The sequence below is a fragment of the Galleria mellonella genome, unplaced genomic scaffold (assembly GCF_026898425.1).
Source record: "Galleria mellonella isolate WM207_F2 unplaced genomic scaffold, CSIRO_AGI_GalMel_v1 utg56, whole genome shotgun sequence".
NCBI lineage: Eukaryota > Metazoa > Arthropoda > Insecta > Lepidoptera > Pyralidae > Galleria > Galleria mellonella.
This window is the reverse complement of record NW_026442117.1, coordinates 2,483,353-2,555,441: the sequence shown is the minus strand read 5'-3', so window position 1 is coordinate 2,555,441 and position 72,089 is coordinate 2,483,353. Positions and strand designations below refer to the sequence as shown.

Sequence of the window (72,089 nt, the reverse complement as noted above, 5' to 3'; positions counted from 1 at the left end):
TTTGCTTAGTCCAGAGGAGATTCGCACCAAATGTCTTAATTGTACAATAAAGTCATATCCATTTCGATATGCTCGTTCCGGTCGGATATCTATGTTAATTTCGACCGGGATCTTCTTTTTGACATTAAATATTGGACAACAGACATTTACCGTATCCGTTTTAGAACCAATATAAATATTTTAACTAAAATATATAGATATCGCTATATATCACCTAGATGTAATATAATTTCGTTTCAGCTACAATCATTACAAAATTACTATGTGACCTGCACGGAAGTAAACACTATAGATTGCAAACCAGAGGGAGACTTTGTACAAAAGTCGATTGCTTGGATACCTCTGTCCCATTCGTGTTTCAACCGTGAAGCAGTTGTGTTTGCATGGCTGTGTTTCGGTTTGAAGGGTGGGATATGGCGTGAATTTACTGGGTACAGAGGAATAACACCTGAGTCCTCATGGCAACGCATGGGAGATATCATGGGCAAAACAGTACACTCTGTCCATGGTACTGCTCATGTCTATAGGCGACGGTTACCACTTTCCATCAGGTGGACCGTCAGCTTGTTTGCCATTCTAAGTTGTATAAAAAAAAGGCATTATCAAAATCGTTTCAGCATTGACGATGTAATCGCGTACCTAACTCACAATAACACATATGAATTAAGAACCTCTTCCCTTTAAAAGTCGTTGAAAAGGTATCGTTCTCTAAAGAGATTTTATCTCTAACAATATCATCATGAAAACCGCAACCACACTGTCAAGAGTGTATGACTAAAGAGATATGCCACTGATGCAACGTGGAAGAAGACGATTTATTATACCATCTATGAGGTAACAGACGTTATTATGGCACAGAGTAAAATGAAAACGAAAGTCGAATTGACTTTATGCGGTTGTCCTATTGTATTTGCCCATTTGTTGACCGATACTATTCATGAGGCCTAAAATGCACTAAGCATCATTTAGTATCGCTTTTTTATGAACATAGAATGTAAAATTCAAATAGAGGCTATCTAGAAATGAAACATTTAAAAATAAGCTGTAAAATACCTAATTACTACTATTTATTTCCACACACACACATATATATATATATATATATATATATATATATATATATATATATATATATATATATATATATATATATATATATATATATATATATGCCAAATATTATGTCGATGATAGGGCTCCAATAATCAAGCCGTTATTACTATTCCGTCTGTCGACTGTTAATCATTAGAACTTGAATATAATTTGGGACAAATGTAAAAGGTATCTACTTAATTATTAAGTTGCATAATTATAAACACAATTTTGAAACTTACGTCACGGTTGTTTACAACTTTACACAATTTATGAATTAGATTTACTATGTGACTTTACATATTTGTGAGCTCCCGTTATAATATCTGGTCTGTAAAATATGTGAAATGGCACTTAAGTTGCATCTGTGAATGATTTAAGATTTTGTTCAATAAAAATATCTAGACGGTCTGTAATCTTTGAGATCTATGCGCAAACGCAGCGCGATTGTGCGGTTCTCTTTATTCGGCGTCGTGTCGCGCTCGGTCGTGAACACTCGTGAAAAAGCAACTTTCTCGCCACCACAACTAATTATAACCATCGTCATATTGTATTGTTTCTTACTATTATATTCTTTTTACATAATACTTCAGTTCGCAGTCAATGTTCGAGTAACAATGTATTGTTTTCTTGTTAAAATCCGAAATCAATATTACGTGTAGCTATACAATAGCAATTATGATGTTTTTCTTAATTTATTGCTCTGGTAATGATAAGCATGATTTGTATTTTTGTGAGCGTGCCGTTTTGTTACCTTTTATTGTTCGATTTTACAAGTTATCGTGAAAGATCATAAACGTAACGTCGCAGTGCATTGTTTTATTATACAGTACTAGCTTTTAGCCGCGACTTCATCTGCACGAGCGGGATAGATTCATTGACCCGAGTAAAAAGTAGTTTATATAATTTTCCATTCTATATAGTACAGGTATATTAAATTTCATTGGTTTAATAAATAGGGTATGAAAAAATATTTTATCTTTTTTTAAAAAACAATTTTCATATTTTTTTAACCGATTTCTTCTTTAAGTTCTCGAAAAAAAGACAAACTGTATTAACTTTTAGACTTTCATGCTGCAAGTCTTATGTTTTATAAGAGACAGGTCAAGTGATCCTATTACTAACGTGCTTGCCAGGTCAGCCTCCATGCGGTCTCCTTAAAACCTATCATCATAATTCGTGACGATGACCGACTGATTTGACTTCACCGTCACTTATCTTCACTCACTGATACTCCGTCATTGTATACTAGTAGTGTAGGCAGCGTTATCAATCCATTTTCAACCGACTTCAAAAAAGAAGAAGGTTCTTAATACGGTTACATTTCTTTTTATATTTGTTACGTCATATCTCCAACATTTATAAATCGATTTGAAAAATTATTTTTTTATGTGAGAGAATATACTCAATTCAAATTAGTCCAAAAAAATCATTAAAATCGGTCCAGTAGTTACATTTTCAAATAGGTATTAGTCACTGGTTTTACCGCGACTGATATCGTTTTTTTTTTGTGGTACACAATCTTAATTTAATTATTTATACTTTATTGTACACATTGATATTACATATAAATCTGATACATAAAAGTATGACAAAGGTAAGTGAATATAAGGCGAGCTCAACTCTAAAAGAGTTCTCTTCCAGCAAACCCAAAGTGAAAAGGAGCGTCAATGTCAAGCGCAAGTAAAGCGGTGTACAAATCTTAAATTATTTATCATCCATAAAATACATATTAATAGAACTTTTGGCTGTCATATACACATAATTGCTGCTTATATCTATAGGCGATTGTTACCATTTTTCATCAGATGGGACGTGAACTTGTTTGCCATTCTGAGTAGCATAAAAAAAATTATATATACATAATTTAGTGTAAATGCTTCCAAGGACGTTTTAAGAATGTATGTACAATGACTTTCTTCCCAAGGCAGTCTGACCTATCAATACACTCGAAGTACATAATAGAGTCATAAACGAAGGCGTGGGTGGAGTACACACGTTACCTGAAAGCAGTTAAGCCAGTTCGTATTGACACAATGTCACCAGTACTGTATCTACCACCTACTTACAACTAGTGATGTCATGAGTGTAAAGATAACTGACACGTACCTATAGATAATCAGTATCGAATTCGAATCGAGTCGAACATGTTTTTATGCAATTATATCTCTTTATATAAACGTTGATAGATCTGTTGGATACCAGTTGACTGATCAAACTCAGCTTTTTTGAATTCACCTTTGAATTGTATATTAAGTTTATTTAAAAATTATTGCAACTTGCACATTAGTACTTTAGGTGATAAAATTATCGTCAGGTGTGATATGTGATAAACATTTGATGTAGATTTATTTTAAGTAATTGTACGTGTTTTTGTTAAATATTGTAAACTAATAGAAGAGACTAGAAAAATATGTCGGACTTCATCTACGTAAAATGTAACTTTTGTTCGCATCAATATTACGTCACGTCAAATAATAAACTCAGATAAAATAAAAACATGTATGTATAAAATATAAAAAAAATTCATGTAATATATATTTATTTTTTTACATATAGAATAAAGCCTCGTTATATAAAAATTACTATTTTAGTTTATTCATATATTAATAGAAAATAAAATAAAGTAATAAAATGGAAAAACGGTAGATATATATGAATTGGGGGAAAGGGATTGTTAGTAATGGAGACTGAGAATCCCATTGCTAGCAATATACCCAACCAGGTCGACCTCCTCGCGGTTCCCCCTGGAAACTATCATGGTTAATTCCTGATGAATTCATCATGATGGGCTTACTGGCCTGTTTTTATTCTTACCTATCACCCTTCATTGGTGCCTCGCCAGCGTATCCAGTTAGCGCAGGCGGGGTTACCATACCATTTTCACCCATCAAAAATAAATATATATGAATTTTAAAATCAGTTTATCACTTTTGTAAATATTCGTACATTTGATGTGATCGAATAAAACATTATACATGAATCTCATAATTAGTAAAATGTATACCAGTACCAGGTATAACTTCTATACTAATATTATAAATGTAAATGTTCGTTTGTTTGTCACCTCTTGTCGCATTAACGGCTCAACCAAACGTTATAAAATTAGATATAAGTAGATATAGGATATGGGATGAAGGACATATTCAACTTTTTATCCCGGTCAATGAAGATATACTGATCTCACAGTCTACGTCGCGGGTAAAAGCTAGTATGCTTTAGACTAAAAAATATACCAAAATTATATGTTACTATCAACTTTACGAGGCCGCTCCTCACTAATAATGACAATAGTATGCACGTTATTGTTGGTTGTGCCTATAGCTTCAACTCTCAGATTGCTTTCAAGTTATAAGCGTAATAATAAGTAATATGAATCTACATATTCATTCTATTGTACCTCGATTGATAAATGTAATAAAGTGGAAATTTATAATAGAATATATACGTAAATTAAATGGTGCCTAAGTATAGATACCTATTTATTTATTACTTAGAGAATATATTAATATCTAATCAAAATTCAAATCAGCTGAAAGATTCTTATGACAACTATAAATTATATGAATTTTGAAACAATATGGTCAAACATCAGTCGATTTATATTTATAAATCAATTTTGAAAATAAGCCTAGTTTTTATTCCTTCAAATGTTTCACAGTTATTTAAAAATTACAGATAAAAAAAAATACCATTATAATTTGAATAATCAAAGATGAGTCTGGGTAATAAATTTACCAGAATATTTTAATTAAAATAAAATAAAAATATTAATATTGACATTCATTAGAAAATAGAGGAATAATAAATACGAAACATTAGGTACAACTTATAATTTACTTCACATCTTTTTTGTATTTGTAATGGATTTTAGTTTTACTTGAGTTTTAAAAATTATATATTTAGATGTATTTGTAAAATATGAAGAAACTATTTAAAAATTTGTATATTCAATTTACTGGGTACAGAGGAATAACACCCGAGTCCTCAGGAATGGCAACGCATGGGAGTATCATGGGCGAAACAGTATACTCTGTTATTTCCATGGTACTGCTCATGTCTATAGGCGACGGTTACCACTTTCCATCAGGTGGGCCGTCAGCTTGTTTGCCATTCGTAAGTTGTATAAAAAAAAACTCATGTATATATTTTTTTTAAATAATAATTTATTTATTTGTTTATGTCTCTATATATATTATATGTAATGAAGTAGGTAAATTATTAACTTGGTACTAGTGTTTATCTGCACCTTCGTTCGCATGGTTGAAATATGTTTTTTTTTTTTATTTTATTTAATAAGGTTCACCTACAACTTTTACATTTTACATGCTACTTAATCAATAACACAAAAAATAATTTTGCCCAATGTAAAAGTCTTTTACAAGCGAACACCACATGCACTATTATAATATTTAATAATTATTAACAATGACAATAACAATATCTGAATAATAAGTAGGTTAAGAACTTATATCTAAGACTTTCCTCAATAAGTTATATTTGCTGTTGATGGATCCAAAATTGATGTCAATTTGATCGCTCGATGTTGTTCGAGCAAGATAAAAAGTACCTATGTCCTTCACCATTCCGAATACTATCTGTATACCAAATTCGATAATGATACATGATGATTGGTTGAGTAGTTAAGGCGCCAAGAGATATTAACAATCTCACTTTCACATTTATAATACGTGTAAGGATTTATTTTTATACTAGCTATATCCAGCAGTTTCGCTCATGTGAATCAATATATAAAGTATCATATATGCTAACTTTGATGACATAACCTACCGGCGTGCATTGCTAGGAATATATTTTGTCAGATCGACCTCCACGTTGTCCTCCCTCGAAACCATCGTGCTGAATCCCAGGTGTATTCATCACGATGGGCTAACTGAACTGCCTTTTCATTCTCACCTGTAATTCCTCACCGATACCCAGAGTATATCGTTAGCGCAGGCGGGATTGCCATTCTATTATCATTCATTAAAAAAAAACCTACCGGTCTTCGAAATTTAATTCCAATCCGTTCAGTAGTTTTTGCGTAAAAGAGTAACAAATTTCCATCCATCCATTCATACACCGTTAGAAACTTTCGTATTTATTATAATTACAGGATTTTTGTAAACATCCAAACTCAGACACTCAGGTGAGGTAACAGTCTAATTTGGAATAATACCTACCCATAGATTGTCCTACGACCTACGACAGCGCACTCTAGTCAAAAGCACTTTCAACTAACTAACAAAATTATCAACACGACAATAAATACACACACGTATCTCCTTTGATTAAATTAATTACACTTTCTTTCTAATGTCCCAGTCGTCCCATAAATCAGATATCCGATATATACGTATATATTTATGTTAGTTACCGATTTTGTTACGATAAAATTTACTTTCGTGTTGACTCTACACATATTAATTTTGTTTATCACTTATCCATAGAGATTTATTAAAATAATGTTATGATAAACATTATAGTTAATGGACAAGCATGACACATATATATGAGTATGTTTTTTTTAATGGCCGATAATGGAATGGTAACTCCGTCCGCGCTATCGGTATATGCTGCTGAGGTACAAATGAAGTATGATAGGTGAGGATTGAAGCAGTTCAATTGGCATATCGTGACAAATTAAAAAATAATTACCCACAACGTTTTCCAGGGAGAACAGCGTGAAGGTCGACCTAATAGTACAATGCCTTCTCCCTCATGGGTGCATGTATTATTTCATTTTGTTTTTATGAAATCCAGTTTATTTTTATATTTTTCAAAACAATAATAGGTAAAATTCAATTATACAGGGGGGAAAGGGATTGTTAGTAATGGAAACTAAGAATCCTATTGCTAGCAATATACCCAGCCAGGTCGACCTCCTCGCGGTTCTCCCTACAAACAATCATGGTTAATTCCTTGTGAATCGTCATGATGGGCTAACTGGGCTGTTTTCATTCTCATCAATCACCCTTCACTGATGTATGGTATGGTGTACCATTCCATTTTCACACATCAAAAAAAATTCATTACACATATAAAACATTTTAAGTTTACCATATCAAGAATTATATCAGTGTTGTATTTATAGCTTTACAAATGTAAATCTAAATAAATTGCTACCGCAGTGTTAATCTGGTAACAGAGTAACAAAACTTCAATGAGCGTACAAAAATAACGACCGCTGTTTATTGGACGAACTTTAATGAATATTGTTACTTACATCGAGTCGAAGTCTTAAAATACATTCTATAAATTCGTCTTGGTGTGACAGAACTAATCAGCTCTATATTTTTATGGGATTACTTTACATCAGATTATATGTATATATACATATTTTTAATCTAACTCAGAATTGTACTAATCCAGTAGGATTAAATAGTAAGCCAATATTATAAATGTGAAAGTTTTTAAAAGGGTTTTGTAGTTTTGTTTGTTATTCATTTAAGTTTAAACGATTGGGGGAAAAGGGTTTTTAGTAATGCGGCATAATAGTTTCATTGCTAGCAATACGCCTGTTCTGGAAAACTATCGTGGTCTAATATTATTTAATTCGTCATGATGGACTAACTGATCTTACTTCATTCTTACCTATCATCACTCACTGGAACCCCACCAGTGTATCCCGATAGCTGGCGGAGTCCATATCACTTTCACCCATTAAAAAAAGCTCAAACAACTTAACGGAAATGAATGACATTTGGTACATGGGTAAGTTATATCCTAACTTAACATATAAGTTACTTTGTGTTAGTTAGAATGTATGTATTATGGTAGTGATTATTGGTGTATTTAAGATTATTTTACAGCGGAAGGAATAGGGGGAGGGTGGAGTAACTGGCACCTTAAAATCCTTATTTTGGTATTGGTACCCCAACAAATGCCGGAGTGGGCACGACCCTACGCTTAATTCTAAATACAGGGAGGAAAGGGATTGTTAGCAATGGAGTTCGACATTGCTAGCAATATAAGCTGATAGGGCATCAGGTCGACCTCCACGTGGTTCCCCCTGGAAACCATCGTGCACAATTCTTGTTGAATTCGTCACGACGGGCTAACTGACCTGCTTCATCCTCATCTATCATCCTTCACTGGTGCTCCGCCGGTGTATACCGATAGCGCGGGTGGGGTTACCATTCCATTATCATCCATTAAAAAAAATTCTAAATACACCTATGATACTTAGTAGCGATAACCATATCACTTTTTATAAGGTGACCCGAATCCCGTACGCCAAACCATGCTTAAATAATAAAAACGGCACATTTTGTGATGAAGTTAATAAATAATATTCCTTACACTGCACCACAAATTTATGAAGTGCAATTATAATATTCTTGGAAATCGTCTTGGTGTGACAATACTAATCGGTTCCATACTTCACTGGGATCACTTTGTTTAAAAAAAAAAATTGTAATAAAGTTGATAACTAATCTAACATCCCAATATGTGGCGCCGGTTTTTTTTTTTATAATTTCGTTTATTTCAAGTTACTCTTTAACGTGCTTCTTTGTTCACTTAGATTTTACGATATTGTGGAATAAAATATTCTTGGAAATCGTCTTGGTGTGATAATACTAATCGGTTCCATACTTCACTGGGTTTACATTGTTTTTTAAAAGAAAATTAATAAATCAATTGTGATGAACTTGATCTAACATCCCAATATGTGGTGCCAGTTTTTTTTTTATAATTTCGTTTATTTCAAGTTATTCTTCAACGTGCTTCTTTGTTCACTTTTATTTTACGATATTAATGGATAAAAAATGACCATTGCCATGTTGAATTCTTACTTCGTCACCATAAGAATACATAAAACCTGTTCAGTATAGTATTATGTTAGGCTTTAAAGAACAGAGTTTACTTACTTTAGATTTTACTTACAGAAACACTTTGAACTTAGCCAAAAGCCACCATCATACCAGCTGTTAATTGTTCACTGCTGAATGTAGGCCTCTTCCTATTGAGGGAGTTTTGCTAATAGTTGCCACGCTTAACATACGAATTGGCGACCGCAGTTAGGCTTTGGTGATGTTTTAAGAGGAACGCTGCTGACAATCTCTCGTTTATTAAGTTCTCTTAATCGCCTCTCACGACACCTACGGAAAAGTAAGGGGTGGTCTATTCTATGCCGGGACCACATACATACACACATATTATACGAGTATTATGTTATTAGATCTTAACAAAATAAACGTTTAATAATGTAATATGGGGTTTTATGCAACTTAAAAGTGCAAACAAGTTGATAGTCCACTTAATGGAAAATGGTGGATAATCTTGCTGGTACATATGAACCGCATTGTGTACATTACAGATGTATGTATTTTGTACGCCCATGGTTCTTGAAGACTATGGTTTTATGTCTTCAAATCCTATAATTTCACTACTATATCACTTTAAAAACAGCTAACGTGCATTAATACAAAAATAACTATCTGATCTGTAATATGCTGGTAATATATTTTTATTGAGATCTTGTAATAATTATAATATTAAATTTACTAATATAGATCTATTAAACTGTAAGATCCTTACCTACAGGAAATATCTTAGAGAAGTTATTTACATCTAATTATGTATTTGTACTTACTTAATTCCCTTATCTCCGCTATATTGTTTTAGTATTCAGTGAGTATTTGATATTTCTGTCTATTCAATGTTAAATATGTTTTATTTACCTTTAGAAACTTTGCTGATTTGTACGTTATTTATATGTATATATTAAGTGTAATAAGAAATTTGTTCCTAAAACAAATCTGTTTAATTTTATTATATTAAAACAAACTGGATTCATATTATATTTTAATATAGGAATAACTGGATTGACTTACATATATTTTAGGTAAGAATTCTCGACTAGTTTCGGGACTATCCAGGATCCTTAGTTATGAGCGCCGTGACGCGGCGCGAGCCTGACTGCTCGACTAAAATACATGTAAGTCATTCTGGATACTCCTATATACAGTAAAATATAATGTGTACTTACGAAACTTTATACATATTGACTAATATTTTATTTTTATTTTAATATTACATCTGGGATCGACACTTTATATCTAGAATAATTAAAAATATTATATTTATACCATACATTAGCCAATTACAGATTTTCAATTTGTATACCAAACAATATTATGCTTATTTTTGGAGGGTAGATTAAATTAAATAGAAAAAAATATAATATCGGATCTGGCTGATCTAGGTTTTGCTCCCAGATGTAAGTTGCAAGGTTCCAAATAACACAGGGTAATCTACTTTGATAACCTAGCAATTGGTGTGATTGTGTGGCACTAATTGCTAAACGGATTTTGATGAAACTTAGGATTAGATCTTATAACTGGTTCAAACTAGGACACTTTCAAAACCGGATTATAGTAAAGTCGATGTTACAAAAGCTAACTTACAGGATGGTAGGTACGTAATTATTAATTTCTTAATTCTTAATTTCCCGCATCCCAGTCTGATATATTACTTACTGGCACTTCATTTCGTCAACCAATGAATGAGTGTAATGAGTAATCAGGCGCCGTCGCCGGTCGCGCCCTCTATCGTCTGTCCGGGATTAATTTATTACTGCCAACCTCCTGACTCACCGGCTTGAAAATATCTACTCGCTTTATTTGGGCTGTTTCGAATTCTGACTCAATTGGATGCGTATTATTTCCGTACATGCAACAAACACAGTTATATTTTGCAATATAATATGAAACAAAATGTCCCTCTGTCTGAATGTTCGACGTTAATAATCTTGTTCCACAAAAGATCTGACGTTATTATTTTATTTCTAAATTTATAGTATTTATTTGATTGTTTAGCAAAAATATTTAGATACAAATAACCAAGAACTTAATCTATTTTTAATTTAATAATTTTATAAATTTGGTTCAAATTGCTCCTTAGAATTGTGATTATGCTATAATTTTATACTGAAATTTTATTGATTAAAATAGAAATTGATGCTTCAGAATCGATTTCAGTCTCTAATTATATTTTTTTTATGCAACTTAGAATGGCAAACAAGCTGACGGCCCACCTGATGGAAAGTGGTAACCGTCACCTATAGACATGATCAGTACCATGGATATAACAGAGTATAGTGTTTCGCCCGTGATACTCTCATGCGTTGCTATTTCTGAGAACTAAGATGTTATTCCTCTGTACCCTGTAAATTTACTACCATATACCATATCCCCTTTAACCACGCGATTAAATTTAGTCGATTCTAAAAAGAATAATCAAAACAAAAATGATTTATAAAATATGGCAAAGAAAATATAGACTAAAATATAGACGAATTGATAAACTCGTCATTTTGAAACTACATTGAGAAAAGCAGTTTATTTAATTAATTTCTAATGATATCAATATTTTACAATCAAGTTCAATAATTGGACACTTTTATATTGTCCTAAATTGATGTAATTTCATAGGTGAAACAGTACCTATACTCTGTTATGTCCATGGTATTGTTCATGTCTATAGGCGATGGTTACCACTTTCCATCAGATAAGCCGTCAGCTTGTTTGCTTGTCATTTTAAGTTACGAAAAAATTTAAACATTATTATTATCGTAGGAATTGTTTACTGTCAAACAGACTGTGTTTGCCACCTTCGTGGTATAAAAAAAAAATTGTTATACGAATAAACACGGACCTATATAATTCAGTCCTTGACATTTGAATAGGTATCATGTAAAATGACGTCAAAAAAATCCACTTCAATCTTGATAAAATTATTACCCATAGCATTTGTTATTATAGGTTTGGTATGGTAAGTATATCTACAAACGTAAACAAACTAAAAGTAGAATCAATAGAATCGGTAGGAACATTGATATGAAAGGATACAGATACCGGGGAAGACTCATATTTTTTTTATACAACTTAGAATGGCAAACAAGCTGACAGCCCACCTGATGGAAAGTGGTAACCGTCACCTATAGACATGAGCGGTACCGTGGACATAACAGAGTATACTGTTTTGCCCATTGATACCTCCCATGCGTTGCCATTCCTGAGGACTCAGATGTTATCTCACCCTTCAAACCGAAACGCAGCCATGCAAACACAACTGCTTCCCGGTAGAAACACGAATGGGACAGAGGTACCTAAGCAATCGACTTTTGTACAAAGTCTCCCTCTGGTGAAGACTTAAAAAATATTAGTGACAGATCACTATATTGACTGTAATCTGTCTCAGACTCAAGAGTTTTTTTTTTTTTTTTACAACACAGGGGGCAAACGAGCATGCGGCTCACCTGATGGTAAGTGACTACCGCCGCCCATGATCACCCACAACACCAGCGGCATTGCAGGTGTGCTGCCGGCCTTTTAAAAAGGAATATACTCTTTTCTTGAAGGTTATGTTGTCGTATCGGTTCGGAAATACTGCTGCTGGAAGTTGATTCCAAAGAATGGTTGTGCGTGGAAGAAAGTGCCTTGAAAAACGCACGGTGGAAGACCGCCACTCGTCCAGATGATTGGGATGAAACTTTAGTTTGTGGCGGGTTGTACGGTGGTGAAAATCAGCAGCAGGTATCAATCCGAACAATTCCTCAGAACACTCCCCATGATAAATTCGGTAGAAGATGCACAGAGACGCAACATCTCTGCGCAGTTTCAATGGGTCAAGTCGGACAGTAAGGCGTTGACTATCGATAATTCGAGCCGCCCGACTTTGAATGCGGTCTAACGGAAGGAGTTGGTACTGTGGCGCTCCTGCCCACAGGTGAGAACAGTATTCCATATGCGGCCTGACTTGGGCTTTATATAATTTCAGACGGTGTTCTGGCATGAAATATCGTCTCACCCTATTGAGCACTCCTAACTTTTTGGAAGCTATCTTAGCCTTCTCCTCCAGATGACCGCAAAACTGGACGTCGCGAGATATATCAACGCCCAGAATTCCTAGACTTGACTTTTTATCAAGGGAAGTGCCCTGAAAGTGAGGAGATACGACAAACGGCGTCTTTTTTGCGGTAAACGCGCAGACTTGTGTCTTTTTGGGGTTAAATTGGACAAGATTTTGTTCACCCCAGATCGAAACTTGATGGAGTGAAGTTTCGATTTCAGACACAAGTCTATTCCGGCACTCATCGGTATGTGCCCGCGAGATCTTTGCATGACCGGTATATAATGTATCTCCTGTACTGTCGTCCGCATAGCAATGAATATTACTTATCTGTAACATATCATTGATATGCAGAAGAAACAGAGTCGGAGATAGTACACAGCCTTGCGGGACACCAGCATTCAAAGGTTTTAAATCAGAGCATGCACCGTCGACTACGACCTTAATGCTACGTTCCTTGAGAAAACTGGCGACCCAAATGCACAGTCTCGCAGGCAACCCAAATGAAGGTAGCTTTGAAAGCAGCGCTCTATGCCACACCCGATCAAAGGCCTTCGCAATATCCAGACTAACTGCTAAGGCCTCTCCCCTACTCTCGATTGCCACTGCCCATCGGTGTGTTAAGTAAGCTAAAAGATCACCGGCCGAACGTCCCTGTCGAAAGCCATACTGGCGATCACAGATCAGCCGGTGCTCTTCTAGGTACCGGAGCAGTTGACGGTTAATGATGGATTCCATAACCTTCGAGAATAAGGAAGTGATAGCTATGGGCCTATAGTTAGCTGGATCTGAGCGATCTCCCTTTTTAGGGATCGGATGCACCAGAGCAGTCTTCCAAAACTTTGGGACTATGCCCGAAGAGTCTATGAAACCAACATACATACATAACAAAAGCATGTAAAGGGGCTTGACGTGATGAGAAAGAGATAAATCTGGGGAGGGAAAAGAGATTGTTAGTAATTTGGATAACCAATTCCATTGCTAGCAATATGCCTTGTCAGATCGACCTCCACGTAATCCCCTTAAAAACGGTCGTGTTGGATTCCAGGTGTACTCATCACGATGGACTCGTTGACCTGCATTTTGATTCTCACCTATCATCCCTAACTGGTGCCCCACTAGCGTACTCCACCATCGTTATACCATGGGCCATTAATCCATTATCATCCATTAAAAAAAATAGATAAATCTTGAATAACTTCACGGGGTTTTAACCCTATCAATCACTGCATGAATGACCTGATGTTTTTACCGACACATCGTTTTAATTTATCTATGACATGTAGTACCACGTAAATAGAAACATCGTCAAACATCCGTTTCCTAAACTGCCCTTAAGTATTTTTAGGGTTCTGTATCGCGGGTTCTGTATCTCAAAATATAAAAAAAATTAAGACCGTTTTTTGCATATAAATGCAATTCACAAGAAAAACGGTCTTAATTTTTTAATTATTCCCTCCCCCTTGGGGGGTTTTTGCCAGTAGTTGCCAAGCTTGGCAGGTGGATTGGCAACCGTAATTAGGCTTTAGAGATGATTTAAAAGGAACGCTGCTGTCCATCCCTCGCCTTTATATACAAGAATTATATGCAAGCTTCAAATCGGTTAAGCAATAGTAGTTCGCATTATTCCTCACTGTAACATTTCAGTTAGATGCATTTAGTTATGACTATTCATTATGATGAAGATTAAAGATCGAAATATATATGATGAACAGACAGTTCGTCAAGTCCGTTTGTAATTTCCATCACACGTCAGTTAGGAAAGTGAGACATATCTTTCACAACAGTATGGTCGTATCGAAATCTAACCTAGAGAATTTCAGTTGATTGTTGTTCATATATGTATATGTATATATATATAAAGATTGTTAAAAAATGAACATATGTTTTAAAAATAATATTAATAGAACTTGCAATGGGACGGAACACTCTAAGTGTGGGCTCTACTTGCTCTTTTCTCAATTTCTATATTTTACTTTATTATTAAGTGTTGGACGATTTATATTATAATGCATGTATGAAAGGTAAATTACCGCATGCTTTTAACTATAGGTACTTATTTTTATAACAGTTATTTTTACCCCCCATATCCTTTTTATAACTTCCTAGTGAAATTTAATGTTGTATTTATTCGTTATGTATTCATATATCAAACAATGTATATTATTTATATCTTTTTAATTTTTTTTATTGTGTACGTCTGTTTCAATTTCTATTAGTGTTTGCTATAGTATTATTAAAATGCAAGTAGCTAAGTACGTGTGTGTTTGTGTATATAGATCCTTAAATTGTGTTAAATCCTAAAGAAAACTATTATGGAGGTAGAAACCTTAGACCTAGTTCATTAGTTTCAGAAAATTATTAGTTTATTTAAAATTGCTAAACATTTTCAAATAATTAATTAATAGCACCCAAATCATATAGATTTGGGCTAGGTTTTACATTAATTGTATCAATATTAAAATTGTTTTAATTTTCACAAAATGAAAAGAAAAAACTTTTTAATTAAATTGCAAATAAAACCACCGAATAAAACTAATAAAATATACATTTTCTAGAGAAAGATGGGGGAGATGCTTTATTTGCACCACACATTTTATAATTCTTCTAGTTCCGAGGTATAACACAAAATCAGCAAAAACGAATGCCGCAGAAGCCAGACAGCTGAGGAAATTAGTCAGCAGACAGTTCTGTTGTCGTAATGCGTCGACCGGAACGTACGAAATAAACTCTACAGTTAATCTAGACAATGGAAGGAACAGATGAGTTTCAGTTGTTTTAGTGATCCACAGGCTTCCTGACAACAATGGGTCAGTCTAGACTCTTTAGAGCATGGCTGGAGGCGAATGGAGGCATTTTCGAAATAGCTGTTTTGATAGAATAAAGAATTATGTCTTAGGAAAATTAATTGAGCATTGTTATTAATATTATAAATGAGTAAGTTTCTGAAAATTGAATGCGAAGGCAAAAGATATTGTTTTTATCTATTATTTATTTTATTTTTATATATATATATATATATATATATATATATATATATATATATATATATATATATATATATATATATATATATATTACATTTTAACGAAATTTGGCTCATGCGAAATTTGGCCATATCTAATGGAAAATAAAATCTGAGAGCTGACAGTGAATTAAGAAGTTAAATATTGATTTGATATACTTCATCATTGGTTTAAGTTAATTATAATTTAATAGTATCAATGTTTCGTGAGAAAATATATCTATCATTAAAATAACTATTAGGTATATATCTATTATTGAATTATAAAATTTAAACTACATACATATCTGTCACGCCTGTCTCCCATTAGGGTAGGCAGAAACAATGGAACGCCAAATGCTTCGATTCAAACAAACCTCTTTCGCTTCTTCCACATTCATCAATCTTGTCATACACGCTCGTCGGTTACGGGTACTTTTAATTTGGCCCTTCTTCAGCACGTCGCCTATTTGGTCGACATACGTCCGTCTAGGGCGGCCCCTACCGACATCTCCATTCATTCTTGCTCGATAAATCTCTTTCGTAATTCTTCTTTCATCCATCCTCTCCAAATGACCAAACCAACGCAACATTCCTTTTTCGATTTTGGTCACTACATCGACTTTCAGTCCACACTTCTCTCTAATCACACTGTTTCTTACTCTATCTTTTAAAGTAATACCACACATACTTCTCAAAGCTCTCATCTGTACAGCATTTATCTTACTTTCATGCTTCTTCTGCCATACCCACGATTCGCTTCCATACATGAGTGTTGGTGTCAGTACTCCTTGAATTATAGCAAGGCGAGCTTTGCTCGATACATTTTTTAAACTATAAAATTTAAACTATGAGTTAAATTTGGTGATTTATGTGATATGACACTTTGTATAGGTTACTGTTGTAAATTTATTATTGTTTATGAATTAATTAAAATTAATGTAAACCACTTTTCGAGAAATAGTTACAAAAAAGTCAGTTAAAAACAATCTTATAAGAAGTAAGGTAGAGAGGTAACAATTGATATTTTGATATAAATTATTTTATTATCTTATCAATCAGTTTAATAAATTAAAACTGTCAACAAAATTACTCAGTTATTCTTCTAGGAAAATCAATTCGCATAAATAAACAAGAAAAATTTAACTCGCGAAAAATAGATAAAGAAAATATAAGATTAAATTAAGAGTAACTATCTTGCTATCTAAGCTGTCTTGTTAGTTAACACAACAAATATAACTCATGCATGGGATTTATCTTACTCACTACTCATCAGTATGAACAGGTATGCGCTTCCTGATAACTGATAGCATTCTAAGAATCTGATGTACCGATAGAATTGTTAGAATTATTATCAGGTAGATAAATTCAGGAGGAACTGAATTATTTATGAATCTGAATTCATAGGCATTTAAGTTACATGACTGCCTTAATAGTCCACAGGAATAACTTTAGGTTTTTTTATACTTATCCATGTTAAGCCAAACTCAAGTTTTACAATGAAACTGAGTAAATATAGTCTGTGATTTTTTATTTCCAACGTATTGCTTTGTATTTTATATTACCATACTAGCAATTTGTTTCGACTTCGCAATTTTAAATTAAATATAGCTTATGTTACTTGCTGATAATGTAGCTTTTTTTAAAATTCTTTAATCTATTTAAAGAATTTTTAAAATCGGTAAAGTATAATTATTTTTTAAAATTAAAAAAAAAACATCTATACATTTATTTACATTCATAATATTAGTTTAAAAACATATAACATATCATATAAGACATTTTTATTAAAACATTAGAAGGTACAATATCATCATGATTCAGTCTTCCAAATATATACTTATACATACATATTTTATGTGTTTACATACATTTCAATGAGTATACAACATAGTTATACATGTATGTCTATATATTTACGTATATTGTTGGGCCACTAATAGTTATATGATATGATTGTTAAAGATAATTGTAAATGGCTCTAATTACGACTTCGAACGAGGAATCTATTGCGAATCAAAGATCAGTGTGTGAATAATTACTCCATTTACACAGTTAATGGTAATAAAACTGCAATCATAGTGAGTCAATAGCTATATCCAAGTCTTTGATACACTCAGGATAATCAATTCTAGGAAAAAAAATAATTGTCTATGTTTCACACGTGCTATTAGTTATTACTGACACTTGAGTACAACAGTGGGTCTGTATTTAAAAAGAAAGAGTTAAATGTTGTAATGATTCGTATTGGGAATTTGATGATTCATACATTTGTGACTGTTATTTTTCAGTTGCAGCATCAAAATGGGGTAAGCAGGTAGCAAGAGAGATGTGATCGCCCTGAAACCACGAATAAGCGATCGGTTGAGAAGGAAGCTCATCTAGGAAGATTTAGAGTGTCATACGTTGAAACCTTTTCTATAAGCTTGTCCCTGATGAATTAAAGAAATAGACAGCTTCTAGATGGCGAGTTAAAATAAAACATACAGATTTTGAGCTCTATCTTTTGGAATAAAACTATGAAAACCGCATTTAATTTAGTTTTTGCATGATGTCGAAACAAATATACTGACAAACAGGCAAAAATTTAAAAAAATATTATTTTACCTTCTATTGCTCTTATTAAGACCCTGAATATCAATTCCTCATTAATATCTCTTAACCCTTAAATATCTGAAGTTTCAAATTTGATACCGGGGTTATAAAACGGTATGGGGCGCCTACAATCGATTTTATTTTAATATTTGGCTGTTTACATTCAAAATAAATATATAAAAATATCGTTTTGATTTTTTTACTATTTTTCCCCATTAGTAAACAGTAAAGGGTACACTTATATATTTTTCAATTTGATTTAAAAAATCAGGCTTTTAAGGGTTAAATACAGAAATTGTCTACTTACCATTTTTTTATATGTTTTATATTGATTATAAGTATTATTATATCATTATCTACTTATCTATGTATGTTTGAAATTAATGAAACCAATGAGACTGCTACTTCGTATAAATACCGTAAGCTATTTATACGCTGTCAAAAATTTGATCAACTTTGCTTGTATGTATGTAGGATAATTTTTTGCTGCCTTTATAACGGACCCACCTACATTCCATCTTAAAATATAGCACTCATACAATATAGGTGGTCAGTTAATATTCTCTTAGAGGCTAAAGACAAATGAATAGAAAGTAAGACAGTTATCAACAATATAAATATCACAATTTAAACAAATCTCTTGTCTATCTCGTTAATAATGATCATTAAGTAATGATCATTAAGTAATGGGGGCATTAGAAAATAACAATAGACTGATTGTCTATGGTACTGACTTATACGATCGGTAGATTATTGTTTGTCAAATTGATGTCTTTAAATAGAACCAAATCAAATTTTAGGTCTACTGTGGTCTGTATTTAGTATTCTGTACTAAAATGGTACAATGGAACCCTTATTGTGCGACTTTGTTGATTTTTTATTACAATTATCTACATATAGGTGACTACAGTACCTTCTACTTGCTACTTTTACAACTTATGTATTATATTTCAATGATATTGAGACGAAACGGATTTTAATAAAAGGAACTAGTGGCCCCATTGCAGAAATATAATCTACAAGGGTAGCCTTCACATTATCTATCCTGAAAATCATCGTGGTTAATTCTTACTGAATCCGTCATGATAGCCCAACTGGCAGAGTTCATCTTTAAACCAATAGAGCAGTGGAGTGCTTTATTTTATAATTGGAAAAGACAGACTGTTATATTGTTGCTGAATATATAATAATATAATACGCAAAGTCATACATATATAAGTACTACCAACCACTACCCATTAATATCAATAATTCTATTAATTTATTTTCTTGTAACGTTGAAATGTAAATGAAGAAATTCTTTAGATGCTGTTTAATCAAATAATATCTAAAAATCATCCATCTCCATCTAAGAATAAGTACAAAGTACACTTTATCGAAGTAACAGAATAGCAAATCTATCACCTAGCCGACTGTGGCGTTGTACATCGGGATACAATTAATTGTACTGGTTCCCCTAAAGCTGACCCATTTAAACGAACTGGATCTACCAAACGTAAAAGTAATTCAATTATTTCATTCTTTGGCTTCACCCCATATCCGTTTGGCCGTTTGTTACTTTCTTGTATCTGGTTTGAACTCAACAACTAGACTATTATTGCTCCTAGACATTATTCAATCAGTTCTATGGACAGACACGTATTCTCTAGGTTACCGGTTTTGTTTGAGAAATATTCTCAAAGTCAATTTTAACAGGTTTTATTATAATATATAGAGTAATCCCAGTTTTAAGTGTAAACAGCTGTTTCCACATAATGGTTTCTTTTCCCGCTCGTGTTGTACCGTGCAGCAACGCATGTTGTTATAATGGACTGTATTGCTAAAACTGACCTCTGTTTTTACACGACTGCCCAAAAAAAATGGAATTTAAAGTTTTTATAGGATAGGATTCATGTATAGATTTGAATGTATTGTGTGAATCCTTATATCATCCCGAGTGACACAGATTATTTTTATTAAATCACTATGGTGACTTATGGCGCTATTTTTAAATTTCGAAATTAGAATATCCTTGTAAATTTAAAAATAATCAAATCGGTTTAGAACTGATGGAGTTATAAGGTAACGAACATAAAAAAAATACAGTCGTATTACAATTACGCCCTGGTAGTTTTTGAAGGAACCTATAATATACTATTAGTACACATATCTCAATAACGTGAAGATGTTTGATCAGTTTCTACTACTATCATAGTAAGTAACAACCAAGAAGATAAATATGTGACAAAACCGTTAGGGCGCTAACAGGTAACAAATAAATAAACTCACTTTCACATTTATAGTAATTAGTACGGAAGTACGGATTGTTAGATGGCTGTAATCTATCAGAATAGAGACGACACAATAATATATAATGTCTACAATAATATCCTATTCTCATTAATACAAAATACTCGTGTAATAAATACCACACACACAGTCACACACAGTATCATTTTTCAATAGTTGTGGGTTCGATCCTAGAAAAAAAAAACTGTATTTACGAGTCACGATGCAATACTCGTAAATAGGTATTCATGTATTCACGAATGTGTAAGTATTTATATCTATTTATTAATTGTCTACTTTATAATCATAGTTGTAAAAGCTTTGCTTAGTTTAGTACTAGATGGCGTTGATTTTAATTTGTTCAATTACGTAATCGTGCATTCGTGTCTGACAAACCCCGAACTTTATCAGACACCATACACAATTAAGTTTTAAATGTTGCGGTTGTTAAGAAAAGTACACTCCCTTCTAAATGCGAGTTCATGGCCTTTGTCTTTAGTAGTAACAGCTGACATTTAAGGACTTGGTTGCCGTGCGATTGTAGACTTTATTATTAGAGTATATGAGATGAAATAACATCACGTATTCCACTACCACGTTCACCAGCAAAACAATAATATCGATCACGACATCAATAACCTTAATGTGGCGACCTTGCACCTGCTTTTTAGGACCACTGGGCCCAACATTTGGTTGAATATAGCTATCTCATTCTTGCATAAAATGAAACCAATATATTTGATGGCATATATTTGTGACATTTAGTTTCCGTTGATGGTAATAGTCATGAATCTTCCAGTGCACTTTTGAAAATTACGATCCTGTATCATCTGCATCCATCGAATCCCTGCAATAAGAAGAAAAGAGATTGTTAGTAATGGGGTCTAACAGCCCCATTGCTAGCAATATACCCTGTTGACTTCCACACGGTTCCCCCTGAAAACTATCGTAGTTAATTCTTGTGGAATTTGTCACGATCGCCTAGCTGACCTGCTTTTATCCTCACCAGTCGTCTCTCTCTGGTACTCCGCCGTTGTATAGGTGCTGTACCACAGTCGGGGATACCACTCTCACCGTAAAAAAAGACTCCCTTTTTTATAACACTTTTGGATAGATGCCTTATTGTAAAATATAATTTTAATGTATGGCGTTTTAACATACTGTCTTTCCGTAATAGTCGTGGATTCGATCTCCGATTTTATTTCTTACACTCATGCATAAGCATGAGCGTATAGCACATTTTCTTAAAAAATAATAGGAGTCATAGAGGGATAGTTTATGGGATTAGACAGCAATTAATTACAAAATGTAATGCAAATGATTTATTGTGTGATTAAAAAGAACCCGTTATGGCATAGACGTTGTAGACTGTGGGTTGCAACCCGATCCGCTTCGAAATTTTGAGAAAATATTTTTTCTTGATCTAATCATATTTTTAAATATCCATAACATTGAATAATAATAATACTGCTAGATATCGGTATGTTATTGCGATAATTTTAATGGGTAAATATTAAAGTTCTAGTATAATAATTAATGACGTATCTGAACGGTCATTTTATGACGCCAACCGTTAAGAAATATGCCGTCACCCCAGTTCGGTAGAATCTTTGATATCCCCGCTACCTGTATCATCCCTCGGTATCTTTTATATTATTATTTTTTTCTTTTACTATTGTATAATTTTTTGTGGATCGAATTACTAGTTGTGAGGTTGCAGCCACGATTCGATGCGGCCGCATTCTTGATAATTTCGTTTATTAATACGTGTATGCGATGCGATGAGCGAGAGAGATAAACAATCTTGATTTCTTTTTTTAACCACTAGATGGAAGCTAGATGATGTACATGAACACGCACCTCATTTGATGAACTTCGTTTTGATATTAATTAGTTTGAACATTTTGACGACCTCAAACGCAGTTATAAAACAGTTAGCCACATAGCAATGTATTGGTCCAGGGCTTTATTCTGTTTTAAACCAGCTTAAGTACAGTTCAGTTTAAGGATTAGAGAGAACAGAAAATTTTTCTATTAAAAACACAAAATAAAAACTTTTCTATTCCGAAACTCTCTTCAGGCGTACGAGTACACTCTTAACAGAGTGATCCTGGTTTTTATAATTATAGTGGATCGTCGATAAAGCCCTCCTTCCCGGTTGAGGTCCTCGCAATGTGTCTCAATCTACCTCTGCTCACAGTCGAGAGAGATCATTCCACAATAGACTGATGTGTGGCCGTTCCAAGACTACCCATGTGAAAATCGATTTAATTATAAGGTCAAAATTATTATGATTTCAATTTCATATAAATGATTGCAATACGCATTTTTTTCTCATCTAAGGAAAATCGGTAACCATTGTCCATAGGCAAGAATTCAGCCATAATACGTATTTGCTAATATCTGTAAATAAAGTCAAAATGATTATAATTGATCAATAATAAGTACGTGCGGTCGTTTCATATGCTGTTTATATCTGTATTCTCAACAAGAAACCTAATCAGTCAAATTCGCAATTAATTGTTCTTCTCGTATTATTATGTAACAATATTATTGTATATTTTCAACCGACTTTAAAAAGGAGATTCTTAATTCGATTGATTTTTTTATATTTGTTATTCTTTAACTCCGTCAGTTCTAAACCGATTTGGAAAATTATTTTTTGTATGAAAGCATATTCTTACAAATTGTTCTTATAGAAATTTATCCAAATCGGTTCAGTAGTTCGATTTTTTTATATCAAAATAACTAGTTTCGTCACAATTGAAGTTGCTTTTTTGTGAGGCACAATTTCTAATTCATACTAATCTTTAATTATCTTATTAATTAATATTTATTGGGCTCTTCGCCTATAACATTAAATTCTATTATGCTTGGTGAAATGTACTCGCATACATGTCGCAAAATCTCCGATTACCTCGTTAAGAATTATAATTGTAATCATATTATTTTTTTAGTGTGTTTAACATTTGTATCGTTTACTTATATGTAGATGTTTTGTTGTATACTATAACGTAGTACTATGTACCTAATACTACAAACTATAGCAAGATTGTCATTCCTATAGATGTTTATAATCACTCAATTTGCTTTAATGTACCAGCATTTCATTAGCATAATAGCTAGGCAATAAAATCTAAACAGAGAAAAGCGATGTTTGTCTGTATAAAGAATAAAATATGGCATGTAATCTAGCGAATATTTTGTCACATTTTCTTTTGTGATTTGCTTGTAGTCAAGAATAGAGAAAAAAATTGTTCACAAATCACAGAGACTAAAATGCAATGTTGTCGGTCAAAATTGATAACTTTCAAAGTGTCATTTTTCTTTCTTATTGAGTTATTATGTACATATGTCATATATACCAAAAATAATATACCTACGTCCGCCTGAAATATTTACTTTATAAATAGAAGAATCAAAGAGCCGCTTCATCCAAACTTATTAGTAGAATGATTCATTATATAGATACCAAAGTTTACTAGGTAAAATATTCATTATCTGTCAAGTACATATTTCGGAAGCATTTCACCTTATCGTCCTTTCATTAGTCGTTTGTTCCGCATTTCAAGACAATGGCGTTATAGACAATGGACAGTGGAGACAAAACGTCTCATTGTGACTGACATCAATACCTTCAATGTCCATCAGATATTTTCTATTACTGAAGGATTTTCATTTAAAGACGAATAGGTAGGAGCTGATAGTGGTGTCGTATGAACTTGGTAGTTTTGGATGTTCTTTTTTGGCTGTTGGAACATCGATGTATGTGTCGTTTGTAGATATTCTAGTCTAAAGGTAAAATTAAGAATCTGTCGTGCATAGACTAAATTTAGATATGGTGGCAGTCTTTTTTATGCAACTCAGAATGGTAAGGATTATGCCTTGATAAATTGTAAGAATGACCTGTCTGAAATTCTTTGTTTATGGATTTAAGTTTAAGATATTGAATGCAACTGCAAGAGAAACAAAATTTTAATATCTTAGTACCTTCATAAGAAGGGCAATACATCACAATAGTACAACGCAATTTCGTGCGTATTCTGAGTGTTTATAGTTGCAATTTAATTCTTGATTCTATGATTACCATAATTGGGTAAGTACATTCTATACTGTAATATCACACGAGGGATCTTTGGCTGTTTTTACACGGTATTTGTTTCTTTGTTTTTTTTTTTGTAATAGACATTTTTATTATCTAAATTTTATCACATTGTTACCTAATCTCTTACATTTCTAGTACCTTCATTTCTAGTCATACAATGACAGTCATTATCTAATCACAAAATTCACATGAGGCTATTCATGTGAATTTTGTGGTCATAAATATGTTGGTAATACCCACATTGCAAGATAATGCAACAGCGGATGAAGCCTTGGAAACCCATGAGGCGACCTTTGCACATATGCTGCTGATATTTTGTCAAAATGTACCAGTCGAAGTTCATTATCTCTCAGATTAATTACTATAAAATATCTTTATGTTACTTTTAGCAAAATGTGTAAAATATTATGTGCCTTGAAATAGACAATCTCAATGTATGACGTAATGTATGTGGAAATTTAAAATTGTTAATAAAAGTGAAATCACGAAACTGGCTTCCCATCACTAGATTTTTAGTACTAGTTGGCTTAAAATAGTAATTAATGCATTTTTTTAAGTCTAAATTATAACATATTAGGGATGGCAAATTATACAACGGATAAAGGGGACAGAATGGATAACGGGACATAGAGTGTAATATACCTCGTATCACAATCTATGGTGTTCATAATGTTCATATCCAAAATTTATATATTTGAGGTTTCAACATTTTTAGTATTTTCTGTAGTTAGTATAGAAAAAACCACGTACTTATGGCGCAGTACCAAGGTATAGACATCTAGATTTACAATCAATTGCGCAATCAGTAAATTAAGTGTAGTTAAAACCTTCCATTTAATCAGAGTTACGGTAGAAATAAAACGAATTCACATACGATAATAGTTAAACATTTTTATATTTTATATTAGACGATTCTAATAACAATACTTTTAACAGTCTTAAAACAAACGACTTAGTGAGAATAGTAGGCGATCAACGCCAAGATATCTACAATATTTACAACAGGTCAAGCGCATGTGAGCGAGGTGAAGGCGCGCGGCGCAGGGTTCGGGGGCGCGCTGTGACGCTGCACGCCCGCCGAGCAGCTCCCCACGCCGCGCGCAACCGCCTCGAAGAACTGCCGCAGGTCGCTCACCGACCGCATCGGTGGCGCCTGCAAATCATGCAGCGACGCAGCTCGTCGCGGCGTCGTCTGCGGTACGGTTACTGGCCGTGCCAGCTGTTCAGTACTCCGTGCCATAACGCTCCCGTTCTGTGACAACGACTCGAACAGCGCCCTTCGCTCCCTCACCGGAACGTATTTAGCGACAGCCTCGTGAGCGTTCGGCGAGCAAGACCTCGCCCGGCTCTCCAGCGATGCGGTCTTGCGTCTGGCCGCTTCCATAGCGTAACGACCGCGCTCCGCACCCCCCGCTGTACCCTCCCACCGTTTCAAATAGCGGTGGCGACCTTGCTCCGAATCGGTGGACCTAGCGCGCGGTAATGTGTGATGTTGCGCGTTCAGTTTGCTGCAATTGTCGCACTTGATGATCTCAGCTTTCCGTACCGGCGCGTCTACCACGTCGGTGGTTTTCAAAGCGTCGAGGGAGAGGGATAGATCGAGACTGCGGTCGGACGATGAGTCGTAGTCGTCGTCCTCGACGACGATGCCCTCATCCGTTGCAGCGGGGGAATGGTCCCTACGGGGCAACTGCGTCTCGGAGGAGGTTAGCAACCTCCGTCGAGCTCTCGGTGGCGGTCTCGGCGGACACGAGGGTGTCTCCTGCAGAGGAGCTTTTCTCTTTGGTTCGCGACTGGTGTCCGCGGCGGGCAGCACGTCCAGAAAACGGACTTGTGGTAACGGGGTCTGGCCGAGTATTTCGATGCATAGCGCGCGCACCCATTTGTTATATTCCGCCGCATTGCAAGTCTGTAACAATGGAGAAGGGACATCTTTATCATGTTTATTAGACATGGATGTAATGTAGACGTTATAATACTAAAAAATTAACTAGTCGGTTATAATCATAACCAATTTGAATATCAATAATAGTTCAACGGAATCTTTGTCATGTACTTATGTGGAATGGCAATAAAAAAACATCTGATCATAAGGGCAAGGCTAGAAACGATATGAAAACTTTTTGTATCCATGGATCATATGGCCTTTCTTGAAACGTGTTTCTTTAACGTGTCAACACCTTCACGATCTATCCCTTCTTATGGTAAACAGACCATCAAAAGGTCGCCAAATACAAAAGGCGATGATTTACGGGTGTTACGCTTTGTTGTGAGCTATTAAAGTAAGCGAATCGTGAGAAAGGTGGGATCGGTAGGGGCCGGAGGCCGGACGTCTTGTAAGACGTTACTCAAATTGCCCTATGACATTAAGCTATTCATTGGGTAGGTAACGGATTTACAAATAAAACATTTGATCTAACTAAACAGTTGCAAAATAATTTTATTACATCATAAATGTAATGACAGTATTCTGAATCCAGATGTATCAAACGGAAATCTAATGATAGTGCATATTTATGTTTTTGAAATATGAAACGAAATATATTCAAATTTCGACAATGCTTCTTAGGGAAAGTCTTTCAGTTTCATAAATACTATCATTGGGCTTCGGCGTTGTATAATCATTACAACTCACTAGTGTATAAATTGGTTTAATAAATGCAGAGATATCCTGTAAACCGAGGATGGATATCATGAGTATCTTGTGATATCATAAACATTTCACGTGGGCGAAGTTCCGGATATCACAAGCCCAAATCATTACACCATCTATCTGATACTGAAACGAGGATATGACGAATGGTCTGGGAATATTATGTAATAAACTCAGTCGTTCTGAATAAACAAAGCCATAGTTTTCAAATAAATAATATATATATATATATATATATATATATATATATATATATATATATATATATATATATATATATATATATATATATATATATATATTATTAGCCATTCTGGTGAATGTAATGTCTAATGACTATTTAATTTGCTAAAGAATTTATTTTCATGATTTCAATTATAGCAATAGGTATAGAAACTTTGATTTAGAACTCTGACGGCCAATCTTTTGCTATTTTTGGACACATTTAAAAGCGACAGAAAAAGATATGTTATCAATAATAATAGTGTTCTACGGAATTCTAAAAGGTAAAATATGTATTTCTACATTCAGAAGACATGATATATCTATCAGTATAATCAGCAGTGAAACATTTATTCGAGATTATTATCACCCTCGTTTCGTATGATGCGGCAGTTCCGTAACGACCATAAACGATTCTAGGTTGCTTTCCTACAATGCCAATTAACATTCGAACGTAATTATAAATCAGCAAATGAGCCAATTTGCGGACATAATTAATAGTCGGTGGATTGGATACCTGTTCGTGTTCACATAGAAAGGAAACAATAATTTCCTGTTTTTATTAAAAACGTAAAAACGTAAACATTTGGTCTGCACTAACAGATTTTTTTATGCAACTTGAATGGCAAACAAACTGAAGGCCCATCTGATTGAAAGTTAACCGTTGCCTATAGACATAAGCAGTACCATGGACATAACAGAGTATACTGTTCCGCCCATGATACCCCTCATGCATTGCCAGTCTTGAGGACTCAGTTGTTATTCCTCTGCACCCTGTAAATTCACTGCCATATCCTACCTTTTAAACCGAAACAGAGCCATGCAAACACAATCGCTTCGTGATAGAAACATTATATATAAAATATTCATAAGGATATTCTTGTAATAATTTTAAGCACAATTTTTTATAACAATTTATAATTTGTTTTTATCATTATCATGGACAGAAATTATAAAGAAGAATAACATTTTTAATATAGGGTAGTATGATGATGAAAAATGGTAATCGATGCCTATAGATTAGTATATAGGATACGCTGTAGTGCTCATGGTACATACCAATCATCCGTTGCCATTCCTGAGAACTAAGGTATTAGCCTTTAAACTCTGTCATTATACTACACTGCACCTTCAAACCAAAACACAGCCACGTAAGTATTGATGATTGATGCTAGAATGCTTGGTGATAGCAACACGAGTGGGTTCAGAAGTATGGTTATTTATATAAAATCTCCCTTTGTTGAAATGTAAATTGTGTATCGCGGATAAACAATTCAAACGAAATAAGAGACTACACAAAAGTACAACCAAAAACTTTTATGAACATAAAATTCTTCTAGTGAATATTAAAAAAGTTTTCGATAATTCTTAGATGATGAATTTTATCGAAATGAACATATATTCGATAAGAGAAAAATTAAATTCATTACTAACTAGAAGGGTTCATCCACGCGGAAAGTCATACTTCCTGTTCCTGTGGGAACTTCTAAAACACGCACTAAAAATAAGCAATAAACTTGATAACTTTTGTCTAAGGAAAGTGGATGTAAATTAAAAAAAATATCTTTCGTATTATATCAAACCTGTAATCTTGAGCTATGTAGGTATACTCGTAAGAGAGGTTCAATAAATATTTTGTATATAAGTATAATTATGAAACAAGTCTGGCAACATCGAATACAGTGAGCGAAACTGGTCAATAGCTAGCTGTCAATACACATGATAGTTAATTATAATTATTATATAATTAGTATTTATAAAATTAATTGTCCATTGATGATCAGAATTGTAAATTCAAGTATGTTGTCAATTTTCTGTAGAGGGATCGTTCTGTTTGTATACGATAACGAAAGCAATTATTTTGTCTATCTAATTATGTACTCGTATATGTAATTGGACACACTAAATCATGTATTGATGTTTAAACACTTTAGTGTGTAAACTTTTAAAAATATGAGAAAATGTCACTGTAACAAAGTTAGTATTTAAGACTTCAACGTATAAAAAAATGACTTCAATCTTTACAAAGTTAGAATGGAACACACACAAATACAAAGATTTTTATCTGCAAAGAAACAAGTAGCGACAAAATTAATATAAGACCAATATGAAAGTAAATCGTACCGATATATACTACTATCAAAATTATAATTAGTAAAATGTCACAATATAAACACAAAAAAATCGATGAATGGAGAACTTTTATCTTTTCTAAGTATTAAATGGCACATTGTTAGAAGCTCAGGCAGAGTTCCTTAAACTGGTAACAGTGATTTTATTTCGACATTGCAATACTTTTCGTATATATTCATTCATATACACTGCAGTAGTCGCGTAACAATATTTGTACTGTCCATACGACTATTGGTCTAACAGTGGCGTTATCTAAAGACTTAGTAATTATTTATGTAAGCATTGTCACCGCTAGACAATGAACGGCGGCGTATGTGATGCAACTTAGTGTATTGTTTGTCTGTTAATCTTATACATTGATCGTTATAGTTGCAATCTAATACAGTGTCTAAACACTGTTTTAGATAATTATACGCCTTTAGGTGGTCCGATAAACAAATTTCAATTTCTTTTCCTTACCTAAAACGAAAATGTTCTCAAACTATATGCTCACCAACGAGTAGATTCAAATTTCATTTTAAAGAGATGGGGCATTATCTTTTAAGTTTACTTCATGTTTTCAAATCAATGCACTAGAGATATGTTTGTAGTGCAGTTTCATTGAATAATATTTTGCTTATTGGACCTTTAAGTCCAATATACAGTGTTGATTTTTTTTATTCTTTTATCCATCAATTTTGGTAAAATGTCTTAGAGTATTTGTTTTTTCTTTCTACGTATAGATGGAGGATATTTATAGGAGTATAGATAACTACGTTTTATTAATTACTTTTTGGATAACGAAAGGGAATGTCTCAAGACTTAATTATAGGTTTTAGTTATAATATGCCCTTCCAGAAGTTTGTAGTGTCCAAAACCAGTTTCTAGCTTTCTAAATTGGCCTAATTACACTTCTACACTCATTAATAATCCATTAATGAGGCTAACTGTGGTAAATTCCCAATCAAATTCCTTAAATATGTCTCTTGCTTAATACACATTATCTGTTTTTCACAAATGATATGACATGTTATTTTCGTAGACTTCTTTAGATAGTATAGACCGTGGTTCTATCCGAGGAAATTGGTTCGTCAAGCTAACTAATAAGAATGAAATTATTGATTTGTGCTCTGACTTTGAAATCGATATGCTTTCTCTATAGCATTATTAGTGTATAATAATATTCGTTGTAGTCGTCTGTCTAGCTATCTGAAAGATCATAATCAAGCAGAACATAAACAAATTTGAATTCTTATAATATTAGCAAAAAATGAAGCTAAAACCTCAATGGCTTGTTATCGCCAATCCTCAGACGCCGCAAATTGTTTTTACAGCGGAAACGAAAGTTTCTGTTACAATTAAAGTGCTTTCTTGAAGCAATTAGTGCGGCGAAAATGCTTAGCCACTACCTGTAGGTAGGTATTTAAATTATCTCATGCGTCAACCACGACATTAAAATAAAGACAGTTTAAGCTGGTAAAGGACATGTTTTTGCTCAACTGGTTAATGTTACTTGAATTTGGATAGACTCAACGGGTAAATGGAAGTATTTTTCCAATTATGTTGCCAATCTATTAGTAACTGCTTACGACATCCTGGGGATAAGATGGAATGTTATCTTCTCACCAGGATGTCGTAAGCAGTTACCAAGGAATTAAAATACAATTAAACAGTACAAGAATAGGAAAATTTGAAATACGGAAGAAACTCATATTTAGAAGAATGACGTAAATTGTTATGGTATAAAATTTCGGAGACTTGTTTTTTTTTATGACAAAACTACGGTATGGTACAAAAAGATTAGGCTAGAATCATCAGTATCAGCAATATTGCTAATTGTCAGGTATCGGTGTGTGAAATCTGTTACCAAATTGGTAATAGCACCTTAAGAAGTCATATATACATAAAATTACACCAACTTCGTCTTTAAAGTCTTTACAGTTAGTGAAATTTCAGTTTACAATTAAATAATTTCTAATGTCAATTTCCCAGTAACAGTAAAAAATATAATTACCTGAAACGTGGCAACTGCAGCATCGTCGCGCAACCGTGACAACTGGAAAGCGTTTGGAAGTGACGAGGCCATTCGTAGGTGTAAGTCTCGCAGTGGCAGTCTGGCAGCTCGCCCCCTAGGCAGGGTGCCCTCGCGCCAGGCAAGCAAGCACCCTCCGCGGACTGCGGCTCGTACCCACGCCCATGATTCCGTGTCATCATTGTAATACTGACGGAGCACTCCTGTAAACAAAATAATTTGTTAGTATTTGTTGTTGATTTTTTTCCTCAGATTAGGTTCGGTAGGGTATTTCATATAGGTTCTTTTACACCACTAACTGAAATGATTAACAAGAGGGAGACTTTGTACAAAAGTCGATTACTTGGGTACCTCTGTCCCATTTGTGTTTCTACCGTGAAGCAGTTGTGTTTGCATGACTGTGTTTCGGTTTGAAGGGTGGGATATGGCGTGAATTTACTGGGTACAGAGGAATAACACCTGAGTCCTCAGGAATGGGAACGCATGGGAGGTATCATGGGCGAAACAGTATACTCTGTTATGTCCATGGTACTGCTCATGTCTATAGGCGACGGTTACCACTTTCCATCAGGTGGGCCGTCAGCTTGTTTGCCATTTAAAGTTGTATAAAACAAGTTGTATTAAACATATATGCTAATTGATTACCGTAACCTTTAGACGCTTGCAATATTAAAATCAAATTTTGAGGACGAGATGCCCCACAAATACGCCTTTAATACAACACTAGTGACATTGCGTTCGCGTTGTCGATTTTTAAGAAATGTTTTAGCTTTATTTTCTAAATACCGTCAAATCTTGGAGAGTTTCCTGATTGCTCAAGAGACTTCTCTAGATGTAATCTTATACATATTATCGTATAATGTAATGACTCCTAAAGAAGTCTCATAAATATGAGACATTGGATAGACAATAGCGTTTTGGCAAAAATCAGATAAGCGCAGCAATTAGTTGATGCGACGCGTTCTCCTTATAATAAGTACTTAATTTCTATGTAACCGCGCTATACCTTGACTCTTTCTGCCATTTTAATCAGGATAAAAGTTTGTTGAATCACGAAAATGCCAACATGAAACAAATATTTTCAATGTAAAACGTATTAGTAGGTCCTATAGTTATACAGTATAATGTATTGCCACGCAATTGCAACAAGTATTATATATGTTTACGTATAAGTAAAGCAGTAAACAGAGTAGGTATAGGTGTTTAAGTCAAAGTAGAGCCTTAAAGCTAAACAGGAATCTGATTCGTTACGTGCATACAATTACCAAATCCGATAACGCCAACACAAACCTTAACGTCATCGACATAAAGTTTGGTTTGGTCAGTGCTCCAATTCTACTACGTGCATGGATTGCAGTTCGAATGACAGTTGACACTCAATGCCATAAGGTTTTGTACCTACAAATCGTAATTGTTGCACGTACTTAGCCAAGTAAGTTCAGGGTAAACATGTAATGATCCGATCAACCGTTTAAGAAACACAATTGCTTAAACGGTCATAAATGTTTAATTAAAGTGTATATAGTTAATAGCTTACATGTATAGGTAATATTTTTTGACAACATCATTGACACAAAAACTTGCTCTCGTACAGAGAAAAGCGTGTATAAATGATAATGTATGGTTAATGTTACCACTGTTCTCGTTTTTGCAGGATATTTCGTTTTAGTAGTTTCACGCTACAATAAGAGTAGTTCATAGATGTTCCGTTGTTTTTATGCTTTCGATTTTTAAGTTTCATTAACCATTTACCGGATTTTATATTTATAGTAAATCCCTCACCAGAGAGAGACTTTGTACAAAAGTCGATTGCTTGGGTACCTCTGTCCCATTCGTGTTTCAACCGTGAAGCAGTTGTGTTTGCATGGCTGTGTTTCGATTTGAAGGGTGGGATATAGCGTTAATTTACTGGGTACAGAGGAACAGGGCCGTGCCTGGGTATATGGCCGCCTGCGTGCCAGTCTGTATGGCCGCCCCCAGGATAACATTAAAAAAAACTACTTTAATTTTTAATGTTTATTATTATACACAGGGCATCAAACCGGGAAAAAAATCAGTTTTTGGTTAACCGAAATCGGCCCAGTAAACAACTTGTAACGATTTGGCCGCCTCTTAATTTCGGCCGCCTGCGTGCGGTGCACGCAATGAACGCCCGTCAGGCACGGCCCTGCAGAGGAATAACACCTGAGTCCTCAGGAATGGCAACGCATGGGGGGTATCATGGGCGAAACAGTATACTCTGTTATGTCCATGGTACTGCTCATGTCTATAGGCGACGGTTACCACTTTCCATCAGGTAGGCCGTCAGCTTGTTTGTCATTCTAAGTTGTATAAAAAAAAAGGTACTATAACATAAATATTTTCATTATAAAGAAATTCTGTAAAATGGGCAACTTAAGTCTACTGACAAATTACATACTTGCACCTTTTATTCAGTATCTACATATCACCAAAGTTAAAACGGTTAATAAAATCAGCGTTTCAGAGTCAGAGAGAGAGAGTTTGGTATCAATAGATATATTTCGTATCATTAATTAAAAGCATTAGTGGTGTTGTGATAAAATTGTGTTTTTGAAATTGACAGATAATGTGTATGTGTATGTATGTGTATATATGTATGCGTATGTATATGTGTATATATGATTTGTAATTTATGTAAATATTTATTTTAATTTCTGTCTTGCACTACTACTGCCCACTCACTACTTCCTATGCCACTGCGTTAGTTTGACTGATAGAAATCTCTTTTAGAGAACAGTTCGCCTTTGCTAACATTGTTATTAACTTATTGTTGTTATTGTATATATTATATATGGTATATATATATATATATATATATATATATATATATATATATATATATATATATATATATATATATATAAATTCGTGATTGCCACCACTTGTGTTTAAAATGATCGAACGATCTTAATGGAAACACTGGCACCGCGACATCTGTCTATGTCGGCCACTGCAGTTTACATGGTCAATGATTATTATGGACTGGTGTTTATTATCAATGGACCTTCTGTTTCCAGTTAACAAGTCATCGTTGTGCTTTACATTGTCAAGTTCATCCGGCCAGCGATAAAAAGGCTCGACTTTGTGATAATGCATATATTCTATTTTTAATTATTACATAGTATTACATAGTATTAAATGTTAAAGTTTTTTTTTATACAACTTAGAATGGCAAACAAGCTGACAAAGTGAATAAACTTAGCAAAATTTATTATAATATTCATCTTTTAGCACTTATTTAATTTTTATTTTGTTGAGATGCAATTAAACTTTCGTGAAAATGGTACTATCTATGGTATGCAGGTACAATCAAGCGAGACGCATCATCATCCTTCTTATTAAAAAAAAACAGCACATTAATGTTTCATAAAAAGTACTACCAACCCACTTAATCATGAAACATCGAGGCTATGACCAATTTAGACGATTTATTGATCGCATGATTCACTCAGAGTGGTGAAAGGTAAAAAATTTGTTCATTAATATCTCTTTTCTCATTTAAGTAAATACTGCCTTCGTACTAACTACATTTTATTCGAAAAAGGAATAGCTTGACAGGAGCAGTATTTCTTTTGGCTGCTTCTCCATAACAGAATGTCGTTTTGAGTACAAATTATTAAAAAAAATACAAGAATAATATTTTAATAATTGCAGTGTAATTGAAAATAAATCGATACGGGCAATGTTTGACACATTTTTATACTATGCTGGGGCCAATACCTACTATCTACATTATTGGCATATTGTCAATCTAAAGAATGACTTCTGTGTAATGTACATTAAATTCCTGTGTTATTATAATTTTGACAGCTATACTTTGGAAGAAGTAATTAAGAAACCGACTGACGACAAAACTAACGTAAAATTTTGTAACAAAATGTCATCGTCATTTTATCAGTCTTATCAGTTATTAAATGTCCACTGCTGAACATAGGCCTCCCCGTAAGGGGTTTTGTCAGTAGTTGCTACGCTTGGCAGGCGGATTGACAACTGCAGTTTGGCTTTTGGTGATGTTTTAAAAGGGACGCTGCTGCCCATCTCTCGACCATTGAGTTCCCTTAGTCGTTCTATTACGACACCTACGCGAAAGGAAGAGGTGCTGTGGTTTTAGCATAGAATGAGCCATAGAGTTTAATAGTTCAAGATTATATCAGGCATGTCATTAAACCTTTGATTATATATTATGTGGATGTATAAAATTGTTAAAAACTATCTCTAAGCAAAATTAAGAGAAATAAATTTTAAAATGTAAAGCTCATTGTAATTTATATGGAGTCATGTCAATGATAAATCATCGAACCGAATACATTCAGTGCGAGTTAATTTTCCAACCAATATTACCATGTTAATGGATATACGATTATTCTAATCGACCCGTATTACTTGGCCACCCTACTCTATCAATAGGGGCAACTGACATTTGAACGCAGATGGCACAAACAACAGGCGATCACTAAAAAAAAGGTCAGCACCGATCACAACTACCGAGAAAAGGTTCAAGATGTAAAAAATTGTTTGTATAGAGAGAGACGACAACGGAAATCGGAATTATTTTTATGCAATTTCACAAAGAAGGAATTTCTTAATTTCGATGATTTTTTTATTCCTATTATATGTTATCCGATTGGTGATTTAATATGCCGATTATTTTGCGAATATTAAGAATATTTTGTCACTACAGATTTAATATGGACCATGTATGAGTAAAAAGGAATAATTATTAATGTACTTCTATCACCATATCAGCCGTTAACTGACCATTGCTAAACATAGGCACTAACGTACTCCTGTATTTTTTAATTTTTATTGTATTATAAATTTCAATAGTGTTTGCTATGAATTATGGAAACAAATAATATTTGTTTATATAATTTAACAAATTATATTAATTAAAATAATCATATCGGACATATAATAAAATTTATAACTATTCCGTTATTTTGTTGTATTATATATGGCTAAATAATACATTTTAAAAATTCAATGAAAGAAAATTAATGAAGGATTTAGTTTCATTTCCTGAAAAAAAAAAATATATAATAATAACAACAATACCATATTCTTAACAAGCTCTTTCACTTTACACTGAACCCTAAGTAAAGATGAGCAAACACAATAACTAGTTCATTGGCTATTTTTCTTTAGCAGTAACTAGTTGGGTCTGCCAGATGTTTTCAATAAAACCGATGTAGTTGTAGGCTGTAAAATAAACCGTTTTACAATACATTATATATTTCACAACACCAGTAACATCCGTAGCCCAGATTCTGTTAAAAGGTTTGGAAACTTTGAGAGATTCACTTTTTAACTAGATGCAATATTGTGTATACGATAGTACGATATAATATAAATTCAGGTTTATGAATAAAAATAAATGTTCGCTTAAGTATTGATGCCTGTAACTGGATATTTTTTGCGATTTTCTTAAATAATAATCCATTCAGGTTTTATGAAAAAAAAATTAGACAAATCATCTCTTGAAAAAGGTCGGAGAAATATATCGATATATCGATTTATTATTAAATGCACGTAATAGTCTTAAAAAAATCAATTAGTACTTTCTGATTTCCATGACAACGCGATTATTGGGATATATCTGTTAATCAGGCAGGATAAAGTTCAAGAGTAGAAATAATGCTCTTCTTCATATTAAATATATACCATTTAAATAAAACTTCATGAAGAGTTAACCACGAGACAGTCTGTTTATGTTCAGGTTCAGTTTTAGGTAGTACAAATCAAAAAGGTTTAATTTCTTACTAATTTTGAGAGTGTTTGCAATAAGTATCACACAATCACACAAGTCGCCTATAGTCCTCGATCAAAACACTTTAGTAGCTAATATTGGTTTATAAGAGTTTTGAGGTAAAAACATGAATTTTAAAAACACGTTAGTTTTGAGGAACCAGGCAACGAATATCTATGATAATTGCAACTAAACTTTATTGTATCTTTCTTAGAAATGCACTAGTACCTATCCTATAGGATAGAACTGGTGTACGAATAGCAGGTACTGGCGATGTCTGTGTTAAATTTTGTAAAAACTAGTTGAACTGTAAGGAGCCCACAGGTAACAAGCAAAACAATACACTTTTACATTTATAATGTCTTTGGTAAAAGTAAAAAGGTTGCCGGAGATGATATTATTAAAAAGACAACCGGAAGCGGACGAATGTAGAAAGCAGAGGATCGCACAAGGTAGAACGCATTGATGACGCCTATGTCCAGTTGTGTATAACTGCAGGCAGAGATAAGTGAAGACGAAGTGATGTAAAGATAGAGATGGTCATTTATTTTCCATGACGTGACGTATTACGCTTATATCCTGAAAAAAAGTGCTTTTTCAAGATATTGTAGGAAACCTTATACGGTGATCCATTGAAAGAAGGAGATAGCGATTTTTAGTAATTGGGAGGTTTGTCCGCGTTGCTATCAATATATATTTCCAAGTCGAGCCCCATGCGGTCCCCTGTGGACACCATCGTAGCTAATACCCAGTGGATTCGCTACAATGGGCCAACTGATATGACTTCTTTCTAATCGCTTCATCCTCCACTGGTGCCTCGCCATTGCATACTGTTAGCATAGGCGAGAACACCATTCCATTAAAATATATTGAAGAAAAATTTGGTTAAAAAGTTTTCAGTTGATCGCAGTCATGGAATATATTGTCCCTGTGTTCGCTCAGGAGCGTATGGTCACATGTCGTGTACATAAAAAAAGTACTGTAGATGCGCTAGAAGAGAAAAAAAAAATCGAAATAAAGAACTAGATAAGCCAAGCCACCTGACCAGCGTGATAATAACTGGGTTACATTTTCGTTTTATGGGAAAAGATCAATGGCCAGTGACGGGAAATGGGACATTAAGGTAAGGTGTTATGAGAAGTTAAGTATTTAAGTGTAAATTAAAATAATCTATTGTTTGTTAGGCACTTACCGAACTAATAGGTACCTATTAATGTTTTCCTCTTTAGAATCATTACAACTATAAACAATGGGTCATAGGTTTTCTCATAGTAAATACCATAAAACTATAATAATATGTTTATCATTGCCGTAGGTATGTTTGACAAAGTCAAATGAATTGCACTACGCCTTAAACCTTATACTATGAAAATAAGCTGAAAGCTTCGTGTTCTGGACATTTTGTTCAGGACATCGGATTCGTCAATGGACAGACATCAGGCCATAATCATTATGGCCAGCTTATTAGAAACCCTATGCAAAAAAGTGCCTCTGGATTTAAAAGTATTGTTATGTGACATTAAATTTTATAAATCCTCATACTTTCTAGTAAATACGGTCAATAATTTATAATGCGACGTTGATTTGTGATATGTTCAGTGAATATAGTGTAAAAATGATTACAAAACATTTCAGTTGGCTACAAAAATACTAGTTTTCAGAGTCGTTAAAAACTTTATAAAAAAAAAATACATTCGTCATCATCATTGGTATTATTTCAGTCGTCAACTGTCCACTGCTGAACACTAGCCTTTCACCAGAAGGGGTGTTTTGCCAGTAGTTGCTATAGTTAGCAAGTGGGTTAGCAACCGCAGTTAGGCTTTTAGAAATGTTTTAAGAGGGACGCTGCTACTCATTTCTCGACCATAAGTTCCTTTAGTCCCCTCTTATGGCACCCACGAGAAAGAAAGGAGTGGTCCATTCTATGCCGGGACCGACACGGCGATAGATTCGTCATCATAGGCACATAAAAAAGTAAAAAGAAGTAGGCGGCTACAAATGGTACCTAGATCCTCTTATGTGGGGGAAAGGGATTGTTAGTAATGGGGAGGATAGTCCCCATCGCTATCAATATACCTTATCAGGTTGACCTCCACGCGGTTCTACTAATTAACTAATTTATCGTTGAATTCAACACGATGGGCTAACTGACCTGCCTTTTCATCCTCACCAATCATCTTTCACTGGTGCCCCGCCAGTGTATACCAATAGCACAGACGGGGTTACCATTCCATTCATATCAGGTCGACCTCCACGTGGAAACCATCGTGCTGAATTCCAGATGAATTTCATCACGGTGGGCTAGCTGACCTGCCCTTTCTTCTCATCTATTACCCCTCACTGGTGTCCCGCCAACGAATACCGATAGCGTAGGCAGAGTTACCATTCCATTTTCACGCATTAAAAAAAACTAGGTGTAGATTAGTATTTTCAATGGGATGGAATTAGAATAAGCAGATATTAGATACACCTATAACCTGCTTTACCCTTACCTCATATGTTTACATTACCTACATTATATCGTCATAGTCGTAGAATACTGACGGATTCTACGACTATGACGATATAGGTAAATTGTAACTTCACGTCATGCTCCTTGTTATGTAGACAATGTTTCAGAGAAAAATAAGTGGACATAGACTCCTTCTTTTTTTATGACCGCAGCAACGAATCTTTTTTTTTTTAATATTTTATTTTGTGGATTTTCATAATCATAGTTTAAATTAGGTTACTCATGATTATTATACTACCTACATATTAAAATAGAAAATTAAATGTTATTAAAACTGGATTACCAACCTGATATCCGTAGGTTGGGATCAGCAGGCGCGGGCACGGGTCCTGGTGTCAATTCTGGTCGAAGTTTCCTCAGCCCGGCGACCACTCGCGGCGCCGGTGACTGTTCTCCCACAAGCATCTCCTCACCACATTTTACAAAATCACTACCACAATCAACATCGCATCACCAGAACAAACATCTGCTGTAATTGTCAAAACGAATGTCAACACAGTCAAAATAAATTAGCATAGAGTTCGTTTTTTAATCGTCGAATAAACGGTAGATGCGCGCGAAACTCATTATATACAGCTTTTTCGGATTTTCATTAAATTAATGACAACCGACTGGACGGCCGGCCGGCGCGTCAATGAATGAATGGAGTCGATTTGCTTTCGCCCCACTACTACGCTCTACTACGAGCGACAATCAACGAGACGACAATGGTGAGTCGAATAGGTAATAAAAATTTTATAGCCTACCCCACTGAGTTTTTACTGCCATCTATTGGACAATAGATGCTATTATTTCACACAGAAAGTTTTAGATAATATTGTATATTGAAAATAACTGTACTTAGAAGTAATTTATTTTCTTATAATAATATAATATAATATTAAATACAATTTTGTTTAATATTTTTTTTAATCCATTTAAAATTGTAATTTTAGTTATTATTTACTACTAGCTACTACCTACTTACTTAAATAAAATTATTAACTATGTTATGAACGTATTGGATTAAAAAAATATTAAAAGTTTTTTGATTTTATAATAATTTATTAAATACATATTTTACTATTGTAAAAATTCCTACTAACTACCATCTATTATCAAGTAGTAAACATTAATATGTGGTAAAAGCATTCGATGCTGATGTATATGTAGTTAATTATATGTCGAAGCGATCTTTATCCAAGAAGGCTCGTTTAGTATTTGTAATTTAATAACATTAATATAGATGGTAGCACTGCGCAGAAAAGCGACATCTATGTTTTTAATAAAATACTTCTACTATAATATTTACTTGTATTGATACGCCTACTAATAAGTAAATTCAGTTGCTACATTGTTTTCAAAATTAATAGATGGCAATACTTAACTCAAAAATTGTAAACTATAAAATATTTTTTTCTACATCTTACGATTTTTGGATTGATATTGAAACTTGCCCAAAACTTTAACTTTTTTATTACACTTATTTCAATAATAGTAATCATTAGTGTTGATACTCATTGTACTTACTATAACAACACCATGAACATGGGGGGAAAGGTATTGTTATTAATGGGGTTTGACAGCTCTTTTGCTATGATATGCTTATGCACGATGATTCCTCCTGGAAACCATCGTAGCTTATTCTTGTTAAATTCGTCACGATAGGCTAATTGCTTCATCCTCATCTATCATCACTCACTGGTGCCCTGGGCGTTATCATTCCATTATCATTAAAAAAAGCACCACGAACATTTCATGGTATTGTGTCAAGTCGATCTTACTTAATTTTCTCAAGAATTTTAAAGTAAATCTAAAAGGACAGTATGTGCAAACTATAGCAAAAATATGCACATAGAATAAATTTTAATGTACAAAAATAATTTTGCGATTATTATTAATTAATCAACATGCAAATTTTAGACTATTTGTGATTTTTATATGAAAAATAATTTATAAAAATGTGAAATATTTAGTAGGTCTTACACCCCATGATCAGACCTCATAACAGCGTTAAAAAATAGGATGCGTACAAAGATACGTATCTCGATAATATAATACGTAATATTCTTACGAAGTAACTAAGAGGGCATAAGACAATTTTTTATATGCAATTGTTTGGACAATAATCAATAATAGAATCATTTTGGAAAAAATATTTATTAATTACAGTATCTGACTAAAAGGGTTCACTATGTATAATACCTATTACAATTTTGCATTTGGAAGACTTAGACAATAACAAGCTTTGATGAATATTCATAAAGGAAGACGTCGAGATCAAATAAATGGCACATAAATAGATCTAAATGTCAAAAACATACTTAATGCTAATACAGTCAATTACTTGATTGCTAAAATTAATATATAAAATTAAGGCACAATCGTTCAATTAATTAATTACATAATAAATTACAACAAATTAAAGCTTTGTCATGGAAGAGACTATTAATATCACAATATGCGAGCAACAGAAGTTTAGAGTATTATCACCAAGGACGCCATTTATTGACGTCTTCGTCCACTATAGGTCCGCTGGCGTGGCGTTCTTTTTTCTCCGCATAAAAAGCCTCCAGTTGCCGCCTCGCCTCCTCTTGCTTTTTATACTCCTGGTACTCGATTAATTTCCTTTTCTTTTTTGGCGGCAAGTTACTGTAATCCATCGGCAATTCGCATTGTTCCGGAAGATTGGCCACCTCAACTTTGCTCTCAGCTAAAGGAGTCGTATCTAATTGATTACCGGCATGGTATACGACGGATTTTTTTGGCGATTCTGTTTCGGCATACTGTGATGGCGACCTGAATTTTCTAAGATCCAATGTGTCATTGCTAGGATTATTGACAGGAGAATATTGATGAGTTACTTCAGCCCTGTGGAAATCGTTTTTATATGAATATTTTGCTTCTGGCTCATCTATGTTGATATTTGGATCAGCGTTGTTGTCATTGCCACGTTTATCCATTATATGTTGTCTTATCTTTTGGAGTATTACGTCTTTAGCCTCTACAGGAACCCTATTAAAATATGCATTACTTCTATGTCCATGAACATTAATATTATCTGGTGTGTGTTGAGGAGCTATTTTATCTACAGTCGTAAGAAGGCCCGTCATTGATGTCTTGCGTGTTACGTTCATATTCGGTCTAGGACAAGCCCATTGTTTTGATACTCCATCTCCGGAATAAACTGAATCTTCTGCGTCTGATGAGGATCTATCATGATCGCTATAATAATGTTGTCTGTCCGAAATTACCGAAGACGGTGATATCGGCGGCGAAAAAGGCGGCCTGTCTGGAACCTGAATAGTCAGAGGTTGTGCAGTTATGAGTCGTGATAAGTGGCTAATCAAATTTTGGCTAACTTTCGAGTCCAAATCAGGTACCGACATAATAAAACGGCACGCTTCTGCTGCGCATTGTCCGAAACCGGCTTGAAACTTCTTCGCTTCTACAACGGGATCTTTAGGACTGTGTAATTTAGTAAGGTGGTTAACGGTTAATTCAAGGATATCAGCCTTCTCCAACTTGCTCAAGTTGTCGTCATCGATCTGGGAACAAAAGAAAAAACAAATTAGCGAGAAGCGCAGGTGCAAGCATCGTTTCTCACGCTACTGGAGGGTAAACGTCACATTAATATAACTGTACGAGTGTACGAAGATAGGTTCTGTTTATTAATGGAACTTGTACTTTTGAATACCAGTTCTGAGACGGCGCTCAATAAGTACTCGTGTAATAAACAGAAGGACGACCGGTCCGTGATAAAAATAAATAGCGTGTGAATGGATGATGGATTGCGTTTTGATGACCAGCAGAAAAAGCTAAGCTGCATTTTTAGATACAATTAAGTATATACTAGAAGTATTCTATGTTTAAAAGATGGGTGGCTATTTCGAAAACTTTGATAGCAACTTTATAATAGGAAAATTAAAATAAATGCTTGCACATAAGTAGATATAATTTCTAGAATTATAACATAAATATGTTAATTGATAAATAACTTTTTAATCCATAAAAAAATTCACAATATTTAAAAAAAACATATATATATATCTACAGTTTTAGAAACTAAAGTTAAGCTAATTTTTGGATATTTTCATCCGCATTGAAATCTCCAGAAAATATTAATTAGATAAATAATATGTATTAATAACATAACATATAGCCATCGCTATTTTTGCCCGTCAACAGATAGTAAGTACTCAAAACACATAATAAATATTTTGCCAAAAGATTTTAAACAAGACAAATTTCACAATTCCAAGTACAATGTTAATTATTTTTTAATATGAATTTTTTTATGTCACGCTCAATTCATTTCAAATAATCTAAAGGGCTATTAATAATAAAAAAAACGTAGGTTTGTAAAGTCAATATTACCTCCAAAGCGCCGACCATGAGATCCTTAAGTTCATCTAAACAACGATTGATGCGTGCGCGCCGTTTCCTCTCAAGTAATGGCTTTGTGATCTTCTTATATTTAGCAGTTTTTGACAACGGAGCAGGATCCGAAGACATTATTTCTGTTCAAATAAATTTATTTATTAACAAAAATTACTTTTACTTTGTTTATAAATTAATTAATGATATTAGGTAGTGAGTAGATATACACAGAATAAAAAGTTCGTGGGACAACAGTGACACTGTTGTGTGCATGATATAAGTATTTAATTCATATTAGATAATTAATTTCTCGATTATTATTACAATAAACAGTTAAGTTTGTTAAACTCAAAAGTTTAGAAATATAGACAGTACTATAATTATGCCTTTTAACAAGAATAAACACTAAATAATTCTAAAAATTATACTTAACTTGAACTATCCACTTACCTTGAATTCACAATAAGTTCACAATAATAACTTAACCGAAACAATATAAAATAAAGAAAAAAAAAACTTATAAACAATCTAATCTAGTAGTCTTCCAAGCAAAGGACGCGCGTCTACATTCGCGCGTCGAGTTATACTGCCTGAAAAAAAAGCCTTAGCTACCCCGCCGCCTGCGCGCCTCGCTTCGGCCCTTAGCCCCGCGCCCTGCGTATGCGCGCCCATTCATACCACGCGAGAACACGTGTGGCCCAACGATCGAGTTTCAAGCATGCGTAACATACACTTATAAAATGATGAATAATATAATTATTTTCAATATAAGTAAAACAACTATATCTAATTAAGCATTTAAAATTTTATTACACGAAAAGGAAATCAGCTTTAATAATGACAAAATTAATAATTAATAATACAAAATTTATATTATTAGATACAAGGGACAAGAGTCTTTAAAGAACTAATTTATTAACTAAATAATAATTCTAATAGTAATAATAAACTCTTTATTGCGCACAGTAGAGATGTATACAAGGAGTATTTATACAGAATGTGCATATACAAAAGGCGGCCTTATCGCTAAAAGCAATCACTTACAGACAACCCTTACAACAATTCTACATGATTAAAATACTGAATTAGATGATTTATTGCTTAATTCAATTATATTTTATTTATTAACATTTTACAATCACTACGATAATCGCAAGTGTTCATTTCACGGTTCAATCAAGGAATGCCCCTAAAACTCCAAAACAAAGGAGCACTAGTTTAACATAGGACGTAATTATTATAAACAAACGAATGGTAACAAATACGTACAAGTCATTGTTTCTGTAATTTAAACATCTCGCCATTATCATCCTAATTTAGGGATCCGACAACAGGGTCACCGTCGTTTCTTGTTCTGCCATCGGCAGGCAGTGTTTCGATTGTCAACAATATGGGATCCTATTTATACCAAATTTATATAAGTGTCAAAGAAATTATAAATATCAATAAAATTGAGAGCTTCCATCTTTTTGAAGACAGTTTGTATTTCAGTTTTCATTATGTGATACCTATTAAACATATTCATATATGGAGTACGTAGGAGTTTTATTCAAAACTAAACCTTACATTATATTTGCAGAAAATTTTTAATAAATTTAACTAGTTGAACGAACTAAAGTTTGCTATGCATATACACGCGTTTGAAACAGTAAAATACCGCGTTTATTGCAGTATAACATAGAACACCAAATTCGATTTGTAATAAATTAGTAAGTGACTATGTTGATAGTATACCCTTAAGGAAAGCAATTGTAATAAATCGATGAAATAATCGTTCGTAGGTTAATAAATTACACAAAACAGTACAGTCGAAATGAGAGTCTCCTTTCCAAAGTTGGTCAAAAACAAATCACTGTACGATGAAATTATAATTAAACAATGTCACAATATGTATACTGTAATGCATATATTTAGATCATATTCTCACAAATTGTAACTTGAACTCATAAAATGCATCACTGCAAATTTTATTATCGTTACGTGTTACATTGCACGTGGTCATGTAATTCGTCATTGAAATTTATTCATACATGTTGAAAGCTTCATCGTAACTGCAAATGTCATTTATAACCAACATTAAAAAAAGAACTATAAGTATACCAACCATAGATTACGTAGAGATTAAAAAAGGGCATTGAACAGTAGTATCTATTGAAATAGCAATGCATGAGGAGTATCTTTTAATTGGTGATAATGAAATGGCCACCCCGCCTGCGCTAACGGTATACGCTGGCGGGGCACCAGTGAGGGATAATAGGTGACGATGAAAACAGGTCAGTTATACCATCGTGGCGAATTGCATTAGAATTAATCACGATGGTTTCCAGGGGGAAATTACGTGATGGTTGACCTGATTTTTATTAAATTTGTAAGAATATTACAGTACATATTTACTACAAACGATTTTTACTTTGTGTTAATAAGTGTATAATTTGGTTAATTATGTTCTATTTTTTAATGGCACTAAGAATGACACTACTGTCACTTATATATAATTACATAATAACATCATGGAGATCTCAGATCACATTATGATGCCAATGGTACTCCTTAGAGGGGGGAAAGGGATTGTTAGTAATGGAATCTAGTCTAAGTGCCCCATTGCTAGTAATACACCCTGTATTATTAACATAATTAACCAAATTATACACTTATTAACATAAAGTAAAAATCGTTTGTAGTAAATATGTACTGTAATATTCTTACAAATTTAATAAAAAATGCAATGTTCTAGACACGAAGTTCATCATCTCTGTCATATTATTAATATGTAAATAATAAATATTTTTGTTTCATATTCAATTATTTATTTATTAGTATTACCTTTTTTTTCTTATATCCTTTTAAAATGCATGTGCCTAAAAATCAATAAAACCTTTTCATCCCGTTACGTTTCGTAACTTGTAAAGTAAACAATAAAGAGACAAAAAAGCTTGCCGCTAATAACTTTTTATTAACATAAACAATGGCCACCGTTATATATAATAATTCTTAGCCTTTTAGTTAATGGAGAGGCAGGGTTTACATCGAAGCCGACCGCTACATGACCTGCTCTTTGGCGGTACCGAAAGATAAAGTCTGACGTAGACAAAAGTTTTGGAACAAAAAATCGAAGTAATAAATGGCACAGACCCTAATCGGATGAAAGGTATATGGTCGTTGTGGTAACATTCTTTCAGCATTGCCAGATTCGGCACTTTTATTCTCTATTTTGGGTAAAGATTTCTGTTTGTAAAATTTTAGATATTTAAAGTTGTTGGAGAAATATTCGGAAAAACAATTAAAAAAGATATTAAACAGTATTTTCAAATTATATATTTTTAAAACCTTATATATTATATACTATACGTAAAGTACGATGAAGTAATCAAAGTATTGAATTTAACGGTGTGAAAGTCGAAACTTTGTTATAGAGTAAAAGGGAAGAAATTTGTTTTAATTTGGAAAAAAAAATTAAATTCGGGTAGAAATCAAAATTCGCATCTGGCAACGCTGCATTCTTTTGGCACGGTCAGGTAAACGGACCATCTCAGATTTAGGTGTCTCTAATTTTGTCCTTCGTGTTTAAAATTTTATGTAATAAAATGTGTAGATAATTAAGGCACGTGTACGGCGCATGCGTTCATAAATGAGTTTAGAATTTGCAAATAATCACAAAAATAAATTCAAGTATTATTTAAGGTTCTTTTATTAAAATCATTTCTGGAAATAATATATTAAATAATTAATAATTATTGTACTTATACAACTGTATCGTTACATTTATTAATTGTATTGCTTATTCCTTTATTATATTATTATATTATATAATATAATAATGCAGATAAAGTATACTCATTCATTAAAAGATGTAGAATGTTTTATATTGAAGTCTAAATAACGTTTTTATCGTATCATTATTGAGAAACTGTATGTGCTGGTACATTATTTTAATGCACGTATCAACTTTTTATACATACCTACATATTAATATTTTTGCAATTGTCGTACTAATGCTTTTAAATACGAAATAACACAATTTTATGCTTATTATTATTATTTACTTACTTAATATTATATCAAGTGCCTTTTAATTATTTGTATGTTTCAAAATTTTTAATTTAAAACAAAGTATACTAAATCTAAATATTTGTAGTTTAATTCTATGACTATCAATTTATAAAAAACTAATTACATAAGTCACAATAGAGTAATATTTTTTAACAACTACAATTATAAAGCTAAAATTATAAATAAATAAAAAATCGTAATGAAGTTTTTAGAATGTATTTGAATGTTTGTTACTAAATTAAATGACATTTTAATTATTCATTTTTTACATAGTTATATCGTATTCTAGATATGGATGTATGCAGGATATTTTTAAAGCTAATAACGTAAAAAAAAAAAGCCACCGGTTAATACAAGTTAAGAGTATGTGTATTACGTAATAAAATTTGAAACAAAATCCCTTATCAATTCACATACAGGCGTCACTTCCTGTGCCTGCCTGCATCCCAGATGCCGGCGAGCCTTCAAGATTACATTGTATACAAAAATGCACGGTTCAGACCCAATATACAGACTAAACAATGACACAGCAATACAGAATAAACTATGACTCAGGTCTACGCAAACACACGGATCCGACATCTTACGTATTTGAATAAATTACCACGTTTATAAAACACAACGAACTCACCGTTTTCCTAGTAATATATGATTATACGAACTTACGCTACTATGTTGTTTAATATGACTATATATATATATATATATATATATATATATATATATATATATATATATATATATATATATATATATATATATATATATATATATATATATATATATATATATATATATATATGTATTATTGAAATAAATGTCAATTCTAATTTTTTTTTTTAATAACAGAATGGCAAACAAGCTAACGGCCCACCTATAGGAAAGTGGTAACCGTCGCTTATAGACATGAGCAGTACCATGGACATAACAGAGTATACTGTTTCGCCCATGATACCCCCCATGCGTTGCCATTCCTAAGGACTCAGATGTTATTCCTCTGTACCCAGTAAATTCACGCCATATCCCACCCTTCAAACCGAAACACAGCCATGCAAACACGACTGCTTCACGGTTGAAACACGAATGGAACAGAGGTACCCAAGCAATCGACTTTTGTACAAAGTCTCCCTCTGGTAATTTATTGCACTGATGCAATAATTATCACTGATAAGCAATAAAAGTTATAAATAACAGTAATGCAGATATTTCTTACGTCAGTATTACTTTCTGTGTGATAACAGGTTAGGGATTAAAAATACAATGCGTCACCACTTCTTTCGTTCTCAGAATGAATTTTTTTTAATTAACGATCATACAATTGTAACCGTGCTTGCACTGTCAGTTTATGCTGGCGTACTGGGGTACTAGTAAGGAATAATTGATAAGGATGTAGCCAAATCAGTTGAGCTGTTACGATAAGTTCACCAGGAATTAATCATGGTGGTTTTCAGAGGGTACCGCGTGGAGCTCAACCTGAGAAGGTATTGCTAGCAGTGGAGTCGTAAGACTCATTACTGATGATTCACCCCGCTCCGACTTCAAGATGTTGTAAGCGGTGACCGAGGAATATAACGTAACAAACAAGAGATGAAAATTACCAATGAAAGTTTAAATTTCCCAAGCGAATGTAGTAGATAGGCTAGTATGGGAGGCATCTCATAATAATAGGCCTGGCCTATATTAACCTTATATGATGAATGGCATTCATCTCTTTTTTTTCCACATCTATAATTTATGAAAGGTTAGAAATTTAATAACAGGGTTTATGTGGGGGGAAAAGGATTGTTAGCAGTAGAGTTTGACAGCCCTATTGCTAGCAATATACCTTATTAGGTCGACCTCCACGTGGTTCCCCCTGGAAACCATCGTGAACAATTCTTGTTGAATTCGTCACGATGGGCTAACTGACCTGCTTCATCCTCACCTATCATCCTTTACTGGTGCCCCGCCGGTGCATACCGATAGCGCGGGTGGGGTTACCATTCCATTATCATCCATTAAAAAAAAAGTTTATGTATATATTTTTCATTTATTACACTCTGTAGGAGTTGTTTATACAAAAAACATATTTTATTTACAAATTATATTTATATCTTATAGATAAAATAAATATATATCTGAAATTATACCTATCATTAAAAATAACGTCTGTGGCAGTCCTGACAAATAATTATGTAAAAAGTTTATTAGTTAATTCTTACTTATTGAGAAAAAAAAAATGTATCGCAGTATTTAAAACCTCCTTTTTATAATTATGTTGATTTATTTAAACATTCTTGTAAACTAATTTTCAGTTGCGTGGGTATACTAATATGAACAGTCTTAGTGTTCTACCGACAAAATTTTAAGGACCGAGAAGCTACGTAACTTTTAAGATCGATCGTATAATGAATTGACTCTTAAAAACAACAATTAAATGTAGCAAATTAAACTGTACAGTACAAATACGCTCTGAAATCTAAATATAGCCTAATGAGTTACCATAATAAAACAATAACGCCTTCACACATGCTACTTGAAACGATTGGTGACGTGTCGTGTGAGGACACACCGCTTTGGTTTCCCACGCGTGCCATGAAAACAAACGCCCACACCCGCTGACGGCGCTGACATCTCAAGTTAATTATAATCTATAAATAAGTGTGCTAACTCTTCCGCTTATCTTTTGATTTCGGTGTTTGGCGATAGCGAATCGAATCGTTTCAAACGACTCCAAAAGTAAAGAGTTGTTTTTTTTTTCATTTGAATTGGCATAAACAGTATTTGTGTTAAAGAAATTACATTTTTAAATTTAGAAATTATTATAGCGTTTAGGGAATCTATTTATTCATTTTACATGGTTTTCAGAAATAAAGGGGTTGTCTTGCTTATTTTTTTTTTTTTAATTTAAATTAGTTATAATTGTGAAAGAGAAAATTTACAGTTACGATAGTGACTCTAATAATCATTTGCTACGACTTCTAAAATCGAGTCTGTATATTCAGGTTACTTTTCTGTTTCAATTGGTACAAACAGAAGACATGTAGTTTTAGAAATGTACAAGATTACAAAATTTAGTGATAGCAAATCCAAATAATTGTTTTACAAGGCTTCAAAAATGAAAAAACCGTATATACAGAGTATCCGAGAGTACTTTTTTTCTGAAGTCTTTGACACAACGAATCTAGGTGACAGAAAAAATTGCACATTGAGATTTAGAAATGTAAATCATTACAATATTTGTTTATATTTAATATAAAATGTATATATTTAATAACAAATTAACCATCTCATATGACTTGAAAATTTCAGTAGGTTGCATATTCAGGCCTTTTCTTTATTTAAATTTGTCACTTTTCTACTTTCATTCCTTAAAAAATATACCTTGACAGGTCGACCTCCATAAAATCCCCTTTGGAATCAAACGTAGTAAATTCCTAGTAAACTCACCATAATGAGCCAACTGATAGTTCTACTAGTAAATTTGGCCATTTCTTCTTTTAATTTATTAAAATATTAGATACTATTAGTTTTTAAATTATTATTTTAAGGGTGAAAGACTTTATTTTATTCAATATTTTGGGGTACGGATATCGTCAATGCGACAAAAAAAAGAAAAAAAAAACAATACATTTGTATTTGTACTTTCAATATTTTAGAAACCGTTATATTCAATAACAATGTGGTGATTAATAAACAATAGTTTCTTAAATAGTGTGTAATGGAAAACTATTGTGGGAGACCTTCACAAGTTTGTATATAGAAAAAAGTCAATTTTATCTATGGTTTGTGGAAGAGGCTGAATGAAAAACAATAAAGTATACAGTTAGGTTACGTCTGGATGTTTAGTGAAAAAAAAAGTACAAAATAGCTGCGATAAAATGAGTACCGTCGGATAGTTTACAGAACTAGTTCGCGGCGCCTGCGCAACTAATTGACGGTCATTCTACCCTGACGGAAGGGACAGCAAAAAAAGTTTTTTTTTTTTATAACAGAAATTTATTTATTTAAATAAATTATGTAAATTTATAAATAACTTTGTCAACAAAATTATTTACAAATACAAATAAAAATATGGTACTGTTACGGGGTGGGGTCAGATGAGACTTTTTAAAAAGAAAATTATTTTAATTAACACGAGACTTTATTATAAAAATTAGTAAAGCGTCTTGTTCGTCTGAGGTTCAAATTCGGTCTGAATTAAAATATATAGAAAAATCGCTGGAAATTGATGGTATGACGCATACATTATTGTTAACCATTGACTGTTTCGAAAATGCAGTTCAGCACTTTTATATTCATATGTTGTGCATAGCCACGGCTATGTAACTGTACAAAAGGTAAGACTTAATACTAGTAGCATTCTCTACCAGTCAAGCTTTGGAAGAAATAGTGAATCACGAATACGGTACTTCATTATATCACTAATATTATATTTGTTAGTTCATTACAGTAACGACTGTAGACAATTGAATAAAATTATCCACATGGATAGACCATATTAAGATTATTGAAAGAAATTTATATCCCAATTAAATTGGATGAAGCCACGTGTTACATATTATAAATAAATATTCTAATATTAGGTATAGTCATATTGTAGAAAATATTATTTTAGTAACATAAACAATTTAACGTATTTAGCTAGTTAATTTATTAAAACTCAGGCGATACTATTTTAACAAAAAAACCTACTATATATTACTAAGCAATCAATCACGAAAGTGTGGCACTTACGAGTATTCCTCATATTTTATAGGTTTTTTAGCGGAATTTCTGATACAAACCGAATAATTATTATCGTATACATACAAAACAATTTAAATAAGATATATATTTTTTATTTGTACACACAAAACATAAAGATAAGTTTCTCCTCAAATACATAAATCTTCAATCTTTGAAATTTTACTCAACATTAGCGTGGTCACACGAATAGACAGATGTGCAATTGGGCAGGAGAGAATACTATTTGAAATAAAAAATATATATATCATTAACAACGTATCAAATGACTCGTTAACGATTTTTATTTTGCAAAGATAGAAAATCCATTAGCTGCTTAACCCTTCCTTCTCTTGATTTTTCTGAATCCAATCGATCAAAATATCCATTTATCTTATTAATGTTTGTCCTATCGCTACTTTATATAAGTAATTCTGTAGGTATCTGTCAAAATTCGCTTCGGCCGGAAGCTCGGCCGTGGGAACAGGAGACGCTCAGTTTTCTCAATAAAATCTCAAATAACTGCAATATCAATAAAGATAGCTTGTTTTTTTTTGCTAATACCATTTTTATATTTGCAAATCGTAACAGAATTGAGCGGTTTTTCTTATTGGAACGCATATTTGGATTTGTCTTAATGTAATAATTTATTTAGTATATATAGTTCTACATAACATATTACGCTATATATACTAACAGCGTTATAAATAGACTTTTTTATGGAATATAAAATTTATAAATATTACTTTCCTAATGTATTTGTTAGCATCAATATTCATATATAAGAATCAATAACTGGGTAAAAAAGACGCCCATGTGCTTCCTTTGTGAAAGAAATTTTTACCTTATAGATTTTGTACAGGACCTCCCTTATGTGTACAAGTTAATGAAATTATGCTCTGAAATAAGCAGTTTTACAAACTTTATATAGAAGTAAACACGTTAGTAACACGGACGTATACTTCAGATAACAAAATAAATGATTGTGTTTTAGACTTTTGTGTTGCATAGTTTATGGTTTTTAAGCTACGGGAATTAATGTGATCATTTAAGTAAACTATTACTATTTTATTTTAAACAGTTTCAAACTTTACACTAAATGAACCCAGTAATACAAAAGAAATTACCTCGCTACAATGTGCAGTCGGTAAATGCATCAAATAAAGACACGGTCAGTGTTGTGTACAGAAACCCAGTATACTCGCAGGAACAAAATTTGTGTGATGTGAAACAATGAGCAGAAGAAAAAAATTCTGCATTGTAAATGGAGACATGACAGAGCTTTTTTTTTTGTGATGGGTGAAAATGGTATGGTAATTCCGCTTGCGCTAACGGGATACGCTGGCGGAGCACCAGTGAAGGGTGATAGTTGAGAATGAAAACAGGCCAGTTAGCCCATCATGATGAATTCATCAGGAATTAACCATTATAGTTTCCAGGGAGAACCGCGAGGAGGTCGACCTGTTTGGGTATATTGCTAGCAATGGGATTCTCAGTCTCCATTACTAACAATCCCTTTCCCCCCAACATGACAGAGCTACATAAGTCTACTTGTTACCATGGTAACTCAAGTATCTATTTCATATAAACCATAATGCAAAATCTCCCTTTGTGGGGAAGATTTATGTTCAGCAGTGGACACCTAACAGCTGAAATGATAAAGCCAAATAATTTGTTCAAATTAGTAAATAAAATAGTCATACAAAATTCAGACGAATTGAGGATCTATTTCTTTTATTTACCTTATACTTGTTACGTTATGGTATAAATCGGTACCTTCGATCACAGCTATACATATTTTAATCCAGAAGATAAGCTCCAATTTACTCCAGGATAATAAAACAACTTAATATCAGATAATTATGTAGGCACTAATCTAATATGATAGAAGCCAATCTACCTTTACTGGTTTCTTCAAAACGTGAACTTTAACTATACGTAGGTACCTATTAATTTTCTTTAAGCAACAAGATTGAAATGGGCGTCACGCTGCAATAATTATAGTATTCAAATGTAATATTGCTTCTTTGGTATAGATAGAGGGTAGACGAGTTATTATTAAAATATTTGAAAATAAAATCCTTGGAATTACATTGAAATTGGGTTAGGTTATTGCAATCAAGGATCATTTAATGGGGAAAGCTGAGAAGGCAACGACTAATAGCTTACATAACGTCTCTGGCATCATCTTCTTTTATAAATTTTCTTTGCATACGTATAGATAACGACGAATCTCGACTCAGATAGACCTCGGTTTATATGGAGAGTCTAAGCCTCCTCTGATGGGCCGTGATAGTGAAAGCGAAGCTGCAACCTTTGGTACCAGCGAGCCGCGAACAACATGTGATTTTAAACCAGTAGTAGTCCTTACAGTACAATATTTACACAGTAGAGTATTTTACATTTATACTCCTATGAGGTGTATGTATCTTCATTACGGATTTTTTATAGATAAAGTGCCCCGTCCTTTGATGTTTTGCAAATAGTTTTGTCTGATATCTATTTATTTATTCATTAAAATAATTATAACATTATGATAGCAAAAACCAAGTTAATGTTACAAACCTAGTGTGGTAACATAGAAAATTATAATAAAGGTATTTAACCCGACTTCAGATATCTTTGAGCCGTTTCGAATATCTTTGGCAGGCTACTACTAAAAATATTAATGATGTTTATAATATTATTTAATAACTGTACTGCGCGAGGTATGGGAGCGTATTGATATTAGTTCTGACTGTCTGGATATGTCAACATAGGAAGCGTAGGAAGTCTGCCCAAAGTGAGGATCATTGTCTTTGGAATCGCAAACGCCAGCTTACATGCTCTAAAGATTTTGATAACAGGCCCTGTGTGGAATACCGTGAAGTTTTAATGAGTAGGAGTGCAGCAGTACCCACTTGTCTCCCTGGAAATGGATGGGTCTCTATGACAAAATTCTCCAGATAAAAAAGCACCCGTTCCGTAATATCTGCCTTCTATTTTGGATTTTTTACAATATGTATTTTTATATGAAGGGCAATGCAAATGAACTAATAACTCATGATATAAATGGTAACGATTTATTAGTAACGATAAATGGTCTATAATCATGAATGGCTATGCTACCATTTTTTTTTATAAATATAATATAGAATATGTAGTACAATTTATGGTATTATGATCGTCACTGCAGAGAACAACAGATTTAAAACAATTACTTGCGGAAGTTTTATTTCTAATATCTCTCATATTATATCTAATGTAATGACTATCTTAACTTTTAATATGGACCATAATACCTAATGAAACTCTTTGTAAATTATTATTTTCTTTTTAACTGCAAGTGAGACAATTTAATTATGATACCACTGTTTTTCAGTATTCAGTAATTCTATTTTTAAATTTCATAACTAAAGCACCATTTACATTGAATCACCAGAAAAGCTGCGTGATAAAAACTGTTTTAGGGCGAACGATAAGTTTTTTCGCATTTAATTTTTTGCATTCTTAGTAAACTGTGTTGTGTCTGTTTTTATAAAACATGTTTTAAATCACTTGAGATAAAGCTGGCACTATCCTTTTCCAATTTATCTTATCAGGAATCTTTGTGACGTATACCTATATATAGCAATATAACAGGTCGGATTCTATTAAATCGATGCTTTCAAGTAGTCCCAGTAGTCGTTCGAGATCGACTGATAAACCGTTTGACCGGAAGAATTGAGAAACAGTAGCGTTTCGCCTCACGTCGCCTTGTCTACCTCTTTTATTAGCTACTTATCTGAAGAGATTAAATCAGCATCTTAATATTTAGATCGATAACAATCTTATTTTAATACTTAATGCCCGTCTTGAAAATATAAAATGAATGTCTTTCTTAAGAATGTACAAGGATCTATGATAGGATTGCGAAAAAAATGTGTGTGGAAAATAACGTGTCAAAAATTGTTCTGATATTAAATCCAAGATACTGTTATGACAATAATAGTTACGGCAATGTGTATCTAATCTAGCTATTTCTGTAACTTCTATTGTTATTATTATCACCACGTTTATATCGGATAATTATTGGTAACTACTGAGCAAAAGTATTACTCAATATGGTATTTCTTCTATATTTATACTTTATATTTATGTACCTACATTAGACCATTTCTATAAAAAAAAATGTAATAAAAAAGAATAATAAAGATAACTATAAGTGATGTATCTATCTGTATTCAAGTACTTTTTATAAGCTGATGGGATTTGTTTTTAATCCTTTCATATGTTCGGCGGCAAATAAACTCAAATTAAATTTGATAATAATATAATTACTAAGAACTTGAGCTGGTTTCTACTTTAATTAAAAGATGCTTTTTGTGCTTACTGGTGTTTTTCGGAGAACATCTCACGACGATAAATCACGTTTAAATCTAGTTTTACAAGTATGAGAGTCAGTCGTTTAACTACCAAACGGTCCTCGTTTCTACTATAGTCCAGCCGAATTCCGAAGTCGTCATGTTGTTTTCGGTTGACTGTATCTGTCGGTGCTTGGTATGCAGTGGTGTAATACGGTAGGCAGTGGGGGGCGGGCATGCAAATGGCAGAGCTATACTTGGCCACGATCCGAGCCGGCCGAGACCGTGGGAAAACTATCGCCTGTGGCGAGTCGAAGCCAGGCACGCACTTGGTTATTTTATCATATAATATACACACTTATTATGATTATGTTAAGAAGTTTATACATGGTCAAATGGCTTGAATAAAACCGTAATAACAGGTACATGAAGACAGAACTCACATAAGTTACATTTGTAACTTATTTATTTATTATATTTATCAACTAAGAGAGCTTGACAGTTTCCTAATTCGCTCCTTTAGGAATCACAATCAGGAACAACAAAATGCAACATAATAAAATTTTATTACTGAACACTTTATAAAAATTTTATTGCCATTCTGCGAAAAACATTTTGTATTGCTATGGCACACTCACAAACGAAAGTTGTATTTAGCTTTGTGTATTTTTTTTGTCATTTATGTTATCTTGCTTTTTTTTTGTATGTATGTTGTAATTTGTGTGCTGTAAGTAATGCATATAAATTATCTATCTATCTATCTAAACTCGACAATATCCAAGTCCGGATACAGACTCATGAAACCGTTGAGCAGAGTCAATGCCAAGAAGAGGAGCCTATTTTGCTAGCTCTATTCTTCTCAACGAAATACAGAATTTTTTTTTGACGTGCTCGAGTTAAGTTAAAAGACGCTTGAATTTACCAGAGGGAGACTTTGTACAAAAGTCGATTGCTTGGGTACCTCTGTCCCATTCGTGTTTCAACCGTGAAGCAGTTGTGTTTGCATGGCTATGTTTCGGTTTGAAGGGTGGGATATGGCGTGAATTTACTGGGTACAGAGGAATAACACCTGAGTCCACAGGAATGGCAACGCATGGGGGGTATCATGGGCGAAACAGTGTACTCTGTTATGACCATGGTACTGCTCATGTCTATAGACGACGGTTACCACTTTCCATCAGGTGGGCCGTCAGCTTGTTTGCCATTCTAAGTTGTATAAAAAAATAAAAAAAAAAGAATGGATATCGATTCTCGGAAGCTTCGATCATAATTATACCTTTTAAACATTTTTAAAATATGAGTTTATTAAAGCTAATTTTCGTCTTGCCTCAAGCGAGTTATATCCTACCATGCCTAATAAAAACTTACTGATATATACATATTGTAGAAAACGTGACATAGTGCCCATACTCTTTTGGATACAGCTATTATGTAAGTTATGCCTTTATAACCTGGTAAAAAGACATAACTTAGTTCTCAGAAATAGCACTGCATGAAATAAACCATAGACGTAAGCATATAGTTGATGACGACCCTATTACTGTTTATATCTGTAGGCGATGATTATTCCCATTATAACTGTTCTTCACTATCATTTTAGCTCTTAATTATCTATTACTGATCATAAATAGATAGATAGATAAACTGCTATAAGGAACGATTATTTTTAGTAATGGTATCTAGTGATCTACTCTATAAGATCGGACTTCACGCGATCCCCTTGAAAATCATCGTGGTAAATTTTTAACGAATGCCACATGATGATTCAACGACGACTTCATCTTCACCTATTATTCATCACTGATACCTCTCATAGTATACAAATAGAGAACATGAGGTTATACTCGTAATTATATTTTCGTGAAATAAAAACAATACATCTGTGTAACGCAGGCGGCACTATTATTTATTTATACACAGGATTACCAACCTTCTGGATAGCGTAGGCGGAGCTCGATCTCCACGCGATGCCCTTTTTTTATACAACTTAAAATGGCAAACATGCTGACGGCCCACCTGATGGAAAGTACCATCGCCTATAGACATGAGCCGTACCATGGACATAACAGAGTATACTATTTCGCCCATGATACCCCCCATGCGTTGCCATTCTTGAGGACTCAGATGTTATTCCTCTGTACCCTGTAAATTCACGCCATATCCCTTCAAACCGAAACACAGCCATGCAAACACAACTGCTTTACGGTTGAAACACGAATGGGACAGAGGTACCCAAGCAATCGACTTTTGTACATTATCGTTACTTTTGGAAATTATCATGGTTAATTTGTGGAGAATTTGTTAGATGGACTTCATACTCACCTATAGTCTCTCATTGGCTCCTCCCGACCGTATATCGATAGCGCAGGCAGGTTTACCATTTCATCTTCGGATTTACCATTTTCATGGCATAAAAAAAACTGAGTCTGTGCCTGTCCGCTCGTGCAGCGAGCACGGCGCGTGACGGGCGGCTGCGGCGCGCGCCGCAATCACGACCACTCTGACGCGCGACTCCTTGACGCAACTTGGACCTCGACCGATGTAACACTCGCTTTGTTTCTTATTTTATTATAGACGCCTCTAACAGCACTTGTCTTGTTAATTGCATAAGCATGAACCGCGTCATGATCTCCTTACTCTGTGAAGATTGGTAGATTTATTATTCTTCCAATATCATAATTATAGACTATATGTAATTTATAGCTTTCCATTGATTAGGAAAGTATCATATGTATTAATCTAGAATTATGTTTTATGAATATATGTTTTAATACAGAGATTTTAGGTGCAATATAAAATATTTTTATAGAGTTTCAGGTTTTTAACTTCAGCGATTTATGCCGTGCGTTAATACTCGTAGATCAGTCAATCTGTCGGTTAGTCAAGACAATATATTATAGAGTTCTGTATTCATATTCTAACTAGGTACACCTAGGAATTTTTGGCAACAATAAAATTTGCAAACCTACAAAAACAGATTTAAATAACCAGTTGTAGAGAAAATCTCTGTATACGTTATGTCAGTTAAATAAGATTTAGAAAAAATAGTTAACGATATCGAATTATATATTATGGACTAGGCAGATAAGGGATATTTACTCTCCGTACATCCCTTTATGTTTGCCTCGTAATTTCATGCTTACTTTACTTATACAATTGTATCGTTGTCTGTTAATTGTCTTGCTTATTTCCTATATTGTATAATGAAAATAAAGTATACTCATTCATTCATGCTTTTATATCCAAGACAGACGATCTTCGACGTATTTTTAATTCGGTCATAGAACCAACGATACCAAATAATGTACTATAGACTAGGCAGGCAAAGGATATTTAGTTCGCATATATCTCGTAATGTTTGTCTCGCATTTTCACGCTTTTATGTGCGAATCCAAACAATCCTTGGTATAATTTAAGTTTTGTCATAAAACCTCTAAATATAAATACTTCAATGAACGCTTGTTTTGCAAGTGTGGGTTACATACTATAATATATCATAATAAATTGTACCATTATTGTAAATGCGAAAATTTCTGAAGGTGTATGAATGGATTTTTGTTGCTCTTTCACACAAAACTTAACGAGTTTTAATGAGATTTAGTACATATATCTTACGTATCAGATTTAGTATAGATATGTAATACCTAACTTAATAATATTGGATACTTTATAATTATATTGATCCATACGGTCGCAGATACAGGATACGACTATTTCATAATATTTCTTTTATTCTATTAGGTTGTAGTACGTACATGTAATGCAATGTCTTTAATTTTTTTCCAGTTAGATTTCTTATAATTTAACTTTTATTTTATGCAACTTAAAACAACAATCAAGCTGACGATCCGCCTGATGGGGAGTTATGACCATTGCTTATAGACATGAACAGTAACATAGACTTAATAGAGTGTGCTGTGTCGGCCATTATATTCTAACAATAATTAAACAGTCAGAGAAAAAAAAAGAAAAAAGAAAATAAAGAAAACAAGAGACAACAAGCGATTTTTTATGTTACCGATCTAGGAAATCAATTAATGTTCTATAAAAAAAATAAAACTAACAAGAATTACGACAGAACAGCAATTCTATATATTCGCGTGGCGGAACTGTTTGGAAAAAATCCATCCTTGAGCAGTGCAAGCGTTGCAATAGATTTAGTACAATCAATTAGTTGCTTGCATTGTAATCGGTGGTTGATCACGTTTACATTTAATTACTTACTTTTATCTTTAATCAAAATAAAACATGTGCACGTCACGTCTCTTTATATGTAATTAATGATTACCATATATGATTGCTAAATTTTGTATGACTATTTTGTTTCTTCATTGTTTTCTTGAACTTTTTCTTATGGACGTAACATTTATAGTCGTTTAAAATTAATAGATTTAAATAGTCGTTTCAAATGTGAATTTATAATAAAACTTATACAAATAAAATAGTAGGTGAATAAGTAGTAAGAATTGCTAATATTACCTACTTTATTTTATTATTATACATACCCACTCCCACATAAGAGGGATTATACCAGTAGTTGCCACGCCTGACAGCTGGATTAGCAAGTATAGACAGATTTTGGCGATGTTTTAAGAAAGATACTGCTGTCCATCTCTCGACCATTAAGCTCCCTTAGTCGCCTCTTACGACAAAGGAAAGAAAGTGGAGGCCCATTCTATACTGGGACCACACCGTATATAGAATGGACCAATTAATACTACAATTATAAATGAGATAAATAAGTTTTCGTTTGGTTGTTTGTTATTTTTAGGCGAATTAACGACTTAGTTAATTGTCGGGAAATTTGGTGAACACGTAGTAGGCATTTAAGACGTTCATCATCTTTTATTAGCTATGGCTAGATTTTATCTGGATCAGCCAACATATCGCGGTGACGCTGACGAAATTGCTGATAAAAACTTATGAAATATACATATATGGCGGTCATATTTTGTGACAATGTCACGTCTTTTGTTTCTATTATTTTATGAGTTTATAACTGATTTAAGAAAATGAGGACGTTAAAAAAATTTAACCATATTATTTTTTTATGTTTGTTACCTCAAAACTCTGCCATTTATAAATTGGTTCTATAAAAATTTTATCAGAATCGATTCAGTAATTCAGTTTTTTAATAACTGGTTTTGCCACCATTGAAGAAGGTGTTTTTGTGGAATAAAATCTTATAGTGTTATTTCATGGTATTTTTATGTTATTATTCGATATCTTAATAGATGGCAAACAGAATGCCCTCCCATGTAACTGAATCGTGACGGTTCCTCGTCTTTGATTCACTTTGCAACAATAGGTAGGCGAAGGAAAGTATGAATAATATATACATATATATATTTTCATACTTTCTTCAGATAAGTTTTTTTAATGTACTAGACATTAAAAAAACTTACTGGAACAGAATGGTATCTCTGTTTGCGCTATTGATATACACTAATTCGGATCGGGTATACTAGTGGGGCACCAGTATCCCCGATCAATTTTGAAGAGTATTTTTACATACGTACATTTGGAGTTAATTTTTTTAAGAAAATCTTAAATTATTTAGATTGTTATTGTGAAAGCGTTAAAACATAGTTAATTTTTTTTATAAAGAATATAGCAAATCTAAGTATTTAACATACTTATTATATTTTTGTTTTGATATTTCAAAATAAAAAAAATCACACAAAAATATGCAAATAAAATCACTTCCGTCGACCGTTGAAGGCCAATGGAAAACACGTTGAACTTGGATTGATTGATTGATGATTATCGCCATATAAACATGCCTACTAGATCTGGTATTCCCGATTTCGTGTTGTACATGTAAAGTTTTTGTTGATATGTGTGTACATACTTGGTGTCTATTGCTAAATCTCATCTAAATATATCGAGTATTTTAACCTTAAAATGTAATAAATGGTATATTTATGATTATTTTCCAAAGGCCGCCTGGCTTTTTAAAAAGGCCTATACGTAGTCTAAATCTATCTCTGTATAGTTAAAAGCTCCGCTACTTGTTCTAGGGTGGGTACTATACAATTCCGAGGTGGACAGGACCCATCTGGCTCCCTCCAAATCTCTCTTTTTAGTCGTACACTCTTGACAGAGTGGTCGTGGTTTTCACAATGATAGTGAATCGTCGATGAGGCTTTCCTTCACGATTGAGGTCCTCGCAATATGTCTCCATCTACTTTTGTTCGCCGCCGAGCGAGAGCATTCCACAATAGACTGCTTTGTGGCCGTTTTGATGAGGTCAGTCCCTCTAAATACACCCCTTCTAAATGAATGTATATTCCATTCATATATTAATAGACAAAATAACATTTTCATGTTTGTTATATCTTGTCGGCCTACGGTTACTTCATAACCATCATCATGAAATTTAGTATGCAAGTAGTATTTAAGATGGAGAGGACATAAGCTACTGTTTTCTCAGTCATTCCATATAGTTATCTCGGTCAGGACGAGGTAACGGGCAAAAACTAGTTACAAATGAAAATATTGGAATGTAGTAGTGTAATAAGTAAAATTTCGGAAATTTCTAGGGAATCTCAAAAGTCCTTAGAGCTTTATAAATTCTCTCTATTAAATATTATCTTAATAGACTACCAATAAACAATGCTACGATTTGAAATATTGAAAACCCTACCTGAGATGAAATGTTGGTCGTGTCTTACGTAAAACTAGAAGCTAATTCGACGCAGTACCAGATAAAAAGCATCGGTCACTTTTACTTTTTGCAGTTACGCTTTCTGTCCGACTCCTGAAGCTAAGTTTTGGTTCAATGATATCGTATAATATTTGTTAGTTTGGTAATAATTGTTTTCAACGATTTCGTTTCGTTATCTTTTTATTAAATGAGATTGTATTAGTATTTACTATAATTATGATTTTGGTTTGCAATTTCGTTTGCTCATTTTTTTTTTTGTATTGTAACAGCCGTTAACTGTCCACTGCTAAACATAGCCTCCCACATAGGGGGATTTAACCAGTAGTTGCCACGCTTGGTAGGCCGGTTGGCAACCGCAGTTTGGCTTTTGGTGATGTTTTAAGAGAGATGCTGCTCTCCATCCCTGCACCATAAGCTCCTTTAGTTGCCTCTTACGACACTCACGGGAAAGGAAGAGGTGACCTATTCTGTGCTGGGACCTATACAGAGAGTTTGTAGCATAGACTTATTATAACATACTTTTGTATCCATATATGATTAATCAAACATCCTCAAATTTAATGTAAATATTAAAAAAAAATATTAAAAAGACTAGATAAAACAACCGTAAAAAGAAACGTTCCTTGGAATATTTTTCTATTATTGTATTGTTATAGTTGGACCCCCATTATTGTATTTTTAAAAGTTTATAATGTTATTTATTTAAGTCTGATATTGTGTTTAAAGCAATGGAATTGTCATATCTGCAAGATCGTAATTCCTAAGAAAAGAAATTAATTTTATAGTATTTTTAATAATTAGGTATCCATTATATTAATTTTTGTTTCCTACGTCTTTGCCTGCGTGTATCGGTATATAGAGTATTATGTGTGTTGAGTTAGGATATACCTTATCTAGTCATGTACCAAATTTAATTCAAAATCAATCATTAAAACAAACATCTCGTCATAGTCGTAGAATACTGACGGATCTGACAAACATTAAATATACATATCCGTCAGTATTCTACGACTATGACGATCTATCCAAACTTTCACTTTTATAATATTAGAAGGATTTAAGCATTTACGAGTCCAGGTAATTAAAAAGGTAACGGGTACCTATCTACATTCTGAAATGTCAAATTCAAATTCAAGTCATCTTTATTCAAACAGTCTTGTTGTCACAAGTACTTTTAAATAGTCATTTGTTTTTCATTTAATACTACAGGGTCATACATCATGTCATACATCAGCAAACGCGAAAACAGTGTCGTCTGCTAGATTAGTATTATCAGATAATTTATTCCTTTTGCAGTATTGTTTCATTTTAATGAAGGCGTGGTAGCTATTAATCAACTGTTCTTCAAGTATACATCAATAATTATGAAGAAAAAAAAAGCAGTTACAATTAAATAAACGAGCACAACCCTGTGATTAACATTGACGACAGTTTAATATTGATAGTTTGAATGTTTGTCTATTTATCTAAATAGTTTCATTGTTTTAAAATTTATCGGTGCTTATAATATGTTAGTTGTTTCTCATAATAAAAAAAAATATAGGTATCTAAAGGTAAATGTAGTGTATCTATAGGCTGTGTGACCCCGGCATAGAATAGGCCACCCCTTTCCTTTTCCGTGGGTGTTGTAAGAGTCGACTATGGGAAGGCGAGAAGTGGGCAGCAGCATCCCTCTTAAAACATCTCTAAAAGCCTAACTGCGGTTACCAACTCGCCTGCCAAGCGTGGCAACTACTGGCAAAACTCCCCTTCTGGGGAAGGCTTATGTTCAGCAGTGGACAGTTAACGGTTGAAATAATAAAAATAAAAGTAGGAAAGAAAGCTACATGGATAAATCCTTCCAAAATGTGCCAATAATTTTCACTGCACACAGTTTTTGCTTTCAAAAATGTTTTTGTACATTTATTCCCGATTGTATGGAATTTGACACATTTTTAAATATATATATTAGTCCATTACCTTAAGGTTGAAAAGATTGCTCTCAGCAATAAGACCGCCTTACTGTACTTATACAATTGTATCGCTGAGTTTGTAAATTGTCTTGCTTATTTCCTATATTGTATAATGCAAATAAAGTATACTCATTCATTCATTCATTCATATATTTATTTTTAGCATTAAGTCCGCCATGTATACATATTTGTACTAATGAATAAATAAATAAATGTATTTATTTTTACTTTATTATATTTAAAAGTACAAAGTCGAATTCAACTGCGCAAGTGTTCTCTTCATTATTCTATTCATATTCAAGAAAATCCAAATTACTGCACCGTTCCCTAATTTTGGAAACCTCCAGCCTTCCAAAATGAATGGTACAAAAATGAAGCCTGAACACAAATAGATTTGAAAGGTTCTGGAAACAAATTGGACATATTTCTACATAATGATACCTATCATAGATCGATGTGACTGGTAGAATATATTTTCCAAAATATTGGCGTCGTACATTAAAAAAAAAAATAAAAATCAAAATATTAATATTATTTACAATTAACGTAAAGAAATGGTCGGCGAGTCCGGAGGGCGCGACTAGTGACAATTAATAGTTTCACAGAAACAGACACGCCTTTGCCTTGATTTCTATAATCGTTTGATTAACAATGGATTGATGTCCAAGTAAATACAACTTTAATTCTTGACATACAAAATCGTCCAAGACATAATTAGTTTGAATCTGATAAAAATCTCAAGTACAAATCGAAGCCTTATTAATGCGGAGTATTTACCGGTTTTATAAAGTTTTTTTTGTACCTATTAAAATTTTGTTTATTAAAAAACTGAATTCAAAAAATAGTTTGATGACCAAAATTTATATGAAACTAAAAAGAGATCAATTTTATCGATTGAAAAAAATAAAGAATAAACTAAATCTCAACAAAAAATCAGTTATTTTTACATAAAATATAAATTTATTATTTATTATTAATTGTTAGTAATGATATAAAAATATATTATTTTTATATCATTACTAACAACAATTTACACTAAAAGCTACTATAGGTATCTAACCTATAAACTAATAGATAATATTTGTATATAAATTAATCCAATAAAGTGCAGAAGGATTCATATTAAACAGGTTCCGTACCTGATCCTCCTCTTTCTATATTTCTAAGTTTTTCTCTTTAATTATTAATTATCCCCGATCGTTTCTGCATTCACTCACATTCTGACCATACCATCTTTTACACAGGCCATCCATGTCTTTTTAGGTTTTCCTCTGTCCTATTATACAGCTATCCACATTTATACTTAATACCTTTCTTACTTTGATATTAAACCAACTTGACTTGATGAAATGTCTATAATTTAGAGTATTAAAAGTTATTAATTTAGTTTATCATTATAGCATCATCATCAATAATCATTTCATTTAATTATGAATTATCATCAAAATTTATCATTAAACAAAATTTTCTTTTAGTACCTACTTACATTAATAATTATAATTATGCTTATAATTGTTAATGTAATAATAATTATACATATCTTTAATTAAACCATATAGCTAAGTTTCCATTTAAAATAAAATTTTTTTACTTACTATTTACTTCAGATTTTTCACTTCACAAATTTTAAATAGAGGTAAGGATGTGTTTCGATATTTTTTACAATCTTCTTCGTATTTGCGTAGCATAAAAAACATAATAATAAATCATTTTTAAATTTCGTTTTCTTGTTTTAAACTGCGTTGCAAAGACTATCAAAAAATTAACGATTTTTTTGCAATATGATTGGATTTATTATATATATAATGAATATTTAAACCTATTCTCTTTTTAAATAAGCAGCTTTAATAACTGCTGAAATATAGCGTTGGTATAGACGAATGCAAGGATAAAATCGCAAGAGCCACAAGTTTATTTGATTTTATTTTACTTTTTTAGCACGAAACCCTAAATTGCTAGATAAAAATAGTCCATCTACATAATGTTAATGTCGTCGAAGTCATTAAAAGTGTTAATAGTAATTTACGAGTATTAATAATATATGATGTTAGTAAAGAAAAAGAGCTTAATAAAAAAAACCGTATAATGTTATTGGCATTAACAAAATTGATTTATTATATTATCAGGTGTACAAAAATTTCCAAAATCGGAATAATATGAACTTAGATAACTCTTGGCTAATTCACACGTATTAAGTAGTCAAGTAATAAATTAGTTTTAAGTGACATCAATTTATGTAAAAGATAAATATATACCTAGCAATCAGTTGCTAACTTAAAATGTAGTTAAAAAATCGGATTGCACAATATATATGTATTAAAAAATGCTAATTAGATATTAAAGTTATCTATTGTAATTAGAATAGATCAAAATTTTTGTTACTTTGTTTTAATAAAAGCTCTTAATCACAGTGTAAGGAACTGTTTCTTAATCTTAAATAAATTTGTATGAAACCAAAATGGGAGGCAACTCTTTCAAGTAAAAAAAGAATCGTTAGAACTGACACTTAATTGCAAAAACCATTGAATATCACCTTTTAAAAATACAGTCATTTTATTCATGATTTACAAAATTACACGTCGAGTTTTAGTTAATTATGTCATCCCCATAACAAATTAATCATATTCTTTTTCTAATTTAGAGAAAATATCATTTTTTAATAATAATAATAACATATTTAACAGTAATATTAATGTATAGCAATAATAATGACGTCGCTTCAAATTGTAATTACATTAATAAATTTCAGAATTAGAGGTTATTTATATTTTATGAATATTTCAAAACTATAAAAACCCTTTACAACAAGCCAGTCTTTCAGTTTTCTTATATATTATAATTGATGCATTTCACTATTTGTGTTGAAACAACTGGATGGAACTTCTTCATGGAATATTACCACTTGACTTACACGTGGTCCCTCCAAGAAACCATCGCGATTTGATAATGGGAAGAAGTCAGGTCTATTTGCCTATTGAATAGCATAATTGGCTAGCTTCTCTGACTTCATTTCCATCATTTTATCCTTCACTTACACTAACACTTCCTCCACATATACCAACTATTTTTTCTTCACTCCAGACTCGCATAATGTGTTTGAAAATGTCTTATGTGGCAGATGCATTCAAATGTAAAAAAATACAAACGATTCATTTCATTTGATTTTGCCAAAATCGTGACAAATTGTATTTAATTGTACAAGAGTTACCTATCTAAAGAAATCAAATAGCGCTCCCATAACTAAATCTGAGCAGCGTGGCGGCGTGGCATTTTCACCAAGCGTTCCCACGGCTGCGCACGCAACGGCCCAATTACACTGGACCGGACTAATTTTGAAGTGCGCGAGCGCATGGACATAGATTCGAATAGATATCGCTACTCGTAACAGGATTTAATCTACGTGCTATTTTTTTGCGCTGCGTAAGCTCACTAAAACAACTTGTTTATTTCACTGAGGTAGAAAAAAAACCATAGCGTATGGATTGAACGCAAGAATTGTTGTGTGCGCGTTGTTTACAGTTAAAAATATCTTTCGCGTTTCATTTTTGAAAAGCCTCAATTGAGTCTTGTGGCCAAGATGCAATGGTTTAATGCAGAAGGTTTGCTCGAATCAATCACATCAATAACTTAAAAACATAATACACTTAGTTTTAATAGAAATGAGTTATTTTTAAGTATCAGTAACTATTTACGAGTAACTATTTATGAAACAGAAGTGGAGATGGGCAGGTCATATAGTGAGGTACAAAGATAAAAGGTGGACTCTCCAAACAACAAAATGGCGAGGTCCAGCAGGAAAAAGAAATGTTGGAAGGCAAAGAAAGAGATGGGCAGATGACATAATAAAGACAGCAGGAAAAAACTGGACAAGTATTACTATAGATAAGGAGAAGTGGAAAAAGATGGAGAAGGTTTTTACCCTTGGGGACCACTAAAAGGATAAAAAGCTATAATAATAATAATAACTATTTACGAGTAGGTACAATATATTACGTAAGATAATTTCATACTTATTTAATCATATAGGTACCAGTGCGTCGTCTGTTTCTAACAATATCTGGTGCGTGCACTCTGCACGACCACCGCGCCTAATCAGCACTTTTTCACCCAAAATCGCTTTTAGAAACGATAGCTATTCCATAAGTGATCATTATACATTTAAATTTTCCAATTTCAAATTATATTAGTAAATACCTTTACGGTCTAGAGATCAAGCTATCTTGATTGAGCTCAACTGATCTTTTGGTTTATTGTTCGAATTTGGCCGATATCAACACTGTACTTTTCAAGTTCAATCTCTAACAAATCCACTGTAGAGAGGAAGGGATTACTGTTATAATGAGGTCTTTTTTTTAATGGATGATAATGGAATGGTGACTCCACCCGCGCTATCGGTATACACCGGCGGGGCACCAGTGAAGGATGATAGGTGAGGATGAAGTAGGTCGGTTAGCCCATTGTGACGAATTCAACAAGAATTGTTCACGATGGTTTCCAGGAGGAACCACGTGGAGGTCGACCTAATAAGGCATATTGCTAGCAACGGGGCTGTCAAACTCCATTGCTAACAATCCCTTTCCCCCCTGTAATGAGGACTAAAGGGACCATTAATTAAGAATATACCTTATTACGTCAACGTTTACGTGGCCCCCATAATGGAAACCATAATGGTTACGATAGGCTAAGGGAGCTGATTTCATACTCATCTGTTATCATTAACTGGTATCCCGCCAGCATATATCAATGGTGCGGATGGGGCTACTATTCCATTTTCAACCATAAAAACGCAAGCTGATAGTTTTTTAATGAATAAAAATAGAGTATGTTAAGTGTTTATGCTGACTGGATTGTGAGAGATGATAAATAATGATTAAAACGGGTCATCCTATCGTAATTAATTTACCAGGAATTAATTACGATTGTTTTCAAAGTGGACAAGGAGAAGGTTGACCTAACAGTATATATTGCTAGCAATGAGTGTCATGTGGCCCCACATAAAATGGGCCATCTCTTCCTTTCTCGTGGATGTCATGAAAGATGACTAAGGGAACTTAATGGTCGAAGGATGAGTAGTAGCGTCCTTCTTAAAACATCACCAAAAGACTAATTATGGTTGCTAAGTCGCCTGCCAAACATGGCAACTAATAACAAAACTCTTATGGGTGTGCTTATGTTTAACACTGGATGGTTAAATGATGAAATGGCTTATGATCTACATTACTCTCTTTCTCCTTTTGCTACTCATTAATACCGATATCTAACTCAATCAGTCCAATAAACGGCAATGATTTTGTCACATTTAGATTCAATGATCATAGTTGATAACAACCGAAGCTACTGCCTATTTCATATATGATATCAGGAGTATTTTTTTTTTAATTTAGAATAAACCCAATTTTAAAGTGGGGTGGCACATAGTTCGTTATTACTACTAACAAGAAAATATTTTTCGTGTCATTGGAATTAAAACAAAAACACAATTTAAGAATCATTTACACAAGTCTAGAACCGGTAGTAGTGGTCAGAGGTGAAGACAAATTATTTTATATTTAATGAATAAGTTGCCAATATATGTAGGTACGAGTAGTTTCATATCAGAGATACAAAACTATTATAACATTCTCGACTATGGACTTTGGTCGACCAAGAACTAAACATGCTTATCCTTGTACTGAGATCGTCAAAATTTAAAAAAAAATATATTTCCGAATAATCAACGAGTGTTCATTGTTATTTTATAGGAAATATTAGTTGTTAGTAATGCTACTATTTACGGATATAATTAAGGAGCCCCGAAGTCCCGTTGGACTTAGGGGC

At 33.1% G+C, this 72,089-nt stretch overlaps 2 protein-coding genes across 2 annotated transcripts; both read right to left on the bottom strand.

The window, feature by feature from the left end:
* Positions 1–25,791: 25,791 nt before the first annotated feature.
* On the bottom strand, positions 25,792–40,888 carry LOC113516171 (uncharacterized). The gene is made up of 3 exons (XM_031908732.2): positions 40,506–40,888; positions 31,922–32,142; positions 25,792–26,829 (listed from the first exon to the last, which is right to left on the bottom strand). The coding sequence occupies exons 1-3, from the start codon at positions 40,621–40,623 to the stop codon at positions 25,927–25,929; spliced, it is 1,242 nt and encodes a 413-aa protein (XP_031764592.2). The 5' UTR covers positions 40,624–40,888; the 3' UTR covers positions 25,792–25,926.
* Positions 40,889–42,338: 1,450 nt separating this feature from the next.
* Positions 42,339–45,171, bottom strand: LOC113516083 (uncharacterized). The gene is made up of 3 exons (XM_026900439.3): positions 45,028–45,171; positions 44,575–44,717; positions 42,339–43,745 (listed from the first exon to the last, which is right to left on the bottom strand). Exons 2-3 carry the CDS (start codon positions 44,710–44,712, stop codon positions 42,687–42,689), a joined length of 1,197 nt encoding a protein of 398 aa, XP_026756240.2. The 5' UTR covers positions 44,713–44,717; positions 45,028–45,171; the 3' UTR covers positions 42,339–42,686.
* Between the last annotated feature and the right edge of the window lie 26,918 nt (positions 45,172–72,089).

Coding starts and splice junctions, on each gene's coding strand:
- LOC113516171 (XM_031908732.2), bottom strand. CDS start 40,623: ATGCTTGTGGGAGAACAGTCACCGGCGCCGCGAGTGGTCGCCGGGCTG. Junction 32,143..40,505: donor TCCCAACCTACGGATATCAG/GTTGGTAATCCA, acceptor TTTTGTTTACAG/GAGTGCTCCGTCAGTATTAC. Junction 26,830..31,921: donor CTGCAGTTGCCACGTTTCAG/GTAATTATATTT, acceptor CCATTGTTACAG/ACTTGCAATGCGGCGGAATA.
- LOC113516083 (XM_026900439.3), bottom strand. CDS start 44,712: ATGTCTTCGGATCCTGCTCCGTTGTCAAAAACTGCTAAATATAAGAAG. Junction 43,746..44,574: donor TCATGGTCGGCGCTTTGGAG/GTAATATTGACT, acceptor TTTTGTTCCCAG/ATCGATGACGACAACTTGAG.